Source organism: Manacus vitellinus, unplaced genomic scaffold (genome assembly GCF_001715985.3).
Source record: "Manacus vitellinus isolate BGI_N305 unplaced genomic scaffold, ASM171598v3 scaffold_66_pilon, whole genome shotgun sequence".
NCBI classification, from domain to species: domain Eukaryota; kingdom Metazoa; phylum Chordata; class Aves; order Passeriformes; family Pipridae; genus Manacus; species Manacus vitellinus.
In genome coordinates, this window is record NW_021940729.1 from 233,786 (window position 1) to 305,874 (window position 72,089).

General features: G+C 42.2%; 2 protein-coding genes across 3 annotated transcripts in view; one reads left to right on the forward strand and one right to left on the reverse strand.

Moving 5' to 3' along the window:
- The window catches only part of PHF21B (PHD finger protein 21B), a 144,332-nt gene extending 144,193 nt beyond the window's left edge, over positions 1 to 139 (forward strand). For both annotated transcript variants that reach the window (XM_029963973.1, XM_008919368.4), the window contains one exon: positions 1 to 139. This exon is cut by the window's left edge and continues 86 nt beyond it. In XM_029963973.1, the coding sequence (XP_029819833.1) occupies positions 1 to 139 (139 nt within the window).
- A 13,250-nt stretch (positions 140 to 13,389) lies between these two features.
- On the reverse strand, positions 13,390 to 56,582 carry ARHGAP8 (Rho GTPase activating protein 8). Its single transcript, XM_018083687.2, has 12 exons — positions 56,489 to 56,582; positions 53,006 to 53,143; positions 48,209 to 48,296; positions 45,536 to 45,667; positions 43,972 to 44,058; positions 40,040 to 40,138; positions 38,848 to 38,958; positions 34,706 to 34,779; positions 23,662 to 23,739; positions 22,951 to 23,079; positions 19,694 to 19,797; positions 13,390 to 13,963 (listed from the first exon to the last, which is right to left on the reverse strand). The coding sequence occupies exons 1-12, from the start codon at positions 56,523 to 56,525 to the stop codon at positions 13,766 to 13,768; spliced, it is 1,275 nt and encodes a 424-aa protein (XP_017939176.2). The 5' UTR covers positions 56,526 to 56,582; the 3' UTR covers positions 13,390 to 13,765.
- Positions 56,583 to 72,089: the final 15,507 nt, after the last annotated feature.

Below are 72,089 nucleotides of genomic sequence, written 5' to 3' on the forward strand. Positions count from 1 at the left end.
GATACAAAGCGAGCAGATGATTCAGGTTACCATGACGACCACCACCACCTCCTCCCTGCTGTCGGTGCCCTGGATGAAGCCCTCCCCTGGCCCCGCTGCCATGCACAAAGCCCTGCAGCCCTCGCAGGGCAGCAACTGAGGCGCGGCCCGGGGCAGCGGGGACTTTCTGCAGGAGCGGAGCAGAGCGAGCTCCCCGGGACCGCGGGAGGGGAGGGCGAGCCTTGCAGCCCAGCCAGCCCCGTGTGCCGGGGGCTGCGGCGGCGGGTTCCCCACGGAGCGGGTCTGCTGCGGGCTTTGTGTCTGCCAGCACCTTCCGTGCTTGCGAGATTTTGTTTTGTTCTGTTGGCCTTAAACTGTCTTTACGCCCGAGGAGAGGGATGGTGGGGGGCAGGCAGTGATGGTGGGGGGCAGGCAGGCTCTCCGTCCTGCTTTGAGGGGGGACTTGTCGATGCACAGAGTTAGTGAGGTAGTGGGGAAGTAGTGGGGCTGAAAGCTGTGGTGGGAGGGGAATTGGGATCCCCGAGGTAACCGGGAACTGAACTACTTAGGACTTGACACGGATTGTTTTCAGAGGAACAAAGTTGGCCCCGTGGGTTCGGGGCCGCCGTGGACACTCACAGAGCCTTCGAAACAAAAAGATCCTTTTTTTCAGTATTATTAGAGTTGAGAATTGCAGATATTTAAATAAAGAAACTGTATGAAGTTAGCGTTTCTAGTAAAATATTGAAGTATTTTCATGCTGATGCTTCTGTATATGCGTTCCGAAGTATTTAAAGAAGTATGACTGTAAAACTCCTTACTTTTTTGCAGGTCCTTTTTACTTATTTTGCTATCAGTGTATTTTTCTCATGGAGTTTTTGTGCAAGACTTAGCATAAACCATGATAGTGGATATCTTTGGCAGGTTGGGTTTCATTTTTTAAAGAGGTTATTTTGGGGTTTCCTTTTTTTTTTTTTTTGGTTAATTTTTTTTGGTTAATTTATTTTTTTTAAAGGAAAAAAAAAGCAAATAATTATTCTGGGTTTTGTTTCTTGACAGTACAGATAATATGCCAAAAAGATAACTTTACATTTTTGTACTGCATTTTTATTGTTAAAAATACGTAGCGTGATTTTTTTTAATTTTTTTTTTTTTTTTACTTGTAGAAATATCTGCTGAAATGGTACAGGAAAAGAAAAAAAAACTGCCTCAAGGGGTTGTTTCTGGAACTGGATAATATCAAGAGTTCTGGGGGAGGGACAGGGCATGGAAAATTGAAAGGGGTGGGTTTTGTTTTGGTTTTTTTTGGAAACTTGATTCTTTTTTAATGTTTTGTTGGATTTTAGCATATTTGGGGAGCGTTTAGCGTTAGCCTGAGGAAACCCCAGTGCACCTGCTGGTTTCACTAGATAGTCTTCCTGATTCTGCAAGGGCCCTCCTGGCCCCCCCAGGCCACGGCCCCCCTTCCTGTGGCTGCCTGGGAAGGGAGTGATGGGCACCCCGGGTTTCCCAGAGCACCCCCGGGTGCCCCGTCCCTGCCCTCTCTGAGGTCTCGTCAATCAGCACAACAGCTACTTAAGGAAAGCCACCAGAGCACGACCCGAGGCTGGTCTCTCACATCAACATATCACACGGTGCCGAATACCTTCTTTTTTTTTTTTTTTTTGTTTGTTGTCGCTGTTTTTAATTTAAAAAAAATAAAAAAAAACCACGCGAGGGACTGGCTTTTTCCGTCGCCCATCACCAGGCAGCACGTGGTCCCTTCAACCATTTTCACAACTCCGGGAGAAACTGTGCAGTACTATACAAATCTATTTTAATACACAACACTCGGTTGAACAAGATTTTTATATTCTTTTATTGATGAACAAAGTGAACTAAGTAAAAAAAAAAGACACAATTGTTATACATTGGTTATTGTACGCCAATTATGCATTCTGACGTGGCTTGCAATGTAAATGTTTTCAGGTTTAATGAGTTTTCTTTTTCCTTCTCAGATGAATTTAAAAAAAAAAAAAAAAAAGGAAAAGCGTGGAAGGTTGAATATGTGAAGAATTTCTGAAGAACTGTCTTGGACTGTTAAAAGTAGTTATTTTGAAAAGGGGACTGTCCAGTGGATAGTGTGCATAGGAAAAAAAAGTGTTTGTCTTAAATATGCCAATGTAGTTTTACTTCTTTATGATGCATTAAACTTGACTGACAATTTAATGGCAGTGTTGTCGTGGTGGTATTGCCTCTGAGGGGACACAGCATGTCCTCCCCTGGCCACACTCTGGCTGAGGGGGGAAGAAATTTGTGTTGATTTCTCCACCATTCTCTTCAATTTTCATATTTAAACGATGCCAGAATAACTACAGTAATTTCTGCTTTCCTTCTTCTGGGAAAGTGAGCTCTTCCCTGAGGCCATGGTGTCTCCCAGGCAGGGCACCCTGTCCAGTCCCTTGGAATAATTGCAGATCTGCTGGCAGACCCCTGGCCTTTGGTTTCAGACCTGCACTTCCAGGTGCTCTTCAAAGTGTGCCGTGGCCCCATTTTGTAAAGTCATTTATAAATCACTTCTAGCTGCAGTAAAGAATTAGAGGGCCCTCACAGGAGCTGGTGGTTTTCTGGCCGCCGGAAGGGACGGAACTTCCCAATAAAATTCCCAAATGAAATCAATGTCACAGCTGCATAAAGCCTCCCCAGTGGTCAGTGCTCGTGCAGAGCAGAAGCAGGGTTGGTTGGGTTTGGGTTGGTTTTTTTCTGTCAGGGGTAGGGGATAAAGAAAAGGGTTTGGGTGGTTTTTTTATAGTCTGGGTATGTGTTGCCTTGTCTTCCCTTCCTGGCAGTGCCATCATTTAATTTTGGGCTGCAGTCACCAGGGGGGCTCAGCACTGTGCCCCTGCTTTCCCTACAACTCAGCTGCCTCCTCCTCCCTCCCAGCCTGATTTTTCCTAACACTGCTTCCAGCATTAGAAGACACCTCTCCCTCACACCAGCAAACCCCAAAATCGTCTGCAATCATCAGCAGCAGCCGTCTGGCACCACCCTAACCTACAAACTCAGCCCTGTGCTGTCAGACAGGAGCCAATTACAGAGCTCTGCGTGTTGCCTGAATAATTAATGCAGTTGCAAGGGAGCGTAGGCTTGGGGTAGGCTTTAATCTTTGATAGCAATTTAAATGGAGGCTTTGGTGGAGGTTTGCAGGAGCCCCCAGCCTCCCTGTCCCTCGCCGTGGCACCGGGCATTGTCTCTGAAAGGAACCAGGAGCTGCGGGGTTCCCAGCCTCCCCTCCCAAGCCAAAGTTATTTTTACAGGCTGTGCCAGACTTCACAGCTTCAGAGCTCTTTATTTTCCCCTGGCAGACTGTTTTCTGTGCACGGGACCTTTTCACATGGCACGAGTTCCCTCGCAGAGGAGCTGCCACTGGAATAGAGCCTGTCGTCTGCGAGCCCGTCAGCTTCCTATTTGCACCTCTTTCCCTGTGATTTCACCTGCTCTTCCTCCTCTCACTGTCTGCCCTCCCTCAGAAATGAGAGGAAAAGAAACTCTTCTGTCTCATGGGAAGTAACAGGCTGAGGAGTGCTGACATGGCTTGTTTGTGCCACGATCTCAGACGGTTTTGGGCTTCGTGCTCTTGAGGATGGCCCCGTGCAGGGCTGAGTTGGACTCAATGATCCTTGTGGGTCCCTTCCAGCTCACCTTATTCAGTCATTCCTGGAGGGAGAAGCCACAGCGGATCCGTTAGGACCTAAATGCTCAAAAATCAGGAAGCAAAGTCAAGATGCCTCAATTTTTAATTTTTTATTATTTTTTTTTAATATTTAGTCCACGATCACAGCAGCAATTTTTGCATGATGGATTTAACAGTAACATCAGCAGCTTCTGTCGTGGCAGACCTTAATGTAAGGAAGGATGACAACACAAGCTCCGCAGCAGCTGTACCAGGAGTTTATTCCACATGCACACGGGTTTCTCAGCAGTTTGATGGCCTATTAGGATCGCTTAAACTTTTAGAAGAGTGTGTTATAAACCCAGCCGTACTTTTTTGTTCTGTCTTCTGCAGGTCCTCTGTAGTTGAAAAGAAAGTCATTACGCTGAAATGAGTGGCAACAGCCACATCAGATAAAGCTCCACTCACTTTAATCAGGTTTTGCCAACTGCAGCTTATTTTGCTTAGAAAATGAAGCCTGGCCTCTGAGATCAATCACTAGCGACTGACTGGTGCAAACAGAAAATGCCAGACTGCTGCTGTAAGACACTTTTAAGTTTACAGTAGTGAAGATCATTAAAGCAAAAGTTGGGATTTTTTTCCCCCCCTCCCTTAAAAAAGCAAGCAAAAAATTAAATTGTCTTGATAGGAAAAAAATACTACAAAGCATACGCAGGCTTGACAGAGAGATTCTGGCCAGGGAGAAGGGAAAATAAAAAAAAAAAGGTGCTGATGCTGTTCCTTCACTGAAAAAAAGTGTTGTAAAGCATAGGAACAGGTTGCCCAGGGAATGGTGGAGTCACCACCCCCGGGGGATTTAAAAGACTTGCAGATGTGGCACCTGGGACATGGTTCAGCGGCGGACTCAGATATTTTCAGTTTAGTGGTTTAACTCCATCTGAAAGGCCTTTTCCAACCAAAGCGATTCTGGGATTCTGTCATCACCTCTGCTGTGTGCCCTGGGCATTTGGGGCTGCCTCACACAGGGGTACCCCATGTGTTAGGGCCAGAGGGTCACTATTTTGGGGGGCAGTGTTGCTCTGGATGTGTGTCTGTCACCTGTTTATTTAGCTGGGCTCGGACTGGAGCCAGGGGCTGAGCCCTGGCAGTGCCAGTTGGCTGCCAGCTCCTGCCCTGCACTGGAGCAGTAACCAAACACTGCAGCCTAATAAAGAACTGAAAGGCACATGTGAAGGCTGCAGACATGAAATAATGATGAAACAAAAAAGCAGATCAAAGCTTTTAATATCACTCTAAGTACTTTTACTCTCAGAAATTCTTATCAAAGACAGGCAGATGTCGCTGCCTGCAGGGGTCTCAACTCAGAGCTCCCCTATTTGCGTTCACTCCACAAATGTGCCCTCAAAACTGGAGGCCTATGATGTAAGAGCAGTGGTGGGGTTTGCTGTGGCAAAGCCACACACTGAAATCTGATAGCACTGCAGAGCAGAGTCAGTGCTGATGTGGTGCTGTACAGCTGTCAGCACAAACAAACCCCTGCACAAACACCACCAAGCCTCTGCACTCTGGTACAACCAACTATTATCAACCAACACTTACTTCCATGGTAAAATGCTGGCACAAGCCTTCCATTTTGGGCTTTACGTTAGGCAGGAGAGGGTTTACAAAGTTTATAAATAAAATATGCTCCCAGTTGCTCTGAGCCATGGGCTGGGCACCCACCCTTGTGGAGCTCAGCCTGCAGGAACCTCCTTGTTCTCCAGATGAAGGCTGGGGTTGCTGGGCTTTCACGTGAGGTGCTTTGCCTGGTTTTCTTTCCCACCTCTCTGGTCATCAAGTTGCTTTCCTCAGTCAGAAGCTCACTCAGTGAGTGACAGAAGTAATCCAGGTCACTGGAAATGGCATTGCAAGGGCCAGCAGGGAGCAGGGCAGGGTCCAGAGGCTGGTGGGACTCCCTGCCATCAAGGCCAGGGATGCAGCACAGGCTTTTGCACTCCTGAATTTTGAAAGGTGAGGTTGCACAGGGCAATGCCGGGTCACTGGGATAATTCCTGGGGTCCAGCTGGGTTGTTTTCTGCAGTGGTGGCAAGACAGAGGCACATGGTGCCAGCCCAAAGGGGCAGGCTGGAGAGACCTTGCTCCTGAGCTGGGCTAATAGCCTAGAAAAAGAAACTGTACACTCAATCTTCTTGGAGAGAGACAGCAACACCCCGTGTGTCATAATGGCATGGTAACAACCCTAGTGATGCCACAGATGTGCTTCTCCAAAGAAAACAGTGCAGAAAAGAACTGAGTGCTCCCCTAAAAGCCTGGGGTGCTTTTTGGCTATGGGCAAACACTTGGACCTCCATGGAAAGCTACAGAAAAGGATGTAGTCTTGCTTTTCTCTGCCCCAAAACCCTAGGGCTGCCCAGGGCAGCGGTGGAGTCATCAACCCTGGAAGTACTTCAAAGATGTGTAGATATGGCACTTGAGGACGTGGTTTAGTGGTGGCCTTGGCAGTGCTGGGTTAACACCTGGACCTGACAATCTTAAATTTAGGTTGGTCTTTTCCAACCTAAATGATTTTCATGATTCTATGCCAGCCAGGGAGCTTTGGTTTCCTTATCTGAATCACCCTTTCCTGCATTTCAGTGGTGTTGGCCATCACGACTCCTGAGAGGAGGAGGAGCCACCCCTCCACCTCTGCACTACCCACCCTGTCCAGTGCCTGGGTACAACGGGCTTTCCTCTGGGGAAGTGGCTCGATCTCCGAGGCAGCCTCAAACAGCTTGTCCTCCAAGGCAGTGCTCGCCCAGCCAGGTCCCCAGTGACAGCCCTGGCTGCAGGACATGCCATGACTACAGAAAACACAGCCCTCACGCTGGGAGCACAGTCCTATTAACTTTCAAGTGGTAATTATATGGAGAAGTTGTGATACTGTGACACGCAGAGAATGGGGTGTTTATTGCCTTCCTGGCAGGAGCATGCTGGGTGTCAGGGCTTGTGAGAGAGCTCTACAAAGCCTCTCATCATTTTCATCCCCTCATTTATATTATTCCGTAAAAGCTCTTTTGGTGCAGAAGACAGTGATATTATCTTGCTGAATTTTAATGTTGTTTTGTAATGGAATAGATTTGTTTTGTCCTTGTGCTGTGGCCACTTACCCATCAGGGCTGGCAGTGTGCCCTCTGGACCTTGGAAGGCTTTTGCTGCAGCATTGCTTGGGAGATCAGCCACAAGCCAAAGATAAGAAAACAAAAATGTAGTCAAACTTCAGAGGATAAGAACAGAATGTAGGCCTGCTAATCCTTCTGCAGCATGGAAGTGATTTTGGTAGTTCAACATCTTGTAGTTTTGCAGCAGAATAAAATACTCCATGCAGATGGGGCTGAAATGAGGGCATTTGGTGGCCAGTGGCTGCCGGTGTTTGGTAGCCCAGTGAGTGTGCAGGAGCTCCTGTACTGAAAGGGAAAGGGGGAAGGGAAAAAAGACCCCTCTAGGACCCCTAATATAGAACAAGGCAGACAGGGCCCCCGGCCCATGCCTGGCTCAGCTCCATGCACGTGCTCAGTGATGCAGCCTGGTGAGGTGCCCTGTCTATTCTGGGTCACTGAATACAACATCAGCTTCACTGGACATCAGCTGAGGCTGCACTTCGTCTCTGCAACACTACAGAAGGTTTTTCAGAGCACACAGGCTGATGAGGAAGGCTGGCAGCAGTGGGAATATGGAAAGGAAAAATCATCCCAACTTCTTTTCCCCTTCAACGCAAGTGTTGGGTTATTAGATATAAAAGCCCAATCTACTTATCAAAAGCATAACCATCTTTCTGCTTCAGAGGTGGGGGAAAACACAATTTGGGCAATTTCACTCACTCAAACACTGCAATCTGAAGCTTCCCTGCACACCCAAAGCTCCTGCAGTTTCAGTTCAGTTTATCCAGCTGCAGAACTGCCACGAGAGCCTTGGATCACTCCTACTCCCACAGAATCCCAGTGGGGTCGTGTCCATAGACTGCTGGCAGACTGCTGAGGGAGAAGGAAGCACCTGGCAATAGGCAGAGGATGCAGCTCTTAAGGGGTGGGAAATACATAGGAAAATAAAAAACACAACTCTGGCAGGTGAAAGAGGGAGAGAACGTGTTTCTTTGGACACTCCTCAAAGAGAAAATCCAAGTACCTTACTACAGCCATTACTATTTGTAGAGTTTTGGGTCAAGAAATTCTTGGGCTAAGTGTCAAATATCCATCCATCCAAAGACTTCCATGACTTGCTGCAGAAATCCAGTTCAGACACTAAAGATGATGCAGTTTGGTGCATTTTACAATTGCTTTTTATTATCCCACTAATTAAGGGGATAATTTTCATGACAGACGCCTAAGAGGCTGTAAACTGCTTTTGTGGGCAATTAAAGGTTGGAGTGCAGAAACAATTTGAGAGTACAACTCAGTATTGGGGAGCACAATCCATGTAATAAAGGAGAAAAAAACCCCAAAATATAGAAGTCCTAATTGCATATCGGGCTTGAGGAGCTTGGCATTAACATCTGGGCTGGCAGCAGGTTAAATGAGTATGTTTTTGGGGATTAGGATTGAAGCACGAGAAAATGAAGCAGGCAGCAGTCTGAGCTCTGTGTTTTGGAGAAGCATGTTCCCAGGCTGCACTCTGCAGTTTTGCCCCCCAAGATCTGGGCCAGGCGTCAGATCCAGCAGCTCCCAACCCTGGGATCAAGCTCTAAGCCTGTGAGTGACAAGCTGCAGCTCTGGGGACTGCAGAGAGACTGCCAGCCAGGAGAGCAGTCAGTGCACCATGATTGCACTGGGGAGAAATCAGGGCCACAGGAAAAAAAGGCAGCATTAATGATCAGTCAGCTATGTGTGTCATCTCCCCCGGCCCCAGCAGAATTCCCTCCTTACCTCTGGCAATAATTGCAACACCACGTGCAGGAAGGTGATGGCATCTCAGAAGTCCATGAAGGGGAAGGTCTGGAGCTCTGCAGAGGCTGGAAGAGCCAGAGCTGGGCCCTGGATGAACTTGGAATTCTGTGATTCAGACCCACACAGGCGGCTTTGTAGAAGAACTTCACGATTTCTGAAAGAACAGCACCAAAACTGAGCCTTTTAAGAAAACACTTCTATTTTTCGTTGAGTTGTCATATTCCAGCAGAAATAATTTTCCAATCAGCTAATTATTTTTAAGGGTGAACTGCCAACTATTCTAGAGAGGAACAGCCAGGATAATAGGACCACAGTCCTGTGCACAAGTACCACAGCTTTCCCAGCACTACAGGGCACAGACCCCAGTGAGGAAGGAACAGGAGAACTCGTGTACCATCATGTGTTTGTGCATCTCCAGCCCAGAGAGGCAAACCAGAAGTCTTTTTTCTCAGTGACAATTCTGGGGAGCAGAATTTAGGTGCCGAGAGGCCCACTGTGTAAAAGGGCTTTTTCCCTGGTTGTATTTGAGTTTCCTGCTTAGCCTCCAGCCCAGCTCACTGTTTAAATCAGCAGCATAACCCCCAGGGCAGTCCTTTCTCAAGCTTTCCAGTCTGCAAGAAAGAAGAACACTGGAATCCTTTGCTCCATTCCACACACACTGAACAGCTTTCCAGGGCGTGCACGGAGGAGGACAGAAATCAAACTTTGAATGCAGGTTATCCCACCAGAGAAGGCAGAACACCTTTTGAACACGAGGTTTACACCCTTCTCACGCTCACACCTTTTGCTTCGATGGAGATGTGCCTGCTCACAGCAGGGCTTTGCTGCTCACTGCTCTTTGTACACGGAGACATGTTAGAAATATGAGAAATGAAAATACGGGTTTTTTATATAAACAGGCGTATGGTGAAGTTGTAAGATATCCAAGTTCCAAGACCTGAACTTGGGTGTCAAGGTCTCTTTCAGCGGGACAAGGGAAATGAGAAAATTCTTTAAAAATTAAATCTTTTAGGGCCATTTTGTACACGAGGATGGCTTGCAGCCAATTGGGAAAAAGGGAAAGCCCCTTTTCAGAGAAAAGAAACCTTTTTAGGTAAAGATAAATACAGTAAAACTTATCTGAAAAGGGTGGGATTTTGTGAAACTGTAAAATGTATGGAATTTAAACCAAAGATGTCTTTTTCCCCAGAACTCGGTGCGAGAAAGACCCAACATGTTGAATAAATTCTTCCTCGTTTCTTTGTTCCCTAAGTTCATGCCATCTTTCTAAATTTAGAGAGAGGGATATTTCCCACAGAAATGCACAGGGGATGGGCTGCAATGTGAGTGCCCAGTAAAGCTTTGACTGCACACAAGTTTCTCACTTCACGAATTCCAGGTGCTGCCAGTACCTCTCCCTCACCCTCCTCTCCCACGTCCCCTCAAAAAAAGAGGAGTGTTGGCAAAGCCACACTTGTGAAGACAAAGCATTCAGGGAATGAAGGAGGGGGGGTATGATTGCACCATCAATCCCACCAAAAGTTAAACGTGCTACCTGAGCACACCCTGAGCACCGAATAGAGAACCTGGAGCTTTTCTATTCTTAGTGCCCTCACGGGGGGATGAATATATTCAAGTTTATAAGGCTCTGGGAGGTTCTGGGGCAGCTGCTGCTCGAGGATTGCAGCACACACAGACAGATCATCTGCACACGTGGAAGTGAGAGGCATTTATGGAAGTTTTTTTGTAAGAGCTGCAAAGGCCCCCCCGGTTAATGACACTGTTCAATCTTCTTACATTTCTTCATAGATTCAGAGTGGAAAAGTATTCCCTTCCCCCTCCTTCCCTTCGGTGCTTGTTGCTAGAGGCACCCTGATAATCAGACTAATCTTGGGACCAATTTTCAACTCCTAACAGCTCAGTAAACTAAAATGCTTAGGCAATTTATTCTCTGTATATTGTCAGCCAGGTAACACTTGATTTCTCATTCCATGACTGCATTTTATTGTTTTAAACTGAAATCCAGCATGTGTGTTTCCAACAGATTATCTCCATAATCACTTTCTTTTTGCTATGGAAATGATCTGAAAATTGTTCTTTGATACGGGAGAAGAGTTCACAAGGCCACACTGTACAAAAGCTGGAATCGTGCAATTATCATTTGTAAAGAGAAACTGTTATCAAAGTAACTGCAGGGGACACCTCCAGGACTCCTCTTAGAGTCAGGAAATTTGAAACATATATTTCTCTAACATGAATTTCACTCCAAACCCTTCTGAATAATTCATGAGAGCTGATTTAATGTCATAGTTAAGTCTGGCACTCAGGACAGAGACTGGGGGGGTTCTGCTGCAGAGGGAGGATTTTGCCCATTCCTTTGGGGCAGGGGGGACAGAGCTGAGGTCTCATCACTAGGAGGGGTTTGATACCCAGGTGTCTTTAATTTGGGAAAGTCTGATCCCTGTGATGGGCAGGATTGCAGGGAAAGGCTGGGCTGGAAGGCAAAGGGGAGCTGGAACCCCAGTCCCCTGTCCCACTCTGCCCCCCCAGCACTGATCAGAATCAGAGCCCCCTCTTTTCTCAAGCAGCATCAAATGACCTGCACTGGGATAACAGGTGTGACCCGTTCTTTAAAGGAAGAAGGCACCTTGAGATGAGAAAATGCCATTTTGTTCTTCATTCACTAAATGAGAGGAGCCATAAATTGCTGGGAAATGGTATTTTACAAAGCCCTGCAAGGCAGACCTGCTGTTTGGTGTGTGACCAGTGCTGAGAGAGTGAGGCCAGTTTTAATTACCATCTTGGGTGTCCACAGGCAGGCAAATTAGTGAAGGGATGCTCATGTCTTGCACTTCTTACTTGTAAAAGTAGAGGGGTGTCAGAGGCAGCTGCATCCTGAGGGCTCCTGTGGCTGCCAAATTGCTGCTCCCTCCCAGTCTGGGATGAGTTGGAGAACTAAATCGATGTGGGAGCCCCCTCTCCAGCCCTGGGGACTTTCTGAGCAAAGCTGACTTCCATGAACTCAGGATTTCAATCCAAAGGGCTCTGGTCTGGTACTGTGCCAGAGTTGTCCAGGACTCCCATTCCCATCTCACAGCAGACCAAATGCCATTTGGTGTAGCTGGATTTTTGAAAGGGGGACATGGGGAAATGGAAAACAACCATTTTATAGGACTTACCAATATTTAATCCTGAAGCACTTTTCTAAAGCCAGGTGTTTCTTCATTTTTTTTTTTGCAGACAGCAAAACTAACCTACATGTATTTTGACCAAGGCAGAGGGTGGCAAAATACTGTGGTTTTGTTAATTCCCAGAGGCCAAATTCCTCCCACATCAAAACTAGGTGCTGATGTGCAGAACCAGGTGCTGAGCATAACTGTGTTTGCTTTACATAACTCAAGGCAAGGAGGCTGTCACTGGTACCTCAGATGTAAACCTGATGAGTTAAAATACAAAACTTTGATAGTTCTATCCTTGGCAACCTCATTTTGATGCAATGCAACAATCATGAATGCTTGTTAATTATTCTCTTTGTGTTATGCGAGATTTTATATTTAAATGGGAGTAATAAATGGTTATTACTTGCATATATTCAAAAGCCAAAATGTTGTCTTTAAGACACTTGAGGACCTGGGCAAACACACGACTGTGACGTAGGAAGTTGGTCCTAAACCATCTTGCTCTAAAGCCTCTGTGTATTTCAAATTTTAATCATTGCCTAATGCTATAGATGACATCTACTGGGCAAATGGAGGCCTGGCACATCCAGCATCCACAGCCTCCTGAATACTTGGTTGTGTCCTGGAATTACTGACAAGAACAAACCCTCTCCTCCCTCTGCAATAAGATTTTTTTCCCCTCTTCACACGGGCAGGAAATTCCAAATGGCCAAGGGGAAGGACAGAAGCACAAGCCCTCAACTCACTAAAACCCAGGGGATAAAAGGTGTCCTTGTGTTTTTGAAAGGAGGGGGTGCCTCAGCTGTCCTCCTGAGACTGTTACTTTACTGAAGTCTAAACAGTCCCTCTGTTTCATTAGCTCTGCACAGAAGCAGGAAGACCAGAGCATTAGGGAAAACACCACTTACCTTTTTTCAACACTGGTTAATTTTCTTCTGCTCTGCAGGCAACGTGGTGATAACTTTGTTATGCCACACCAGTGCCAATCAGTGTTAAACAATGAAATAGCAGCGTGTTAGAGTTCATCAGAGCCATATTGATGGCATAGTTAGAAAGGAAACACTGAAAATCTTCCCTTTATGTTGGCTAATTATTCACATTGGGACTAATAATAGACTTTCAATGTGTAAAAAATGGTATTAGTTATATTATCCAAGCTCTAAATGCTTTCTAGAGAAGCTGATTTGAAGAGCAAATTTCTATTGACTCAATCTGTAAAATCCCACAGCCCAAACACTGGGGGTACTTGTCTCAAAATTAGTCTATATTCTGTATTATGCACTCACTGATACAACTCCACTGATGAAAATGCCAAGAATTTAGGGGGGGGGGAAAGCAGCTAACATTATTGCTCCCCATTTGAACTTATAAGAAGTAAAAAGCTTCCACATCCTTTGCACGTGCAGCTGCAGTGATTAACTGCATATATTAGGTATTTGCAAGCATCATTAGTTAGCTGTCTGCACAACTCAAATTACCCAGGAAACGTTTTATTCTTCGTGGTTCCTGTCAACAACTGCCCACACTTTTTTGTGTGTGTGTGAAACAAGACACTTCAGTATATGGGAAAATAGTTTAGAAATGTTCGTACTTAAAAACTGATTCCTCCTTTATTAACTTAACGGGGAAATTTCTAACAAACTTGTATTCAAATAAAAAAAAACAACAACAAAAAAGAAATATGTACATTCAGGAGTGGTCCAGAACTTGGCTCTGCCCATGCAGAAAATAATGTCACATAGTAATGTCTCCAGATCCCCAAGAAATGACAGACTGGCAGGTAGTGTCGTGGGGGTTTTTTTAACAGTTTTTGCCAGATGCTCAAGTTTAATAAGGGGATTCACTTTGACCTGTTGGTCATTGAATGTTCATGTTCATATTCTCCCATGTGATGAGAACATACAGGGCACTGTGCTTCTCCCAGCATCTTTGGTATTTGGGAAGATGTAGAAACTTTGCTCTGTATTGAAAATTTTCTTTGCAGGAGAGAGCCCTGAACAGAAATGTCGCTCCAGCTGAGGCACAGGAGCTTCAGTCCATCCTCCCCTCTGGGAGCATTAAGGTAAGACCTCCCCAGGCACTGTCCGGGAGTTGAAGATATTCGTGTAGAAATCTATCAGCAGCTCAGTGAAGAGGTTCAGAGGCACCAGGGCACTCAGGGAGGCGGTTCCTTTCGAGGGCCAGATCAAATTCAAGCCGAAGACACAGGCCAGGCTGGATGCTGTCATTCTGTTATAGATGCTCTCCTGGGAAACCTGGAAAAACACAAACGTGAACAGGTACATGCAGACAAGTGGCCCAGACTGGGAGAGACAAGACACCACCAGTGCTGAGGAGGAACCAATGAGGGGAGCAGACCCTGGGCACGGGTACATCAACCTGGAGGGTGTCTGAAGCTTTAGAAGGATTGTTTTTCCTTTCACTGGTGCTTGACTTCTCTTCCAAGTACCTCCACGTGCACCCAATTCCTTTGGAGAAATGGAGGTGAAAACAGGCTGTAGGTAAAGCACACAGCAGTGAAATCTGTTCTGCACCTGCATGGTGTGTCCTACTGCTACATGAGGATGTGAGCCCAGAGCTGGTTAGCAGAGTGGTTTTCTCTGTGTGAGCTTGGCAGGAATTTGTGTGTGTTTTGTTCTCCTGGTATCTAAAGCTCAGTATGGCCTGGGTGTCCTCCCTAACAAATTTCTGCTATTTGTAAACAGCCAGCCAGCTGAAGGTGCTCCTGGTTCCTGCTGACCCAGGTAATCCAGGCAGTTCTTGCCAGGCTGATCTTGCTGCAGTTGATCTGTAAGCTGGCATGAGAAGACCACAGTCACAAACTGCACTGTGCAGGTTACACTGGAGCTGCCATTTCAGAACAGAACAAGGAATCGTTGGGCAAAATCTCCCATCTATTCTTCCTGCTACAATTTCAAGTTGAATAGGAAAGCAAAAATTCTATTTCTTAGTGCCTCTCGATTTCTGTCTTGCCATAAAGCCTCCTGAAAAGGCAGCTCTGTGGTACTATGAAAAGCCTGAGGGCACTGGAGGAAAAACTAAGAAACATTATGATCATGAGAATACTTTTTAGCACAGGCATAAACTCCAGTTGCCCCCTGCCCAGCAACACAGGTTTCATTCCTCTCTATCTTCTACAGCCCAGACCCACCGTCCTTGGTGTTTTTACCTGGCAAGGACCCTCTTTGTCCAGCCAGGAGAGGATATAATGCCTTTCAGACACCATTTGCCTGAAGGCAGCTGGACAATGAACTAGTGCTGGGCTACTAATAAATATAACAAGGTTAAGAACTGTGTTCTGGCCCTTAAGTGGCTAACACAGACTTCACATGTGTAATGCTGTATGTGTGAAACACCTGTGAAACAAGTACAACATATTTTTTTTGTGTTTCTTTCAGCCTAAAGTCTCTACAGCTTTGAGCTACAGCCCATCACACTGTGTTTTCTGTAGCACAAAAAAGTGCTGCACCCTAAGAAAGGTACCTTAGGAGTAAGGGGCAGGTACCCTGGGATGGCACAGAAGCACAGTGGAAAGAGCCAAACCTGTTGCAGTTGTCTTCCCCCAGTGTCTGGGAGTGCTCCTGACACCCTCCACCCCACGAGTTGTGTACAGGACCTGTCTTTAAACACTGGTTGAAACACACTCAGCCTGACCCAGCTGCTGCTTTTGAAAGCCAACGTTTCAGCTCAAAGCAACACCACCGAATTGCTGTAGAGCTAGATTAGTTTGTTTTCTCTTTAGGCCAACCATTTCAAAGGTTGTTTCCAGCCCCAAGAGGAAACCATCTCTTCCCACCCACCACCACTCAGTGAACATTTCAAGGAGACAGTTGACATTGCAATGATCAACAAAAACACCTGTGGCACAGCTTCTCCTCCGAGGGAGAAAATCCCTGAGACAAAATGGAACAGTGATTTTATCATCTGAGGCAGAGCTGCACTGAGCCTTTTCTGTGAGTCATCAATGGGGATGACTTGGGAGCTTGAGGGAGACATGGCAACGTTGCTGTGCTCCAAAATACACAGCAATCCCTTCCTCAGCAGATCCAAGGGAAAGTGTGCAGCTGAGTCTGACTCTCCACAGTGACTTTGCCCTCTCACCAAAAGCTGCTTTCAAGGAAGCCTCACCACACCCATGGTCTGGCTTTACCTGTCCCTGAGAGGATCAGGCTTCCCTGCAAGGGCAGATGCAGTCAGGAACCCTCCTCACGGGCTGCCCCTCTGAATAAATTCACCCCAAAGCTACGTTCTGCCCAAGAAACACAAATGACAGCGCTTGGATCAACCCCCTTGACTCCGTCTTTGATTCCCTCACAAAGTTAGTCACCATCATCTCTGTTTCAATTGAAAATACATGCTCTGTCAATTTGATGAGCTAATAAAAGACAACTCTCCAAGGGCCTAGATCATATCCTTGACGGAATCATCTGAACATCACAGGAAAGTATTACAACAAAGAACTACACAGCTCCACTTTGTTGTTTGGGGTTTTTTTTTTCCCCTTTCACTGGAACATGTATAGAAAAATCATTAAGTAATGACAGCCTATATTGAAAGAAAGTCTTCTAGAAAGATAAAATTTGTACATTGAACAACTCATCATTGGGAATAACCACTGAAGTTTTAGTGCCACATCGAGAAATGCAAAATACATATTTTCACTATCCCAGGACAAACAGCCAGCTCCACCCAGCAAAATTGTGATGGTTTTTGATTCCATGTGCTTTTATCCTACCACCCTGAATGGATGGAACTAAATGCAGTGTAGGGGTGATTGTGGTGGTGCTGGGTTGATGGTGGGACTGGGTGATCGTGGAGGTCTCTTCCAACCTTGATGATTCTGTGATTTATGGATACTGCAGGAGTGAGACCAGACAGCCACTACACCACCCAAAGAACTTAAACAGTGAAACACAGTGGGTAAAACAGCCAATTACCACTATCACTTTTAAAAATCCAAGAACACCACCATCTCTTTGGTTTCTCAGTGGCAGTGCTGAAAGGAACTCCACAAAACATTTTCAAAAGAAAATTACTAGATATTAAAACACTCCCACAAACCGACTGAAATACTTTTCTACCACCCACTGTCAGCTCCCTTGCAGATGTGCCAACTGCTTGCATCTGCTCCATGAGCCTCAGTCACCTAATCCTTCCCAACATGTCCCGTCATCTCCAGCCACCCCCAAGCTTTGCTGGAGCTGATTACACTGTTCAGCTGGACAAGTGATGGAGACAAAACACTAATTCACAGCATTTGTTTTCCAGCCTGTACTTGGCTTTAACTTTGCTCTTTCAGTCACAGATCTGAAGCACAGCTCGTGGGCCCCAAACCCTTGTTCCATATTTTCTGATTCGTCCGATTTTGTCGTTTTAAATTAAATTTGGCATGTTTTTGCAGCGGTTCTTTCAGCCCAGTCAGCCACCCTTCCCACATCAGGCAGGATTGGAGGGACAGAAAACAGCAGCAGAGAGGGGAAATGTAAGCACAGAGAGAGGGCTGTATCAGGTTATAAAAACACAGGTTAGGTGATATTATTGCCTCTACCAACTCTTCTCTCTAAAGCTTCTTTAGCCTTAGAGTGTCACGGAAACTACAATTACAGTTTTCTAGGAAATGGTTTCTGGCTTCAGAACTGCAGCCCTCAGGGTGCTTGGCCAAGTAATTTGCTTCTTTGAGCCCTTTAAGTTTGCCTGTGCATTCATGAATCTGCTCCACTGCACTTGCAGTGCAGGGCTCGTGCAACACAAACACTTGCTTGTGCACACTCATCCCTTCTGAGATCAGCTGAGCAAGCACTGACACATTTTACAGACATAATTCAGGGACTGACTTGTGAAAGCTGGTCCTTGTTTCCCTCTTGCTCCCAGTTGCCCATTTCTGCCAAGGGATCTCAGGCCACTGCAGCTCCAAGGGCTGCAAATCCGTGTCCAGCAGCCAGAGGCACTGCCAGGTGGAGATGGGCTGGTTTGTACCTTTCACTGCTGGGCTCATTCCTGGCAAAATCACCCCTGATCCACAGTTAAAAGACTTGGGCCTATTTTTGAAATTCAAGTCTGTTACTTCTGTAGAAGTTGCATTGTCTTGCTCTCTTGGACTAGAAGGAGCTTTTCATTAAACAAGTGGGTTGAGACTGCAGAGAAAATAGGAAACATTTTTTTTTTTGTTCTTCTACAAACCAGCATCAAACTTGGAGTGTTCAAAACCTGTATCTAGTGATTACAATTCATCCCACTTGATGAAATTACCACAAGTACCTCTTGCACTACTCAAGGCTTAGCTCATGGAAGAATTAAATTGCCTCTTGTATGTAAGAAGGTTGATGCTTTCAGGTAAAAACCAGAATTATTGGTGGAGTGGTCTGTTAAAAGTTTGAATTGTGGCAGCCTGTGCAGCACCAACCTGCAGTGAATAGAAATCTCCAGCTCTGAGATTGTTTCACGTTTCCTTGACCTTTCCAAATGCAAATATTCCCCGAGACATTAAGGCTGAAAAGCCGCGGATCAGCAAAAATTGCAGATCTGAGCACCGGCATCAGCTCGGTGCTGCGCTTTCCATAACAAGGCACACTTAAAAACAATGCTGCATTCCGGGGCCCAATTACTGCAAACTCGGTGTGGTGCTTCTGCACACCTCATTAACACCTCGAGTGCTCAGCTCTTAAGAAACGCGTGGAGATGGTGCCTCTATTGCTGGAACAAAGTCACTTACACGATTCATAACGCTGAGGACAGATATCACTGGCTAAAATAATAGCACATGACGTGAGGATTTCCTTAATAGCTTTAGGATTCAGCTAAGCAGCAGCAAACAAACGTGTGGGTATTACAGGAGCGCTGTCTTGAGGTTCTATCCATGTGTTTATCCTTTAATCTTGCTTTTCCCTGGTACTTTGACTGTAAAAGGGATTAAATGCACTTGTTTCTGAAATAAACTCCAGGTTAGGATGTGGCAAACATGACTGTAGCCCAAGAACTGAGGGCCAGTTCCCTCCCTGGTGAAAATCAGCATCATTCCACAGGTCTGATTGCTGTGGTGGGCTCAGGACTTCTGAAAACTGGACCCCTTGATTCAGGCACCAGCTACACCCTGACCCTCCATTTTAGGCACCCAGGTTTGAAAACTGCAACCTGGAAAAGGCAGTGCACTGGGTAAGTTAGAAGGAAGGGAAATTTTCAGTCCTGTGACTGTCTTTTCCTGCACAGCCAAAGGATGCCTGCAGAACTGTTTGGAAGGGATGTCCCCCAAACCCTCACACCCGTGGCTTTCCCAGAAGTGGGTTAAAAGAAATCAGCAAAATGAAAAAAGTAGGACCGAAGACACATGATTTTATTTATCCTGAGCAACAAAAAAAAAATCCTTGCAAAACAGTACATTCTAGGTTTTTAGTTTAACAGTGTAGCAAGGAATGGTTATTTTAAAAAGGAAAATGCTATTTTTAAGATTTAATATGAAATAATTTGCTGATGGTTGTTCTAAAGCTTATTAACATTTCTATAATTTTCTAAAATAAAAACTAATTTATTTGGTGTTTTAGTTGCCCAATATTTATATTTTAGGGGAAAAGGTGATTTCACCTAGGTTTTCTCCAGCACTGAAAATTACACAACCACTATTGTCAGGCTTTTTTTTTTTTTTCACTCCAAAATAGGGAAAAAAAAGCACCAAACCAAATCAAGGAAAACATACATTCTGAGTGTGGAGTGGAGGGAACAGGACTTCTAAAGACCCCAGTGCAGGCACAGTTCATTTAAATGTGCACGGTAATTTTCATCACAACTAAAGGATTTCACGGTGAAGGGATGGTCAGACCATTGCTTGGCACCAACTCCTGCCAAAACTGGAGGGTTCTGCAAGCCCTGCACAAGCACCTCACCACCCTGGTTCAAATACTCGCTTTTCCCTTCCGTGGAGATGTTAAAGGTGGAATTAAGAAGAACAGCCTGAGAGAGAAAACCGCTTTGGGATCTGTGCCCGGACTCACCATGTGGAGGAAGCACATCAGGTATTTCAGGACGACGTAGTTGTGCTCGGGAAGCCCCTGAATGATTTGTTTGCACCTGGTGACTCTCAAACAGCTCTCCACACCTGCAATGCCAAAGCCATTCTCAACTCTGGAGCATCCAAACGTTGCCAAGAAATCATAACTTATTTATGTCTGCTGGAGTTACACCTGTAAAACCGGCCACAAAATTGAGCTCTGCTGATAACCACGGCCACCACGGAGCCAGGGAGGGTTATCCCTTGGAAAGCCTCTGTCATATTTTGTGTTATCATGGATCTGGCCCAGACCCACTTCCAGAGCATTTTCTCAAGGCAGTGAAACAGCCAAAATAATTTCTTTGCTCGAGAGGACATTCAAAGGCCTTGATTTGAATCTCGCTATCACTCCATGCACTTAATTGAGATGTCTACTTTTTATGCTCTGATTTTATTCTTGCTGAGACACAGTCCTGCCCAAAATGCCCTTTTGGCAATCTACTAACTTTAAAATCACTACAGGAAACCCTTCTGCCTTGGCAAAAAAGTTATGAGAGGGCCAGTTGGGTGGCAAGAATCTTCTAGAGATGAACCTAAGTAGGTTCATTAACTCATTTCTACAGATGGGCAAACCCAGAAGTGGATCCCAAACTTCCTACATCATCTAGACAGTCCAGGTGAGAGTTACACTGACACTCATATTTCAGATGCTCTATCAAGTGACTTTTTTTCCACCCTGGAATCCCACAGTATTTTATTTGATATCTCTATTATATTTTATTATATAATAAAATATTTATATATACAATATGGATTTAATGTAATATTATATAAAGATAGTTGTATATTTTCATAAAATATATAATATACTATATAAATAGTTAACTACATATTAGTATATATATTAAATTAAAATATTTAAAACATCACAGATCACTGTGGTACTGTAAGTTGAACACCAGTCTGGAGAAAGGTCTGATGATGGCAATCATGCCTAACCTAACCAGCTCAGTTTTGCTGATACTATTTCTGCATCTGTTGCATTTCTCTCTCTCTCCCTGGGAGTGCACAAGGCTGTGTGTGCATGCACGAAATTTCAGCACATTAAGTGCTTTTAAAGCACTGAATTAAACACATGAAGCTTTATTGTGGTGAACTGTGGAGACGTTTTTTCCTACTGCAAAACTACCAGCTCCTATAAAACACATTAATCTGAGTCCCAAGAATTTTTTTTGTCAGCCTTCTGCAGAATATATGATGCAGGAATTGTAGCATTACTGGGTTAAAGAAACCTTGCTAACAATTTTCATGACTAAAGGTGAAGTTCTTCAACAATTATAAGCTTCAAGGTTTTATTAATTTTTTTAAGTCTGTCACTCAGCTCATTTATTTCACAGCTCCCATCAATAACACTTTAAAAAAAGAATAATTTAGATGAGACCATAAAGAGAAAATGTTCCCTATCGTTTCAAAGTGCTGTAAAGCAGAGATACTGTATTTCTGGGTTTGCAGGTTAAGATATGCAACAGACACATCACACACACACACTTCCAGGAGACAGAATGAGAATTTTCAAATCATCCCAAGGCAGCTGTCTGTGATCACACCTCTCCAGAGCTCCCTCCTGCACTGTATTCACACAGAATACCTTTCCTGTGGTTTTTGAGAATACTTCTGCTGCTGGTATTTGAGAACAACAAGCTGCTTGCCTGGCTCTCAAGCCTAAGGTCTTTTTAAATCAGGGTATCACCACAGCATCAGTAAGAGATGGACATCACACTGCAGGCACACAAGAGAGCCCAAAGAATAATTAGTAATTCCCTTAAACTCCACTTTTCGAAGTGTTTGGTCAAAATTGAAAGCACAAGCAAACAACAATCAAATAGAATGGATGTTTGACAGGTGCTTGGCCAGGCAAAGCCTCCCGGTGTCCCTGGGGCAATGCACTGCTCTCAGATTATCTTCAGACTTGTTCCCGTTTTTTCCTTAGCTCCATCACAAAGTAATATCAGCACGGGCTTAATTCAGCAAAAATGAGCGTTTGTACATCCCTTTTCCAAACTTCCCCTGTTCTTTCCAGTCCCTCCACTCCTGCCACCTGCTTGTGAACAGACCTGTTTTTCTGAGTGCCCTGAGAACATTCCCTGTGTGAGCAGATGAGTCTTTGGTTTGGAAGGTGGTGATCTACAGACTTGCAAACAGCAAAACAGCACAGAACTCCAGAGGACTCTGAACATGCTGCAGGTTTTTAATGGAAATACATGAATAAAGTGAATGACATGAAACTCTACGTGAGGATGATAGTGATGGGCACAGCACTAGAATTCGACAGAATATTTAGGCACAGCAAACCTGCTGTGCTTCTGCACCTTACAAACATGGAGCAATTGAGATTTATCCCCAGCCTGAAGTATTTTAATGCCCTATCCCAATAGCAACAGCCATTATAGTGATGATAACCTACTCTTTGCAAGAGCATCAGCCCACAGTTGCCAAAGTCACACCAACAGACTGCTGGAAAATGTACTCCATTTGGATAAATTCCTCAAAAAACAGGTTTTGGAAAAATGTGTGCTTGTGACTGGAAGTCCTGTGGGTTCCCTGATGTCTTGGCTATAGCCTGGATGGCAAAACCTCAGTCTACCAGCACCAGGCACCAGCTCCCAGGTATTCTGGGATCTCCCAGGTATTCTGGGCTCTCAGCTATTCCAGCTCCATGGACCCCACTAGGATTAATGCCCTTGCTGGCTTTATAAACTCCCAGTCCCTGACAAGGCCATAATTCATTGTTCACGTGGTGCCATATCTTTAGATACTCAATGCTTTCTCATGGCTTTAGATCCTTTCTTCCCCAATATGTTATCCTATGGAAATAGTTGCAATGAAAAGGATCCCCTCCCCACCAGAAAAAAAAAAACCACAACAGCCAAAACCCACCACAAAAAACCCCCAAAACAACCAACAAACCAAACCAAACAAACAAAAAAAAAACCCACAAAAACCCCAACCAACCAAACAAAAAAAAAACCAAACAAAAAACCCCAAACCAAAAAAAAACCCAAAAAAACCAGAAAACCCACAACATAACAAAACAAAACAAAACAAAAACAAGCCCAAAGAAATATATAAATGACCGAACTGAATTTTGTTTCCACAACTCTGCTGCTGCACCTTGGTTAGCAAACAAGCAGCAGTGGTAATTAATTAGTCAGGTCAAGTCCTGCCTGCTGTACGAATTTCTCTAAACTTATTTTTACTCACTGGTGATTCCAAGGATGTGATCGTAACAGTCAAATGTTAGTAATGGCTGGGGGAGTTCCCTAAGGAAAGTCTTCAGGATAACAGCAGGAATGTGGATATCATGATAGTCATCAAAATTCACAGATTTGCCTAATAGGAGAAAAAGAAGAAAAGAGGTGTTCAATCATATGTTTTAGTTTTTATCTACTGTTTAAACACTGTTTCACACTATGTTTTGAACAGCAAACCTCTTGCTTTTCTGCTGCTGTAACCCCTGATATTAATTTTTATATTTTTTCATAGAGCTTTATTAATCTTGCTGTAGGAGATTTTCTCCATAAAGGCATTTCATAAAGTGGCTTCACAGGGAAGTCAGTGACTTTCACAATTACTTCACTACATTTCATAAATTCTTAGGCAAAATTGCATTTCTTTGCCATAACCAGAGGCACTGTACTTTGTAACTACAGGAAAGTAGATGTTCATGAAAAAATAGACCATTTTTGACTCAGACTTATCATTCATTAGCTGCTACAGGTTTTGAAGGCTCTGGTGTGACATCAAGGGATAACCATTAAGTGCCTGTTGCTCTCTCTCAGTTTTCTGCACTAGTGCTCTTATTATTTTATATTACAAATGATTTTGTGATTAATTAATTACAAGAAAGCTGGCACTTCTGCCTCACCAACAAAACCCCCCCACTGTTACTGGCAGTGGTTGATGAGAGCTTACCCTGATTGTAGAGTTTCTGCACATCTTTGATGGCCTGGAAGCTGGCTGACCTTCTGAAGAGGCCTTCTACTTGTAGTCCTGAAAAAAAAACAATTAATCCAGGCCTCATCTGTAAAAGCTGCCTCTCTTTTGTTTTTCTCTTTAGCATCAGTAGAAAGCAGAACAGAGGGAGAAGATCTGGGAACAAAGATCCTCCCTACACTCACTTTTTGGAAAGAAAATCCTTGAGAACAGAAAGCGGGATCAAATCATGTTTCAGCATTGCCTTCAGCACTTTCTTTAATGGGTCTCACAGAAATACTACTGCCTTGCCTTAAGCATTTTAGAGGGTCTTGACAACTAGTTTTTGTTTAAAAGCAGCTTTCAATTGCACCTAATGGCACAGAAGCAGGTTTAGGATTTACACACCCACTGCCCCAAACCACACCTGTAAACCTGCTGTTCTCCTTGCCTTAAACCTTTAACAAGCTGAAGAGGGTGTTTGCAAAGATTCCCCAAGTTCCTTCTTCTGCCAGGGGGTGAGACGAGGTCCTTTGGGCTGGGGAGTGTTTCACGGGATCTCTGGTTGGAAGAACCCTTTTCTTGCCACTGGAGAGCTGCCAACTTTGGGGCAGATCTGTGCTCCTTCCACTCTGGAAGTCAGTGGGACTCAACACTCTGCCTACCCATGGGATTTTGAAATACCTGATTTTAGTCTTGAGGTACTCCTGAATTCCCTGTCCTGAATCTCCTGAAGGGTGTCTATCTCATGCTGTGGACTAACTGAAACCTTGCTTCAGCTCCAGAAGGAAAATGTCAATAAAATGCATCCAACCAAGGATCTCCTTTGGATCACAGTTTTCAAGGTAAGTAATTTATCTGAATTATTATACAAAACAGGATGGGGCCAAGAATGGCTACTTTTCATGAGACTTGTGGTGCTTCCTGCTTCTGAGTTTGGTAAAAAACTCATTTCTTTCTCTCCTTCCTGCTCTCCAGTTTTTGCTGTTCCTCCAGCAGGTAACACAGCTTCACTCACTCATGGTCTGAACTGGGGATTCCTACTGGAAGCAGAGTAATGTAAAATATCAGCCCGTGCTGGTCTGACAAAACACCAAATTGCTGCAGTTTGGAGAGGGTTGGCAGCCCACCCGCTGCCTGGGGAGACTGCTGGACCTTCCTTTATGGGAGTGAGGAGGATCAGATCTAATTTTTAATTTTTCCATGCTTCTCTTTCAGCAGATAAGCAGCCAGACTGAAGCCAGTGTTTGTGTATCCCAGCTGAAGTACACATGGGTCATTTTACATGAGCAAGAATCTTTATGGTATCCTAGAAAAATTAAGTCGTACATTAACGAAGGATAATCAGTCATTCTTGTGAGCTCACCCGGGTTGCAGGAGTATTTCCTACGCAAAAAATTAATAATTAAATTTATTTGTTATAAGTTATAATTGTTATGTTATAATTTATTTGTTATAATTAAATTTATTTGTTATAAGTTTATTTGTAAATAATTAAATTTATTTGTATTAAATTATCTGTAATTAATGAACCCATTAATTACAGACAAGTATTTAATAGTATGTACATGAATTTATAGAATTCTAGAAGAGCTGATAATATACCATTAAAATACATTTTCATAGCCAAGTTTCAGAGACTTGTGCCACAAACCCAAGCTCTACTTGAAAGTGCTCCACAGACTAGACTTAGTCTCAGCTGTTCAGCTGCTTACAGCTCCCAGTTACTTCCTAGGAATGTGTGCCCTTGCCTCTTAAATCCAGGTTGAACATTAAACCTTTAGCCCATGCACTCAGTTCTGGAAGGAGGATGACATCTCCAACTGAAACATCCAAGGAGGACATGTGTGGTTACTAAAGGAACCCAGTGGACAATAACTGTGATGTATTTGAGCCCTTGCCTTATCCTCCATCAGGTTGTGTTTCAGCTGAGTCAGGGTACAGCAAATAAACATCCCTGCAGTAAAACTGCTCCGTCAGATTTAGGGGGCAACCTGTCAAAGACAGTTTTGGAAGTGGCAGCTGTGAACTGCTCATCAAGGCACTGCCCTCAGCAAACAAAAAGTACAATAATTTCCCCAGAATTTGTGGAATTTTACGCTGCCTGTCAGTGGACAAGAGGCTTTCTGTGGAAACAAGTCTTTCAGCAAATGGACATCATAAATGCCTGCAATTTGGTTTGCAGGAGTTGGTTTGATGGTTAATGTTTTTATCTGATGTGAACCTCGCTGTAGGGACTACAGAGCAATAAATATCAATTCTTAACGTGTTTATGCCTTTATTGGCTAAGCTTTCAAGTGTCTAATTAAAGACATTAATCTGTAGCACAGACAACAGCTGTACTTGTCTGGCCCTGCATCCCATCAATGTTACTGTGATGGCACATGACATCCAGCTGTTCCTGGATGTTTTTGGAGGTGGAAAACAACTTTTATCCTCATCTGCAGAAATCCGGGATACAGGCACTATCCCTGCTTCTCCCAGAATCCATTTACCAGGTCAGCTGAAACTGGATCAATATTCAGCAATTTGTTTGATCACAAGTGGCAACGTGCCAACCACCAAAGTAGAATATCCCCAGTGCTTCTGGCATTTGTGGGCAACCCAACCAAATGACAGGACACTAATTAATTGTAAGTGCAATTCTTAGGGAAAAGAAAAAGCTATATTCTGCTTCTAAAGAAAAAGAACCACAACAGCAAGAAAGTCACATATTTTCTTTTGTATGTGTGTGTAAAAAATGCTTAGATCAGATAATAAGATATTATAGCAATTTTTAAATAGTCAACAGCAATTATGCTCTTGAAGGAGGAAAACAATAAACCTGGGTGCAGTGACAGACCTTTTTGCATTATATTTTTCTGACTTTTGTGGTCAAAATTTCTGCTTTCCTATTTCTGTGATGCATATGAACTTCTGTGATGCACATGAGCAAAGGACACTTTTTTTTAGAAGTCTGTATTTCTATTAATTGCTCCCAGTGCTTTCTGTGTTTCAGCTGGGCAGGGGAAGGGTCCCTAAAAGCATGATTTGAATGATGGTCTTTCTCAAGTCACATAACCTGAACAGCACTAGCATGTGGTCCCATAATAAGGGATGAGAAGGAGGAAAGGGACCTAAAGCCTCTCGTTGGTTATTCCCTGTGATGGATAAATAAACAGTCTTACACACAGTCAGGAAACACCTTCTCCAACCCCAATTCTTTTCAGACACTATGGGAAAAAAACCCCAGTTCTTCTAACACAAGGTGCACACACTAAAACAAAATAAATCACTTTGTCTTCTTCTTGCACACAAAATACACGTCAGAGCCACCAGAGCTACGGGATGAGGGAACAAAATTGGCTGAAAGCAATCCTGGGCATTGCAGCTCAAAGCACCCATTTTTGCCCTTTCAAGGAATAATTTTGAAGCAGCCTATTTAATTTTTGTTAGCAGTGTTCTTCTATGAAATCCTGTTTACAGCAGGCTCCTGTCAGCTGGCTCTGTAAAGAGAGTTTATTTTCTTTCCTGTGTGTGTACAAGTGGAGCTGTTTTGCCATGAATGGCGTGGGTAACACATTCCCTGGGGAACAGCCACCCTGGAGCAGCAGTGCTTGCCAGAACACTGGGAGGGGGTGGCAGAGATGAGCAGATGTGATAAACACACACCTGCACACCACTCACCATTCCACCAATGCTGCAGAGCCTCTGCTGAGACCTCAGAATCACAGAATATTCTGAGTTGGAAGAGACCCACGAGGAACATCGAGTCCAACTCTTCAGTGAATGGCCCATCCAGGGATCAATAACTCAGCACAGACTGCTCCCTGCCCCTCTCCCCAAAACTACAGATACACATGGAGATCCACGGGCTTTTGCTGCCCTGCACTAAACTCTCCAGACCAAAAAGAGTGGAATTTTATTCTAAATATTAAGTGCTATATGGAAGAACATAGTATGTGAGTAGTGAGGGAGCCATCTGTGCTCAATGAAAAGTGATGCTGCGATTGAGAACTTAACTGAGTAATTATTGAAATGTCAGTAATCACAAATGAAAACAGGCAGGCACTTCATTCCACATTGAAATATAATGGCTTTTACTACAGCAGACAAATTTCACAGTGCCATGACACAACTGTGTCACACTCTGCATTAATAAAATGTTGCTAAAAATACTTAACCCCCCCTTCTATGCCCTCCCCAATCAGTTGTCCCACGGGAAAGACACAGAAAATCAAAACTGATAAAGATAAATTAAAGCAACACATGCTGTCACATTGCTGCAACTTGTCAGAGAAAGAGAGACGAGAAAATTACATTCTTTTTCTTTCAATCATCCTTGATTTGAGGGTTGCTGGCATCAAAAACCTTTGTTAATTTGCCTGCTTTCAGAAGAGAAATGGCAAAGAGTGAGCATCTGAATTCCTTCTGCCCCAAATTCAGTTTGGAAATGTTTCTTTAGACTGGGGTCCTGCCAAATCTTAGGAAGTGTCCATCCTGATTTGGAAGTGGTTTTCATTCTCATTAATACAACCCATCTAGACATCTTCTTGCAGTTCACCCAACTGTAGTGAGGTTCATTTTTAAAAATTAGAACCAACTTATTTCTAACACGAGGACCGCAGAGTTTATACACGTGAAATGCCCAAAGCAGCATTAACTTTTATGCTTCAGACAAATCTGAGATTTCTTGGGTTTTTTCCAAGCTGGAACACGGCGTGGGTTGGAGGAGGAGGAGGTTGCACGGCCCTCCTTCCCCTGGTGCTCCGTGCAATGACTGCAGAGCAAGGAGTGTGATGCCTGCAGTTTGCAGGGGTGGTTTGCTCTGCAGAAGGTGCACAGCACATCGAGGGCAGGGGGGAAGGGAAGGGACAGTTCCAGCCCTGCTGAAAGCTGAGCAGCAGCAGCAAGGATGTACAGCTGGGCATCCTCCCCAGAATCCACAGTGTGTTTGTGCCCTTGCAGTTCCAAACAGTCTCCAGCCTTAGGATTTATGAGTGAATATTCTCAGTTTATGCTTGGCACCTCTGAAAATAATTGATTTGCAATTCCTGAGCACCAGAAACAAAAACTGTGCTTATCACAAGGTTCATTTTTACTTGATGGCACACAAACCGGTCTTGGGATTTATCTCATCTCCATGAACCCCAGGTAAAAACATTCCCATGGAAACAAAAGAGCCAAGAACTCAGAAATATTCCCGTGGCCGATGTCAAGCTTTGCCAGTGTTGCATTTTTAAAAGATATTTGATTGATCACAGGAAGCTGAGGCCAGGAGGCAAAGCTGCAGCATATCCACATGGATTGGGGATGCATAACCATCCATCTCTCCCCATTCTGACTATCACCACCAGGATGTATTCATTCACATTAAAAAATGGAGCCAAAACTTCCTCCCTCAGCAAGATTTGTTGTGATTCATGGAAGGGAGGAGGAGGAAAGATTAATCACTGCTTAGCACTGCTTCTGCTATTGAACAGATAAAGGACAGCTTTAGTTGTCATTATGATCATACAATAGGACATTTATTACTTTATCATTGAACTCCTCTAGCAGGGTTATTACCATTTCATTTGGAAGTCTTAGTCATCGCCCAGGACTCTCCTGTGGCACCAGGAGACAACACAGAACAAAATCTTTGTGCTGCAAAGCACTTCCAGTCAACAAAATTGGTGAGGTAAGAGAGAAAGACTGGGCCACGGGGGCCACTGCGAGATAATTTTCCTACAGGGGACAGTTATTTTTTCTGCTTTACAATTCTCTGGTGTGATTCCTTCACTGTGAGTTTATTGTCCCATCACTTCTGAGCTGCTGCTGATCTCACACCAGCTCTTTAGTAATCAGTTCTCTGTGAAATTTTGCTGTAGCTGTTTCCTTATATGGCCTCTTTATAGAATGTTATTAAATCTTGGAAATTTTAGTGATAATCACAGCAGGTTACGTTTGGTTTTAATTTTTTTTTTTAAAAAACATGAACAAGCATTTTGTTTATACCTTTGGGAGTACTCTCTACAACATAAAAACCAATAAAAATAATAATCCTACCCATATATTAAAAAAAAAAAAAAAAAAAAAAGAACAAATGACAGTGTATTAATGTTTGAGACAGGCTTGAGCAACATCCCTGCCCTTTGTAACCTGTTTGACATCTTCATGCAGGTCTGAACAGTGCAGTTTATACACAAATTGAATCAAATAAAAATTCCCCTAAAAGCTGTGATCTGACTTCCAGATGTTGGGGGGTTTGCAAACAAAATACGAATTTTGCCATGCAGTTTTATCCTCACTGAGTGGCACTACTTATATCCCTGGCTGCTAAAATAATTGCTCAGAAGTGACAGTCTCAGTTCAGCACCAAATAGATTGTGAGGACATGTGGGGACATATTAACCAGAGAAAGAAAATTACCACCCTGTGGCTAAGCTGGACTTCTCAGAGAAAAGGGTCTGTGAGCAAAACATCAAGATCATTCCCACCAGAGGAACGACACCAGGTTAGAAACACTCATGAATTGTTCTGACAAGAGAGTGGATATTTAATTAAGCAATGCAGTTTCTCAGGGCATGGCAGAGAGAAGATAGTAAACACAAAGAAATCTGATTTAGTGCACGTGCAAGTCAAGCTTTTCGTTTATAAGTAGAGGGCTGGACAGGTTGTGGGTTTGAGGCTGTGCATAGGAAAAAAACATCCTCTGGTTTGCTGGTTACTATGAAGATCAAGTCACAAATGTGCTGTTAAACCTCTTTGGCCTGACTAAATCATTGGTTGGGTTCAGGATGATACCACCCCTTTCTTTCTGAAATTAAGAGCACTTCTCTGGTTTGGTCCAGAAGATGAACCTTGAGGTTTAGTCTTACTGAGCTAATCATTTTCTCAGATACTCAGAACTCATTTTAGGAAAGCAATTCTTCCCTGTGAAGGTTAGAAGAAACCAAAATTAGGCATTTTTAAAATTGAGTATTAAAAACATTTTTAAAATGGAGCTAGAATGAAAGTGGAAAAATGGCAACATTTTATTCCCTCCTTGAAAAAATAACCTGAAAATTAGAGAAATTAAGAAACTGGGGTATATTGTGTTTATTTTAACAGTGTCTGAGGCATCAGCCATAACAGATCTTGTTTCTAAAATACAAACCAGTGTTAATTTGCTTTTGGGGATGAGGCAGTGCTTGCTGCTGTCAGAGCCCCCTCACGAACTGGGTACAAGAAGGGCAGTTTTGGCTCATTTATGCAGGTGACAGTGACTCCCCAGCAGGAGGAACTTCTGCAAACAGTGTTGTCTGTAACTGAGACACAAAATTTAAATGCCAAGGAGGAAGAATGTGACCCCAAGGAATCTGTCAAAGGGATTGGAGTCATTAGGTTAAGAAGAAGGGTGGGTGAACCAGGAGTCTTTTGGAGAGATACTCCCAGTTGTCCCACTATGATTTGGGTGATATGGTTTAGTGGTTTAGGGGTTACAGTGGTGGTGTTGAGTTGATGGTTGGACTGGATGATCTTAAAAGTCTCTTCCAGCCTTGATGGTTCTGTGATTCTGTACCTTCAGAGACTGAAAGCCTCCTTAGCCTGGTACTCGCTGCTGCAGGCAGTGTCAGCACAGCTCCTGCACCAGAGCTGTTCACAAGCAGCACAGAGTGGACATCAGAGGGTCTCTGATGTTTCAAGAACTCCTAACCCTGCTGATGAAGCACGATTTTGCAGGAGTTTTTGTGATGCCACAGTTACAGAAACAGGCTTCAGGTAAAGAGATGTGAAAATGCAGCAACGGGAAGAAAGAGCGGAAACACCACACCAGGGGTGGAAACCAAACCCCATTCCCTGCTAACCCCGCAAGGCTGGAAGCTCTGCCAGGATCAAATGGAACAGGGTAGTGACAGTGAGGGTTTGTCACTTCCAGAGGATGAACTGGAGTTTTCACTGTGCTCACAGCCACGTCTGGAGTGCAAAGAACGCTGCCAGTCACCCTCCGGGGCTGTCAGCACAGCAACCGGCACAACTGAGATATTCCAGCTTTGGGGAAAGACTTAAAATCATAGCAGACAGCAGGTACAACACATACCTGCACACTTACAATCCTAAGTGCAAAAAAATGCATGTCTGTCACCCACTGCTTAACAGCCCTGGCATGGCAGGTACTTGGCTTTCAAGCATCATCCGGCTGGGAACGTCACAAACCACTCCACCTGACAAGGCATCTCTGTTCAGAAATCTGCTTTGTGGGAACCTCTTTATGAGAGGGAACATGACAGCTCTGAGCAAACCTGGGCTTGGCTGGAAAAGAACAGCACTGACAGAGCCCAGGACCTTCCTTCCTGGGGACACAGAAGGACTGAGGGGAAAAATGAGAGAGTCCGGTCAGCAAGGGCCTGGGCTGGGGTGTGCACTGGTGCCCCTGAGCTGTGCAGAGGCACAAGGCAGGGCTTGTTCAGGAGTCTCATCACACCAGAGTCCATCCCTCACAAACTGTGCTGATGCTGCTGACACCGAACAGATGACATTTTAACCAAGAAAGGACAAAGTTTGAAGAAAGCCCCAGGATGATTCCTGCCTTCAGAGTAACAAACATTTCATCAGGAAGAAATTCTGCAGTGACAAAGTTGAGATACCCCCCCCTTTTTTCTTTATCATAACCATGAGAGAGAAAACTTGTTTTTTTAAAAAAACTGTACTGCACATTTAGCTTTGCTGCTTCAGAAAACTGGACTCAGATATTTGTGAGAGTGAAGAGTATGAGATTGGTGCAGCAGTGATAAGACAAAGCATCCAGAAACAACAAAAGCAAGACATGGAGGAGGTTTTGTTTCAAATTAATGTAAGAATTACTAGTTACTTGTCACTAACACACTATAATGATGGCCATAAACCTCCTATTTCTTTAAAACCTTTAAATAAACCCAAGAACGTGCCAGATATGCAAAGCCTTCCTCCTATGCACACGCTAAAGATTAAAATAATTAACATTTTAGTGACTAAATTTTCACTCAATTCCTAAATAATAACAGCTCTGAGAAGTAACAGTGTTAGTGCACATTCATCCTCATTTTAGCTCTCTTGACTCCTGTGATTAGTGAGGAAGAGGTATTTGCCTACTAAGATAAGCTAAATATATGTAAGGACGATTGTTTCACAACAATTTAAACCACAAAAAAAGTCTGCCTTTCATCTGCAGATGGGGCACGAACTGATACACCACACAAGCTCTAATTATCCACTTAGGATTATAATTACAGGGATTGTCTCAGGCTGCCACTCACTCGCCTTCAACATCCTTAGTCCTGAACTGTTTACATTCCCTGTATTCAGCCCCGATATTGGATACAACTCCACCTGCAAGGTTTCCATAATTAGCACCAGTGTGGAAACAGCACATCCAAACAGCTCTGGGGGTGTGAGTGGAAACCCCGAGTTTGGGCCATGGCACTTCAGTAAAGTCTATTAAGGGCTCTCCACCTGCTGCAGATCAGTTGGTACCTTTAACAGCCGAACTGGCCCCACTCCAGCCTTGGCTGCTGCAGGTATTCTGAAGATAAATCAGCAATTTCTGACCATGTCTATTTATTCTGTCCTCATTTAAATCCACATCTTCTTGTACTGACGGAAACAAAGCCAGGATTTCCCTTCCACAGCAGCAGTAAAGCTGAGAAGCACTGGTTTTTCTTGCCTGCCCCCTTTTGTCTTCACAAATGTGAAGCCTGCTCAGTACAGGTTTTTCAAAGGTTTGTAGTTTCTCACTTAGGGTTCCAATAAGCTCAAACTCAGAGCAAACCCTGGTGGCAACAGTTAAAGTGAGCAGAGATCCTCACATACAGTTTGAGCACTGAAAGCAAAATTTACTTTGTTCAGGATGACCGCTGAAGGATGAAAATTAAGAATTAGGAGTATTGTGGGATGCAGGTTTCTGTCTAAAGAAAGATACAATTTACTCAGAATTTGCATTTTATATAATTTGTGTGCTGTCAATACAAATAGCTCTTTAAATGAGGAAAATTTCAGGTAAAACTCATCTAACAGCAATATAGGGATGTGAGCCTGGTTTTTGTCTTAAAAATGATGCTGATGCTCAAAATTCGTTCAAACATTAACTAAACTTAATGGCATACTAAATGCCAGTGATGTTTCCTTTTTGATTTTCTTCACTTGACACACCTATCAAAAATCCACACCCTTCTTTCAGGGATCTTAGGAGTCATTCCCAGTTCCAGCCCTGTGTAATGTTGTGCCAGTTATGCTCTGTGTCTGCTCTGTCACCTGTAAGATAAGCTTGGTGGCAAAAGCAGAGGTTCAAAACCCACCCTCTCTTTGCCCTGTTCCTGAAGGTGATAGAGAGAACTCAGATTTGGATGCTCCCATTTTAAATATGGGTATTTTTGTAATATATAAATATATAAATATATATATATATTTATATATAAATATATAAATATATAATGTAACTACAGACATGAATTGCAGCCAAAGGGTCTGTAAATGCCAGCAAAAATATTTTTCCCAAGTGAGTTTTTATAACTACTGGTCCTAGAAAAATAGAACTCACTGGTTTTCACTGGACATTCTACTTTACTCCAACACTATTATATGGGTTTACCATGTATAATATTTCAAGACATCTCCCCAGATTTGCTATTCCCTAATTAAACCTAAGGATTACTATAGATAATATTTAATATTTATACAAATAAATAACATACTTATATTATTTTATATGTATTATATACTATAAAATAAATTAGAATAAATAAGAATAGCTAAAATACATAAATAAAATAAATCCTAAAAATATTTTGGTTTTGTTTGGGTTTGGTTTTGTTTTGTTTTCTTGTTTGTTTGGTTTTTTTTTTCTTTGTTTGGTTTTTGGGTTTTTTTTCAGAGTGAGACAATAATCTGATAATAATTATTTCCTATCCATCAAAGCTCTCAAGACAGTGCCCAATTGCCAGTAAAGTTTTCAGGATATAAACATGTCCTGTGCAGTTGTAATTGTTGCTGAATCAGGCACTGAGTGTTATATAGTTTCATACTACTGAAGGACAGAACTCACCTTTAGCTTTGACACAGAACTCACCTTTACTTTTTAGGTAGGATACGGTTTCCTTCATTACTGGGGGGATTAGTTCACCTTTGTTTTTGTCCTTGATACTGTCAGGGAAAAAAAAAATAAAAAAAAAGAAAAAGCAACAGCCTTTAAGTGGCATTTATAGACAAAGAGTCCAAAGTAAGACAGAACAGCCTGAGCAAAACCCAGAGAGAAATCTGAGAGCATACATTAAATTTCACAAATTAAGAGCCTGTGCCCAAGACAAGAGTCTTTCCCAACCAACTTTATCCCTGCTGGAGATTGGATTTGGTTGGATGCTGTTGGTGGAACGGGGTTTCAAGGCAGCTTAAAGGCAGAGGGGGAAGGAGGTTGCAGCAAATGCTTTCCAGTAAGTCTTGATCAAGGGATGCTGCAAGTTTAGGAGCCTTTTATCATGCAGATTTTTCTTTGTCATTTGGCTCTTTTTAAGCCCCAGTGTATGTATAATTAAAAGGATATTGTACTATTTGTTTTGAAGGCAAAGCGGGGCAGTGAGATTATTAACGCCTTGAATGATTTCCATGAAATGAGATTTCTTTCTCCTTCATGAGTGAACAGTTGAGGCAAAAAAATGGAACATGGCATTTTCTTGATCTAGACAGCACAGAAAATTCTGCAATTATCCTCCTCATTAAAAAAAAAAAAAGTCTTTGGCAGCCTAAAAATATAACAAGAGTATCTGCAGAGTATTATGCTACACTTTACAGTAATCAACAACAACATAAAGGACCAATCTCAGACTTTAAAGTAGCCTTAGTACTTATTTATGTGGACAATGTTATATAATAAGTCTGCTGCAAAAACATAGAACAAGTGACTGTACAGCCCATTAATAACTTAGTCTTGCTAACAAACCAGAGAAGGAAGGAAGTTCCAGGGGTTCTTTGCATAGCATGCAAGTTGGAATCCCCTGTGAAATTATGTCTCCAGTAAGAGACTAAATAAGAAAAAGGGCTGGGAGATGAGGTCACTACTGGGGTCAGGGTTTGGGATACCAGTGAGGAAAAGCCTGCAGCAAATCAAGGTGAGGGAAAAAACCCTCACACTAATTTTAGCTTTTCTAATAGGGGAGTTCTAACACTCTCCTTGTGTGTTAAATGATTTTATTTCATGTATTCATATCAGGACCCTAAACACTTAGGGCAGCTTTTACCAAAATTAGTCAAAAGCCTAATTGACTGAAATGGGAACATCATCAAGAATTTAATGTGCTTGGAAGCTGTTACATCTTTATTATTGACAATTTAGGCTCATGGAACCCATTCTCAGCCTCTCTGAAGTTGCACTGATTGTGTTTGCTTTCTTACAGCTGCTCACTCCAGAGGCACCAAATAGCAACCCAGCAGCTTTTTATAAACATTCTCTAATTATTATTGTTACCCATAAATGTGTTTCCCATTTCAGTGTATAAATAGCAAACTGATTATTTACAGCACCGGCTCCTGCTGAGCACTAGTTTGTCTGTCAGAGAGGTGAGACAAATAACTGGGCTATAATTTGTAATAATAAAACCTACACACAACTTGTCTTTTTTTCCCCTAGGAAGAAAGGTGGTGGTTTTGCACTTCTAACATTTTCTGCAGGATTCCCTTTTAAGAGAGGTTCTGTTCCCAGTACAGTGAAGGAGGTTCTCAAGATAAATGGTGTTTTAAAATGGAGTAGGGTATCCACTGACGGTCACATGCAGAGGTTTGTTCTGTTTGGGCAAGCTGGGGGGTGTATTTTCAGAGTATGTGGGACACAGAGTTGGCTTTGTTGGACCTGAGGTGACAGAAAAGATTGCAGGGACGTCAGTGCAGGTATTGTAAACCAGACCAGCTCAGAGGTCAATGGAATTTCCCCTCCTGCCTCTCTCTGTGGATCCTGTCAGCAGCCTGGGTGTCTCCTGCCTCGGCCAGGAGGGTGAGATGAGCAGCTGTGCCCTGGGATGGACAACACAAACTGACACTGGGGGTCAGCTGCTGCTGTGGGACATTTGAAATGAGAGCCATCTTCCTCTCATCTCTTCTTCTTTCTGCTTAGGTGAGGAGCAGAACAGAGTATTTCAGTGCATGGCACAGCTGCTGGGACTGACCCACGGATCTCCATCCTGCTGTAGCCACGTCAGGTCCAAGAGGTCTGTCCTGGCACACAGAGAATGAGTTCTGCCCACTCTAGGATCCCTGATTAGTTACTGCAGCACCTTACACACCCAGTGACTCACTGCTGGACAGCAGACAGCTACCACACAAGGCCTTCACACGTTGTTCTCAAGTGTCATTAAGTATTCTTGGCTGATAATCTTTCTCTCTCTTTGTTTTCCCTCTCCCTTTCATTTTTTCCCTGCTGAGACATGCAGAGGTTTGCTTTAGAATGCAGTCCTTCCTCCCTGGGCACACATGCCCAGCATGCACAAGCAGAAAGATCATGGCCAAAAGGAAGGCACCCTGAAATGTTTATGATAACCACTCAGCAAACAGCAGCTGGACAGTTGTGGCAATTTTGTCCATTTTCTCTGCCCCCTGTCCCCATCCATGGCACAGGTGGGATGTCATTTTGTCATTACAGTCCACAGAGATGATAAGAGGAGAGGGAATCAGCAAAAACAATTCATTCCTCAAGATGAAAGTTGATACCTTTTCCTTTGGTTCAGATTTTAGAAGCTCCCAGCACATTTTGTTCCCCATCCATCACTAATTTTACTTTCCTCTAAATTAATTCCTTTATTTCTGACTTAGAACTTGCAGGGGGTTTGTTTATTTGTAATCCCCAGTGGTGATGAGTGAATCTGGACAGGGGTGGGCAGACAGGAGGAACTGCCATCCCCACGTACATCCATTTTGGGTGCTCGAGTGCTGTGAACTGCACCCACACACGGAGAGCATCTGTTTGTCAGTGCCTCCATCCCCAGTGCTGGAACTCTCTGGAACAAAAATGATAGCAAGGCCTTGTTTGGTGTTTCCCTACCCCCAGATAAGCCCTTTCTGAAGTAATCATCCTTTCTATACTTTGTGAAAGCCAAGGCAAGCGGTGAGGACACAATTTACTGAAGGTAACACAGCTTCCTGCCTGAAAACAGTCCTGGCTTTACTAATGTGGTGGCATAAAACATTGTCCTGCCCAATGACCCAGTGGAACCCACCTAAAAGATAGTCTCTGGCTTAGGGAGGGGAGTTAGCCATGTTTCAAGTGTTAGGCTGAGCTCTAAAGGGGTACTGTAAAAGTTCATGTCATAGCAGCTCTCACACAATACGTATTGATTGTACTAATTCCAGGCCTTCCAGAAAGCAGAGGGAACTTACATTTTATATCTCATTTACAGCTGAATCATTAGAACCAGAAAAGCAGACTGGGGGTGGGAGGGGATTTGACAAAAGTCCATGTATCAGACAGCCTAAATTGCCTTCGCTGAATGTGAACAATATTCTTCAGCTGTTTTTTGAGGAGGATGCCAGAGAATGATGACAGAAATGACTGTGGGTAGGAAGCTAGAAGGTTTTGTGGGCTTTTTTTTTTTGTGTGTGTGTGTGTGTTGTTTTTTACCAAAATTGAATCTTGCAAGTACTATTGCCATCCCATTCCTCGTGCAAAGTAAATCATTTTTTATGCCACATACAGTGCTGTAATCTAGGCAAACAGCTGTCAGGGCATTTCTGGGAGAGAGTGATTTTATTCATTCCATCAAACTCTGATCAGAACAATCTGTGAGCAACAAAACAACAATGTATAAAGGCTCAAGCATCCATTTGAGCTATGGGCAGCCACTGTGGAGCCTGAAGCTTCGTTTTGGCTTTGCTATCTGTCATCTAAATATCTCCAAAACGCTTCCATGCTGCCAGAATCCACCAGCAACTCATTAGCTCAGGGCTCTGGCATATATGGCAAAATGTTCTCCACTGGGAGAAAAGTTGTGCACTGACTACCACTGAGAAAATGGGAACATGAAGATCAGGCAGGTCACTGGGACAGTGAGACCTGTCCTGAACTCACAAAATATATTGTCTGGCCTCATGGTTCTGTGGCTTGCAGAGAGAATGAGAAACTAAACATATAACAAACCAATTATTTGCAGGCAGTCTGTCTGGTGAACCTGCACATCACAAAGCTGTAGGGTACAGAAATCTCATATTTTTTGAAATCTCCTGGCTTACTATTGCAGGCTGACTCCAAATTGCTGGGTAGGTAGAGGTGGCCGTGGTGGAGGAACCTTAACCACAGGTGGCAGCTTTCCCTTCTGTTTCCTCCGAAGGTTTTCATCATGTCTGCAAAAAAAAAATCAGGGTTTCATTGATTTTCTGTGCACCACGGATGACAGATCGTGTGTATGAACAGCTGTAAGTGCTGCTCATGATGCTGATCTCCTGACAATAGTGTGTATTCTGCAGGCCTTACAGAACTTGCATTTAATTTCAGTGTGAGGAAATTTGTAAGTGGTATTTGTGGTAGAATACCTAAGCACGACATAGAAGAGCTCCTTTGCTTCAGCCAGTGGAGTGCAGCAATAAATACGTCCAAAAAATAGGAACACGCTATAATTTGCTACTCCAAACACAACCCTCTTTTCTTTGGCAACCATGCAATCCAGTTTATCACCTTAGAGCTGCAAGGTGTTTTCTGTTATTCCATATTTACACAAAAGGTGTGTAAAAACCTGCCAGGCATCAGCAAGAGTCGCAATCAAAGCTTCCAGTTCCTTTCATTCAGCAGTGACATAAAATCACTTCCTGTCAGCACATCAAAGCATTTCCATGTAAAGCACCGTGTTGGGGAGATGTTATTGACACCAACACTGGCACTTGACAAGCACAGCCCTCTGCATTTCCTTCCCTCTTCTCTCCCACCCTCCACTCCAACAATCCTCCCTAATGCACAACATACAAAAATAATGGAACTGCTGACAACAGATACGTCCATAAAGTTTAAAATCAACCAACACTTCGCTGCCTGGGAATGCTCTTAACGAAAGGAAGTCACTTAATCTGCTACAATATGCAAGGAAAGAGGTCAGGATTCCAGCTCTGCCCAAGGAAGTTACATGATGCTCATGAGCAGTAACAACGTGTGGGTTGGCTTTGCTGACACTCACAGAGAAGTTGCAATGACATGAAGGAAATGCTCCACAACTGAGATGGAGATGTTCCAGACCTGTAGAAAACTAAACATCTCATGCACCTCAGAACATGTTTGATGCCAATGCAGCTTTCAGAATTTACCCAGCCAAGCACAAGCAGGTAAATTAGACTTTTAATCGCTGAAGAAATAGGTTCTGCCCAGAATACAGTGAGCAGGATGCAACTCTGCCTGAGGAAAAGCGAGACAACGTGGATTACATTTGCCACGTACCGGATGACTTCCTGAGGGATATTTAGCTGGTCGTATTTGAGATGTTCTGCCAGGTCACTTAAATAGTTCAAGTAGGTGACCTTTTTCCCAAACTTATGGCTGGAAAAAAAAATAAATAAAATATTGAGAAAAAAAATCACAAAGCAGTATAAAAATCAGCATGGGAGGAACATTTACAAAGGGTTTAGTTTCTATTACAAAAATGTAAGTGCTGATGCAACTCAAAATTAGACTGTAATTGAAGCAGCAGGAGACGTAAGATGTGTTTCATTTCATATGATCAAACATATACAGTGCATGCCTGAGAGTCTGATTTGAATAAAAATAACTGCCTTCCATCTGAGTGTTTTGTGATTTGCATAGATATGAAAAACATTGCTTTAAAAGCCACTGAAAACCAGGTTTCACACAGCATTTAGAAAGCTCACTAAAAGCACTGTTAACTTTGGAGAAAATGTTACACAGGCAGCAGAACAACGTGTTTGTATTATTTAGGCATTCCACCCTAAAGACAAAATAACGGGGCTGTGGAAATAAACCATAAATCAGTCAAGCAACAGGCAATACTTTCAAGGCATCGATAGTGTTGGTTCAGCAGCTTTATCCATTTTGAAAAGGGCTGGGTAACTTCTGGGAAACACCATGGATGACAAGATTTTTCTCCGAGCTGTACAAACCAGACTTCCAAATCTGAAGTGTCACTAGTTGGGTCTTGAGCTTCAGCCAGAATACAGGACTGTACAGGCTGAGCTTTTCGAACAAGGGTCAGTGACCCCTTTATATACACCGTCTGAAATAATGCAATATTTTCCCACAACGCCAAGCATCTGTACTGTGATGAAGTGCCAAGGAAAACAGCAGGTGTTGATGATAAAAAGTGCACTTTCCTGCACCTTTACTTCCAGGGTGAAATTGCAGGAAAGCTGAGGTGTGACAGAGTTTATCCCCGGATTGTCCAATCCACATACACACGCTCCCCCTAGTGGGACACGGCGCAAACATCAGCCACTTCCTGAAATTTTAGATTTAAACTGAAACGAGATAAAGTTTCCCGAAAGCAAAGCAGTTTTGGGACACTGAGGAGTATCAGTTTGTGCATGCACAACTTCAGAGCTCTCCAGAGCGTCTGTGATCCAAACCAGCCTGGGCTTCCAACATCTTGCCCAAGCCACGGGCTAGCACAGAACTCAGTGTTTAATCACCTCTGGTAATGCAGGACAGGTCACAGAACCCCGAATTTGTAATTAGGAATTAGTGCTGTTCCTTAAAAATGCCCCATCACCACCACCACCTAAATGTGTATTGTTTGTGACACAGGTGGGTGGTTTCTGTGAGCTCACATATAGGAGTGTGGTCTTCTTACTGTTGTTTTGCAGTTTGGAGAAAATACACCTGACTGAACACATAACCTGCTTGCTGGTTTCTTTTGGGACTGGAAAGAAGACCAATCAACCTCAGGAGCTTGAAAAATTTGATGCATTTACATTTTCTTAAGTCCTTTCAAATAAAAGAATGCTAAAATACTTACTCCATTTGTCCTTCACTCTAATAATTCTGCTATTTGCCCAGTTGTTGGCAAACACATTAAAACATCATGTAAAAGTACTTAGGCCATGTGCCAACAGGCACCAAATGTACTAACAGACCCCTGAAAAATAAATACATCCTTCTTCATAATGAAATTTATTTTACACCTGCTATTTTTATTGGCAACACTATCTACAAATGAGTCTGGGCTTTAATTTAGCAAAAGTAGGAAACAGAAGGTGTAGAGGGCTTTTCTCCCTTGCTTTTGTGGACTGGATTAATATTGACACTTAAATTAAAAGTATGATTTGCCAAGGTAAGATTAATCTAAACTGGAAGGGAAAGGTACCGTGAACAAATTTACTATTCTAGTAAATTAACACTGTTAATAAGTTTTAGTCTTCAATGAGAGTATAATTTAGGGAGATTGTACATGGGCCCTTTCACACTTAAATTTAAAATTATATCCTTAAATTTTCCCTTCCTTGACAAACCCAAACTAGAGTCAACCCAAAATGCCCAATGCATGTGGACATTTAGCTATTAAGATAAAAAAAAAGGAATAAAGAGGTTTTTCCTAAGCTTCAGCTAATTCCTGCTTTCTGGCTTATGGAGCATTTTAGAGTTTCCTCATATTTCCAATCACTTTGTCAGTCCCCGTGTACAAATAGCTTTGTTGCTGTTGGTTACAGATTTTAAACACAGAGAGTGTTACTAAATTAGACTCAAAAGAAGTATCCAGGTACACAGTGGTAAATGTCAGCACAAACAAAAACAACCAATCCTGACAAAAACAGAGTGTTCAGAAGGTCGATTTGATGCTGCTGCATCTGACAAGCCCTGGTTTGAATTGTTTATGCCAGATAGGCTTCAGCTCATCAGGATCACCCATATTCATATTCAAAGCAAAAGAAGATTTCATTGCCAGTGTACTGTCCAAGAAAAAAAGGTGTTTCACTTGTTTACACATAGTTAGATCCAGGGAAAATGAGTATTTGGAACAGGTACCTGTAAACTTTCATTTTGTAAGAATTAGTGACCAATTATTGCTGTAAGTCAACTGTCACACTGAGTGAATTAACATGCACTGAATGAAAATCATCAGTGTCCTCAAACCCCTTGCCTGGAGTTATTCCCAAGGAACTCTTGGCTGCCTCTGAGAAAGAGGTTGGTTCACCTGAGTATTGTAATATCCATCAAGAATTTGTCTTGTTTGATTGTTGGGGTTGTTGTTTATTTTTTGCCCTTTTTTGTTTGTTTGTTTGTTTGGCTGGTTTTGTTGTTTGGTTGGGTTTGTTTCGTTTTGGTTTCTAGAAAGCTCTCCATACCCATCCTAAAGCAAATCAGGAACAAACAAACCAACTGCAAACCCATCCCCACTCCTAAGGCACCATCAGGTACTGGGCATCCTGTTTCTTTTCTCACCATTGCACTATGTCCTGGATCACTGACATTTATTTTACTGCTAGTTAAAATATAGACCTATAATCAGTCTTCTTGTTTCAAGAGCAGCACATTCTGGAGTGATTTTAGCTGCAATTTTTATTTTCACATGCCCCTTACACGTTCCAGCCTGCCTAGAAGTTAAACTTCCCTTCTCTAATTAATTAGCTTTCTACCAGTCAGAAATTGAACCAGTGGCAAGTTCCTGTAGTGGATGTTTTTGGTTGGTTCATTATGGCTTTTCAAGATTAGCTGTTTTCATCCTCCAGCCCTGAGGACATTCATAATATAATCAGCAAAATGTCAGAATTACTTGGGAAGTGACAGAAATTCGGGAGCAGAAGCTGAGCAAGCCCAGCCATCCTTGCACTTATCAGTATCTGCCCGCTGGTGGTGGTTCCTTGTAGGTAGCACCAGCTTCCCCCATGCCAAGGAAAAGAACACACAGTAAAATCCATCACCTTCACCGTTATATCCTCCATTTCAAATTCTTACAGGCACTTCAGGGCTTATCCATTAACTTTGAACACACAATTGTATCGTTCCTATTCATGTCACCACTGCAGCTCCCCCTGAGGGTTAACCATTCATTATCCACTTTGCTGCACCACCCAGTAACTCCAGTCACACCCCCAGTTCCATTATGGGAAGTGCTGTCAAACATGACAAAAAAAAATCATTCGTGGTCCGCAGAATAACTGGTTTTTAAAGTGATATTTACTTTAACATACCAGTAAAACTGCTAAGAATTGAGACTCCCTTTTCTTAGAAAGCAAAGAACTCTACCCTCTTATTCATACCCCAGCTAAAGCTCACCTTACCCATTAATCCCACACAGTTTAAATGGGTATTGTGCTGTTACCTGACATATTTTACCTCAAGCCTTTTTAAAAGCAACTTATTAGAGAACAAACCATCCTTGAACTAAACGGGAATAATGTGTTCAATAAACTGCCAAGTACCTTATAAGAGGTTTAAAGATATTCCACAGGATTTTTATGAAGTTGGTTGGATGTACAACATAGAGTGCTTTAAGGTTTTTCTTATACCTGGGAAAAGAAATTGAAATTGTTAGAAGGATGTTGAATACCACAGATGGCAGGACTGAATAGCTACAACTGAATGGAAGGTATTATTACAGGGACATTACACACCATTCTTTTCAAATACATTCAGAAGACCTAATTCAGAAGAAATGGAATGTAAAATGAAAAAAAAAAAACAACCCAAACGCAATTTTGAAAAATGGTCAGCTTTGACAATAGGCCGAGTTAACACCACTATGTTCCTAACCAATGTCCACCATCTCACAGATTTAATATCAGGGGGACAGAAAGGAAATTAGGCAATTTGAAAAAAAGTACTGATAAGAGAATGAAGAGTCTATTAAAAAAATCTGTCATGTAAAAAAATCACTTTCTTTCATATCCCTTTATTTTCTGCTTACGGGAGTTTCGTGTTGGAGAAAAATTCTAAATTTTCAGATGTAGAATTTACACCTGATTTTTTAATTTTACCACTAATTGTGGCCTGTTTTGCTAGTAATTACTAAAGGTGAAGCCAAGTGCTATTTGTTTGATATTGCATGGTTCCCTTTGTAAGAAACAAACCCTTCCTTCATTACAGATTTGCTTGATTCCACAGCGTCACTCCATGATCAATAAACAGTGGATTCCAGCAGGCCAAAATGGAAACCAGGCTGCACACAAAGACTCTGCTCTTACTCAGTGTTATTGCAAAACAAAATTGAGAAATGCATAATGATATGTCCTGTTTTTATATATGAATTGTTGCCTATTACTCTGCCAGGTTTGCTTCGTGCTCCTCCCCCCAGGAGTCAACACTCACTGTCAGAAAACAATGATGGGGGAAAAAATGTGATGGTGAACTCCTAAGGAAAACCAGGTTATGCTAAGAGGGGAAAAAGGGACCAACTCAGAGATTGCAGGTTTTCCTTTTGGATTTTAGCTGGGCCCTGTGCTTGAAAAGAGCACACGAGCAAAGCACTACTCCTGTGCAACTGGCCCTGCTGTGGACAAGGACCCAAAATCCACAAGGAAAACCGACAGGCAGAACACCTGAGTTGCTTTACTAAAGCTTCCCTTTGAAGTTTGTTTTGTACCTTGCAGTGAGGGGCATGATCTGCTCACTGGGTGGAAGTTTTATGTTCTTCACAGTTTCCTAGATTACAATTACATGTCCAAAAGACTTTAGTGAGCCTCTGCCGTAAACCTTCCAAGATCCATTCCTTTGAAACTGTTCCTGTTGAACATTTGCTTTCAATGCAAGCTAATTATGTCATCCTTTGTGCTCTCCTCTGTCCTCCCTTTCCTTTGACCCCAGAAGTCTGAAAGGAGCTATTTTTGTGTTTGTTTTCCAACAGCATTCACATCACTACAAGAATCAGCAATGGCAAAACGAGCTCAGTCAGCTGTGGGTGGATCAGGACAGATCCACTTCCCTCATGGAAGTTCATTACAGACATTACACAATCCTAAGAGTAAACCAAATATTTGGGAGCCATACTTCCTGTCAAACTCCTTGTAGGCCGTTTGCAACCATTTCAGAGATGGTTTATTCAGACTCTTCAGGCCATAGTGGAAGTAGACAACCGTATAATCATTCTCTACATACTGGTCCAGGGTGTACTTTAAGTACCTGAGGAGAAAGATAACATTGGAGTTTTAAGACAGTTTACTGGAGGAGATTTTTGAAGCAGTGACTGTGCTGTTATTGCACAGTGACTGTAAACTTATATTTGCTTCAAGGTATTTGACAAGTTCATCGTGCTCTAATGGCAATGTGGCCAATAATTCCACATTATTGCAACGCCTGAAATTGTAAAGCATGTGCTTATTTACAAAAACACTGGTGCTCATGAATCACTTAAGGATGAAGACAATACAGGACTGTGTTTGCCAAGAAATTTTTGAAGAGGTGCATTTTAACTAACAGCAACTTTTATTTGACTTTTTTCTGGTCCTTGTAAAGTCCTTCCTTTGAGACAAAGCAAAAAAATGTCATTTTGCCTTTTCCAAACAATAAACAACACATCTTGGGTTTTCCTCTCAATTTAAAACTTTTTAAATCCTCGAAAAATCCATTACCTCAAATTACTGCCAATTACAACCTGTTACTGTAACTGCTTTCCTTGACTATATTTGCCTTCCCCTTGTTTGCATTGTGGTGCCTGCGTTCATAGATCGTTTCCCTTAGAACTAATTTAAAGAACTACACTACTTATCCCATCTTGAAATAATACTGCATGTTTTATAAGCAGAATTCTGTGTGCTCATTCTGTTATGGCACAGTTTCAGAGGCTTTTCTCTTCCCCTTCTCCCACAATTAAGAGCCCAGGATGGCCTATTACACAGCTCAGTGACTCAAACCAAGCCCTGATGGAGCAGTGCAATCTGGCCTCGTGTCTTGCTGTGTCACATTTCAACTTCCTCATGTTATTTTCAATGTTCTCTTCTTATGCTGCAACAGAGCCTTTAATTGTAGGTAAGCAATTTTTATTCAATAAAGCAGGTAGTTCCATGTGCCATTTATTAAGGCTGGGGCTATCTGCAGGGCCACTTTGACTATCCACCTTTGCATGGAAAAGCCCATAACTTCACTTCTTACCCTCCCAAAGCCTCATTTATCTGCTTATTGTAAATTTTAGATTGCCAGTATCCTGGGACAAGGATTGCCACTGCAATTAATATAATGATGGTTTGATCCCTGACTTAAGCATTAAATGGTATTTTAATGGAAGAAGTAGTAGTGACAGTCATTCAAGACAAGACTTTTTTTTTTTTTAAGAATTTGAAATTAAAATATAGCTAAACAGATATTGTTACATACAGAGTGCCTGGTGTTTTATTTTACAGCATGTAAATTCCTTGTCACATTGCATCCAGACAGCCTGTACTTTTAAAAATAACTGAGAGTGTTTTGTGGGCACACAATAACCAGTATTTTTCTACAGTCGATTACCTGCTCCAGGGCTGCAATAGAATTGCAGGGGCATTACAAAAGCTTTATCAAATCAATTCTTTAAATGATTTCATCACAAAATACCTACCAATCAGGGCCTACTCTGCAGCTTTTCCTCAGGATTCAACACCAGAGTCTAAGTACCTAAAAGCAGATCACTTGATAGCTGTGTTGCTACGTCCCCATTCAGACACCTGCCTTCAGTTCTGTCAGCTCAGACTTTCCAAGTGAACTTGGTGTGGGCTCAGATACAGGAAAACATGTAAAATCTTCAGGTCCAGAAAAGCCTAAGGGCTGGAAACCTGAGTTCCATCAAGGCTCCTCCTCACAGAGCTGAGGAGGGTTCCTAGGTTTGGTATAAACATGGTTTGTCACACTCCTACTGATCACTGCAGGTGAGGAGGTGACTGGTGGGGCTCTCCCTCCTCCCTGGCACTAACACTCCTTGTGTGCTCCCAAAACCATTTCCTAGGTAATATGTAATATCCTTTCCTCTTTCTGAGAAGTTGAGACAAAAGCACTTCTGTCCTTTCCAGTGGGTGCTGACATTTGAAACATTTTGCCAAGAACATTTGTACAAGAACTCCAAACACGTTTAAAATGCTTAGTAAGGACAGGACTCTCATGACAGAACAGGTCTTGTAGTGACAAACTACGAGGCAGAAACAGCAAGTTTATAAGGAAGAATGTTGTAAAGTTACCTGTTCACAACCTCTTTTAACACGAGACCCAAAGTGAGATACACATAAAAATGTTAAGCATAGTATACTGAATGAAATGGAGATATTTTTATAAAATAGAAAACCCACTGAATGCAAATAACTAAACAATGCTCTTCCTGAGTGATTTAGGAGATAAAAGATAGCAAATTAAAGCAAACACAGCTATTCAGGAGAACAAGTGTACACAGCACTAAAATACCAGAATTTCACTTCATTGGTCCTCATTTTGAATTTTTTTTTTAATATGATAAGAATTCTTTAATAAAATCAAGACAAGAAGTTAATTTCAGTATACAGCAAATGGCTCCTTCCAGCCAGGGCAACTGGCAGTGTCATCATCATCTCATTCACTTCATATTAACACTAGTAGGTCTTACATCCTTTTTTAACTTCACTCCTTGCCTCCTGCTTCTCTCCTCCTTGAAAGCTCATTCCCTAACAGAATTTTTCCTGTCAGGTGTAAAGGAGTCCATGCAGGAGATGAGAAGGAACTTACTCCAGCAGCCTGGTGTGGTTGAGCTGATGGGAGGGGGGCATGCGGCAGCAGCTGAAGGTGATCACCTTCCTTCCGGAGCTGTCATCGCCTGGGGGACAGAACAGGCAATAGAGACAACTCATTTTCGGAGTTCTGGAGGAATGGGGTGGATCTTGTGATGTTTGGGGCTACCTCTACCTCCTGTTGTTACTCAAAACACGCTGTGGGACTTCCCTGTCCAGTCCCAAGTGACCTGCAGGGAGCACAAGGCGAGAGACGAGGCAAAGCTGAGGGAAGGTCACGTTCAGAGGTGGCTGGTGGTGCTCAGCTCAGGACAGGGAACACTTAAGTCCTGCTGCAGCACTCAGCTGGGGAAGAAAACAGGCCTGCTTTCCCTAGAAGTCTTGGAAATGACCCGTTTTCAAACTCTCCATGCTTTATATCTGGAATTTATTAGAATGCTGCTCTACCTACAAGAGCTTTGGGGCATCTGCTCTGTCTTGCTTCTCTGTCAGATGTTTTTAACCAGCTTAAGCTTTCTCAGATCCTCTCTTTCAGAAGCACTGCTGCATTCAGGTCACATTTAAAACACATCAAGCAAGGCACACAAGTATGATTTTCCATGTATCTACAGGAAAGATACCATTCCTTCTAAGGTAGTACAGAAACACCCCATAAAATGGTCAGACTGAATTAGTATTTGACACATTCTTAGTCTAACTTCAATGTTCAGAGCAAATGATATTCAATACTTGCTTCTATTGCCACCAAAACATCAAAGTTTGGCTTTGATATTGGCAGGAATACAATAGAGAATTGGGGTTTTTTTAGGCAATATTTATAATTATGTTGTTCCCCTCTCACCACAAATTAAGTAGCTGTAGCATAGCAGTGTAGTTTTGACTGCTAAAACATTCCTTTCTCTGCTGGCTGATTCTTTCTTCCTGTTCTTTTTTTGGCTGGATGCTTATTTTATTGTCTTTCTCAAAGGTTTTTTTTATACCACAAGTCTTGATGTCCCTTCCCACATTAAAAATAAATTCTCACTCCTGGGTTAAATAAAGTGCTTGAGCACCACTGCAAGAAGAACATGCACACCACCACAATTACAGGTACCCAGGTATGTCAGCATATTGTTCTTAAACAGACCATAATTTATTTCCCAAAGTTATTTAAGTGTCTTGTTTTATATTCTCAGAGTACTTATAAAGGCATTATAATGTGACGTGCATTAATATGAATGATGTACTAAAATTAAATGAAAACATTAATAAAAGATTGCTTTCTAAATCACAGCTTGTTTGTGGAAAAAAACCAAAACTGCTATGTCACAATGCACTCCAGAACATTTTATCTGTGAGAGGTATGAGCAAAATAAACCATAGAAAGGTTTCCAGATAAATTATTAAATCAGTCACTAATTGTTACTGTTGGTCACATTTGACTGCTTGAATTAAAACCCAGAAAAAAAAACCTCTTGGGCATGGTCCTGCGCAGGGCTGAGGGTTGGGGTTTCAGTAAGAAAGCATGTCCATATATTTTGATGTAATTAATTCAGTTTTGTCTTTAAAAAAGACAGTATAACCTACAGTCTGATGTTCAAAGCAAGACGTGCAGTAAATAAGGATTGATTTCCTTTCCCATTCTGAGAAGAAAGTAGTTGGAGAAAGAAGCAAGAGAAAAACTGGTGCAGAACTGGGAAAATCCAAGTTCAATTCCTGCCTGAAGGGTTTGAACACACGTTTTTATCACTCAGACAAGTTCCCTCTTCACTAGAGCAGGAAATGCTTTCCACTGATATCAGCCTTTACTCCTGCTCCTGAAGGTATTGCAAGAAGTAGCAAAGCTGTCACTGAGATGGACTGAAAATTATTGGGACTTGTGCCTGAGGCTTATTAGATAATTCACTACAGTTTCTCCTCACGTTACAAAAACTAAATTACAACTTTACCTTTCACAGTCTGATCTACATTCTACTCTAATCAGTTCCTAATGTACTGGTTCAGAATCAAAAAGGGGCATGAAATCAATTGGATCTTGAAGATAAATGTGCACAGTCTCTGCAAAGGCCCAGGCTGGGGACCTGAAACCTTTAAATGTAACTAGAAAAGCAAGAAAAAGCTAAGAAGGGAAATGAAGATTTAAAACAGTAATGGCTTGGATTCCATTAAAAAGTTTTATTTAATACATAAAAGGATGTCACTGGCAGTTGATGAAAACACAAGCATTAGAAACAGAGTCCTATGAAACAAGAATACATTCAAATTCAGGCACTGCAAGAAGTTGTCAGCAATCATATTATAGAAGCAAACCAGAGAAAATTAGGGAGCTTGATGCTTCAGGAATGAATAGGAAAAACAATCTTGAGCTTGTTTTTAGGCAGCAAATTGGAACTTCTCCCTCAAAACAGAAATAAAAAGAACCTGTTTACACATGCTTAGAGTCATCAGCTGCACACTGGTATTTATGACATAACTCAATCTCTAATTAATAAACAATTAATAAAGCTTACATCTTTTTAAACTGTCCTCTATTCTGTTTTAATTAACTGTATTTTTACACTGCGTTAATACAGCCCAAAAAAATCCCCTTTGCATATAGTCAAAACTATTGTTATGGAAAGCAGGTATAAGTGATTTTAATTTTTGAGAAGCAAGAAGGAATTTTAGTTTGTTTTTTTTTTAATTAACTGTTGGAAACTAGGTAACTGCAAGAGATGGATAAATTACTGCAAATATTTTCACTCAAAGTTTTCTTTTTCTTCAGTCATTTCAAACAATGCATCTCATTGTCTTTCCACCACGGAATAAAAATGAAGGAACAGCTCCCTGAATTGCTTTAACACAGCCACTTCAAGCACTGAAATCATACTTTTTGTCTCATTCGAACAGATGAAAACCACTACAAACCAGGTACAAATCATTTAAAAGCTGCTTCAAAAGGGACTGGCCTCTTCCAGGATGGGAAGGGAAGAGCTCATCCCTTCCTCATTGGAATCTAAATCCAGAGAGCATTGGAATATATCTCCAGCCCAGTAAACTCTGGGCATGGGCAGGTCTTTTTTTTGTGGAGGGTTTTATTTCACCTTCTGTGTGTTCTGCATTCATATGCAGAACAATTCAATATTCATCAAATATTTCTGACTGAAATGGCAGGTAAGGTCACTCTTTTCTGGGCTTAAACAATGGCTAAGGGACTGGTTTTCTCCTACAAAAGGCTTCAGTAGTAGGGATAAAACCATCAGAGGCAGTCCAACATTTCAGGAAGATTTGCTCCTGTATATTCAAACCAGGAGTATATCCAGTGTTTGGACTTTATTCCAAGCAAACACTGACAACGAGCAAGTTCCAAGATGAAACCATGGAAGCTACAAATAGGTAAAAAACCACTGTGGCTTTCACTCCACTATTGCTGAAGCAATTCCCATTCTGTGGCACAGGAATAAGGCATATTCCAAAGATGGAGCCAGGCAGGAGTGCCCAGCAAAGGGCTCCATCCCCACCACGTGTTCTCTCTTTCACCAGCCACAAAAGCAGGGATTTTCAAAAGGAGCTGTGCCAGCAGATTTCTAATTCCGAACTCCTTCCCCTTTTTTGAGTTCCCCCACCATTTTAACTTCCAAATCAAATGACAGTCCTTCTGAGACTATGAAAATTAGGGGGTTTTTGCCTTGATAGTAAGTAAACCTATCATATCTCATTATTTTACCCATCACAAAACCAGTACTTGAGCGAGGAACATCCTTGTGAGTTAACAGGTAGCAGCTTTAGAATCACAAGACTGTGAATTGTTATTCCCCTGCTTGTGGATTTGAGTCTTATATTGGGGGCTTTCTTGTGTGTAACTACCTTCAATGGGGAAAACTGTCCTCCCACTCCAAGTCAGAAGTCAAATTCCCACAGATTTCTCTGCCTAGTCAATCATCCCTCACCAGAGGACTGGTTTTGCTGAGTGGATCTGCACCTGGGGCATCATGGCTTGACCTCAGGAGGGTGTCTGTGTATAACCTGAGTTCATCATTTTCCTAAAAAAATCCTAATCTAGGCTTTAGTACCTAAAGTCTGAGGCACAAAAAAGTGTGCACAATGCAACACAATCTTAGACTTCATTAGGATGGATGTTAAAGACCACTGATTGTTTCTTATTGTATTAATTTCTTTAGTTCAGGATTGTGATTATTAACGCTATTTTAACAGCACTTTGATGCCAAAAATAAGCCAGAAGGAAAAAAAAATAGGCAATGCATACTTTAAAGAGGTGCTTTTATATCATAAATATTGCTGCATGTCTCATATGTTGTCAGAATATTTTAAAAATAAATAACTGTAAAGATGAAAGGATGCAATACTGAAATAAGCTACGGATCCATAACTTCTCTCCAAGTCACAGCAGAAAGTCAGATGACAAATGCAGTTAACATTCATGTCAACTGTTTCCATGCTGCCTTTCGTTAGTTTTTGCACACTGAGCCATATCTCTTTGGTTGGGCAGACAAGAAAAATGATTATGTGTGGCTACACAACACTTCAGGTGATTCAGAAAACAAAACAGCTTATCACAGTTGAAGAACAGATCTGTTCCAGTCACAGCTGGGCCTTAGATCATAATATATGGCTAGAGTTATATTTTAAAGCAAGATTAAGCTCAAACAGTTCGGCTCATAATTCACCTGCAGGAAAGCCCTGAGTTCCCATTCAGCTGCTTTCCAGGAGGAGGGATGAAAGCACCCCCATGATTCCTGTGTATCACCTGGGGCACAGGGAGAAAACTGGGATTATCTGGGCACTGAGGCAAAGCCACACGGTTTTCCAAACGTACCTGCCAGCTGGATGATGCCATGCCTTGCAACATCATAGTAGGGGTGATTGATGTTTAGCTCAGGATCCTCAGGTGGTGGAGGTGTAAATGTCTCTTCCTGCCCTGCCTGTGTGTCGTCTGCTTCATCCTTCTGCAGCTCTGCAGGAGCAACAGCAAAGTTTCAGTTCACTACCACATGCACTGACAGCTACTCCACATTAACACCTCGTGTGAACCCTCTCCAAGAGCAAACTCATTATTTGCATAAAGGAAGCAAATTGTAAACAAATCTCTGTCTCACCTCCCCCAAAATCCAGTTTCCTTGAAATCCTTCAACCTTCTGAACCTGGAATACGAAAAGCAGCCTAAACTCCAACTAGAGGCCAGGCAAAGGTGTAAATTTCTGCTCAAAATCCCAACAAAATGGCCATCCTTCCCCCAAATTTCAGTGGATTCTGGACTAAATCCTAGAATTAAAATTTACTCTGCACTGAAACGAGCAACACAATGATAATCAATCTTGTTCCTGGATTTTTGATTTTGTTTTGCTTTTTTATTCCTCCCCCAAGCCTTTTCCAAACTGTTGTAAGGTTCAAAAAAAGCTGGTGTTACATCCATATCCAAATGCTCAGATTCTGGGATGATTACCATCACTTCTGTGCTTCTCAAATGAGTGTTTGCTAGAACCTGAGGGGAACAACACTAAATGGACACACAGATACACAAGTGTGTATTAGGCCCATGTAAAGAGAAAAATTAATGTTCTGATAAGGTGAATCAGCCCTTGTACACCATCCATCTCTTTTTATCACTCAGGTTTTAATAAGGTAGAATTAAGAGGTTTATCTATGAGTTTGGACACACTGGAGATGCAGCTGGACATGGTGCTGGGCCTGTTTTTGCAGATTGTGCTGTTGCTAAGAAAGGTTGGACCACATGACCCTTTAGGTCCCCTTCCAGCCTGGTATTCCATGATTCTGTGATCTCAAACATGATTATTGCCACTTCAAAAAGTACTTCTAGAGCATTTTGCCTCCTCATCATCTGCATGTTTCATGTGCCTTGACCACCAGTCAAGGCCCAGCGGGGCAGAGAAAATGAATTAAATATTGATTTCAGCCAGATTTATGTGCCAGTAGCTAATAAGTGCTAGAGAAAAACTCGCACTAAGTGTTTTGGAATGCTTTCCACTCACAGTTTCTCAGTGTCTTTCTATTCTGCAAACAGCCACACGGAAGCTTTATTGTCTCATTTTCATTTTTAACGGGATTTGCACCAAAAAAAGTCATTTCACAGGGATGAAAAACGCCACTCGTGGCCGTGCTTCTCAAAAACACAGAGGAGTCAGGAACATGTGTACTACTTTTACATTTCTTTATGTCTGAATTCATAAAAGCCTTCTCAAAAAGCAGTTGCATAGGAAAAAAAACTTACTTGCCTTTAGAAATACAACATTAGAGTCCTCTTCAGAAACATTAAAAGAGTTTAAATTCTTATTGTCTCCAAAATGTGTATTTTTCTACCTTTAAAATTGTATCATACATAAAAAGCTACACTAACCTTACCTGGAAAAGTATTCTTTCACTTTAAAGAGTGTTTTTGTCCCAAGAGTTGGGAATAATAACAGTATGAACATAATGCAGCAGATAAATAATTTTTTTAAAAAAAATTAAAACTCAGAACAAGGAAAACACTATTTTGTTTTTTTTTTTTTTTTTCCCCTCCATGTCTGAGCACTGTAACCCCCTAAAAGAAGAAAAAGTTTCAAAGGGGAGAGAGAAAAAAGGAACAGTAAATGCCAGTCTGTGGGGTTGTGGAGAGGGAGCTGTGAACCATTTACCATAACCCACTGAAAACTTATCAGGTGCTCTTAAAATGAAGTGTATATTCAGGTTAAACACAGCAGAAACAGCCAATCTGGCTCTGGGATGGGCCAAAGAACCAGAGAAGCAAAATAAATGCACAAACCCATTTGTGCTGCACTTATTCCCAGGGACTAAAGAAGTCCCAGCACTAACCACAGCTGCTGAACAGCTGGAGGGCCCTGACCCAGCGAGACAGTTCTTTGTATATTTTGTTTGGGTTTTTTTTCTGTTTGTTTGGTTGGGGTTTGTTTCTATTTTTTTTTTGTTTGGTTCGGTTTTTTTCTTAATGTGACAACAAGGGCACTGCAGCTCAAGAGAGTTTTCGTAGTAAACACAAATAAAATTAATTATTTTACAAACTGGGGGAGACCTCAGCTCTGTTTTTTCTCCTCCCAGTGACAGAGGAGTTTATTGTCCTGCTCCACAAACTGCAGCAATCTGTTATTGCTCTTTAACCCAGCCTGGGAGACAAGGCGAGGGGCTGATCCAGAGCTGGCCTCGAGGAGCACAGCTGCTTTCCATGGGTTTGCAATCAGCCCCCAGGAGTGCAAAGGCCACCCAGCCCCTCCTGGAAACCATGGGAGTGGTGAAACCTGAGGTGAGGGACAGAGAAAGGCAGGCTGAGGTGCGGGGGTAGGAAAAATCCTTGCTTTCAATTTATGAAACGGCAAAAAAAATACCTGCAGGACAAGGAAAATGGCAGCAGGAAATTCTTTATTGCAGCGCTGGGGGGGCAATCCCAGGTCAGGTGGCCTGGAAAAAGCACCCCCCTGTTTGAAAAAACAGGCCCTTTTTGTACCCTCTTGGTTAGATAACCTGTTAATGTTTGACAGGTGACAGGTATTTTACCTTAAAAGGTAATTTTGTGAACTCGGGAGGGGTGTTACCCTCCCTCCTGATTGACTGATGACATGTACCTGTACAGGGGGTCTCTCTGCACACAAAGGCCAGCCAGGTTTCCATCTTTAGATTTTTCCCTATCCCGACCACAATGTTTTCCCTGGCATCAGGCCCAGGTGGGCCTTTCACCTTCCAGGCTCCACAAGGTGCCTAAAAAACCTTGGAATTAAATGAAAGAAAAGAAAATCCCACCACCCTCTTTAGTTTTCCACTAAAATCATTTTGCTTATGATAAAACCAGATTATTTACTTCTCATAGGGGGGATCTGGAAGACCCTTGGCCTGGGCTTCAGCCTGGCATCTTCAGAAACTCCAGGGGAAAAAAAGGAAAAAGTGATGCTGGTGCTTCAAAACGCTGCTGCCCTGGTGCTGTGGTGGCACTGCTCCTCTGGATGGGCACCTTTGGAAGTACCAGGCAGGGCAGCAGTTTCTGGGCTCATCCAACACTTGTCTGCTGGGAGAAATGACTCCCATTTGTGCCACAACTGTGGTGATGGTGATATTCCAACAGCCTGGAATTGCACCAGCCATCAGCCACAAAAGCTGCATGTATTAAACCAACCTTCAGCCCTAATGGCTTTAATAGGGTACACACCAGTACAGAGGCTGTAACTCGGCTTGGATTGCTCCAACAAGGATTAAAAAACCTTGGGGAAGCCTCTTGCTTACTGAAGATGCTCCATTAAATCACCTGTAACTCCGCACAGACGCCGTTTGAGGTGTAATAAAAAATATTTACCTATTTCAGCCAGCTTCTCATAGTCAATCTCAGACATGTTTCCCCTCAGGAACAAGCCTGTGCAGACCTCACAGGCTGAAATGGTCCTTGGGTCAGCCCTACGAAAAGAAACAAAAGGAGCTGCTGTGATATTGTGGTGTGTTTTATCCACCATGCAAACATAAAATGAAAACAAATAAACAGCTCAGAAATCCTACTGCTGCAGGGGAAAAGCCTTGTCAGCACTTGGCCACCGTTTTCTTACTAAATATTATAAAAGTATTTTAAAACAGCAATCCAAAGAAGGAAAAGCTATGAATTAACAATTAGACTTTCAACAAATTGACCTGTTTTTCTTTCTGGGGGGTTGTTACTCAAAATACTCATATATTACACATTTTTAATGACAAGCATCAGTATTTCAGACTAATTCACTTCTGGAAACAACTTAAAACTTCTTTTTTTTCTTAGTGCAGATGATCTATACACTCCATACCCTCTCACCAAGTCACTTATTCTACAGCAATTCTCAGTTTCATTACAGGAAACATTCTACACCTCACATTTCACATGAAAGAGCTTCATGAAAATTTCAAGTGAGCATTAACATATAAAAAACCTGAAAAAGCAGCAGTTCCTGCATAATCACTGCTTTTTGTGAAACGCTCTGTGGAGTGCTCTGCAAACAGAATATTAAGGAACACACCCGAAGTGAGCATCAGGAGAGAAAAACATGATTTAGAAGGTCTGTTTTCCCAAGCAGCTGCTCCAAAAACCCAAATGAGTCCTTCCTTTAAATTAAAACCCCAGACTCGAGAGTGGAAGTGAGAAAGAAATTGAGTTTTTATAACTCTCCTTTGAATTCAGTTTAACCCTCTTGGTTTAAACCCGTTTGGTATCATCTGAACATGTTAAAAAAAAAAAAAATAGGCAAATTCATGGCTTGGTCCTTGAAAAACGGCAAACACAAGCACGTTATTCTCCTCCGCCAAGAGGCTGGAGTTTGTATTGCTCCTTCAAATCACTGAAACTGCTATTTTGGACCTAAAAAAAGACCAGAGAGTTTGCCTGCTTGCTGCAGGTTCCACCACTTAGAAGATTTTCAAACATTTAGCAATTATTTTGTAATGATCTTATTTGTTCCTGGTTGAAAACAATTACCTGCATTTACAAGAAATTCAAATTAAAAGTCCATACACAGGGAGAAGTCCCATTAAGCTCAAAATTACTCAATTTCTCACTGAGCACCAACATTCTTAAAAGAAAATAAGAAAGCAATTCTGGGCCAGATGTATTTCAGTTCATGCTAATTTTACGACATGGTATTCAGAACCATAATTCCATTGTCGTTTTAAAGTTATTATTTGTATTATTATTATTTTTAAAAATAATAATTAAAAAATAATTTTATTTAAAAATACTTAGTGGAACTTAACCACAAGAAGCTCTTTGTGACTTATTTTTCTGTTATGTTTTCCAATATAGTTTTCACTGACCACCATCTGCCAAACTTTCAGAACAAATAAAACCAATGTTCAATATATCTGAGCTTCACAAACTTCATCCCAGGCAAGTATTTTCCAAAGTTCTTGTTAGGAAATGGGGCTCTTCCTTCTAAAGTGTCTATTTACACCAGGCCTTTCCACCCTATCGAATATTAACCATAAATCATAAATCGAGTCATAAGCCACAAAAATTAGGCTGTGTCTTTGACACTATAAAATGCTTTTCACGTGATGTGAGTAACGAAAGCCTAAAAGAATTGATGGAATAGGGGGGGAAAAAAAGCCATTTCCTTGAAGCCCTTTTAGAAGGACAAAAGAAATACAATCCTTCTGTTACATAGCATGGAGCAAAAACCAGCTTATTCTTCATACTAATTCAGTACGAGTTAGAAGAAGCGGCTCCATCTAGGGAGGGCAGATTTAAATCTCTCCCCAAACCTGCTGGAAAGCAGCAAAGTTACTGTCCAAGTTCTTGGGAAGGCAGGAATAACTCCCATGGAACCGGGGAACGAGGGGAGCGGGGAAGGGAGAAACCCTCTGCCTGCTTTGCCAGCTCGCCGGTCCCTCGGGGCAGCAATTGGAAAAGTTTCCAGCTCCGAGGCAAGTTTAGCGCAGCCCGTGGCTGACCTGCTCCTGGGAGATGACAGAACCTCCTGAAGAGCCTCCCTGTTCCCGGGCATCGCTGCTCCTGGGCATCCTCAGAGTCGCCGCCTTCCCCACCTCGCCCCTCCAAAAAGGCAGCCGCGGAAAAAGAAGCCCTGAAAAGAGCTGAGCTGCGGGCCTTTTATTAATCAGAGAGATCTGAGGGTGTTTTACAACGCGCCACGTCCCCATATTCCTCCGAATGCGAGGTTATTGCTCGCTGACATCCCTAAAGGAGTATTGCTCTGGTGAAAAGGGGGTTATTTTAGTGAAAATGAAGGCAGTCACAGGCAGAACTGCCTGATCAGGAACTCGAGAGGCCGAAAAAGGGCGAGGGATTCCTCCAACATTTGTCAGGGCTCAGGCGCCTCCGATGCCTTTTCTTTTTGTTCACTCAGCTGTCAGATACGTTCTTCTTCAAATGTAAATAGTGTGGTTTCTCTTCATTTTTTCCCCCTGACGTTCTTTGCCTTCCACTGATATCCTTTGTTACTCCTAAAGGCGTGACACGGCTCGGGGTGGAACATCAGCCTGCAATTTCCATTTCGAGAGGATGAGAGTTCCCTGTGTCTGCTCAGGGGTATCAGATACACAACCAGGCAAAGGGGTGCCAGGAGATTATTTTATTATTTACAATACTGCAGGAAATTCGCTGTGGAATTGAGAAACACAGCAATGCATGAGCTGAGTCCCTAATGTACTCCTGAAACACGTATTCAAACCATCCTCCTTTTCTTCTAAACAAGGTTCAAGCCAATGTGGGTCAAGAGAATGCAACAAAATTCCATTTATCATCTTTAATAAGAATGCTTACTCTTAGGTAATAGGAGTATTTAAGTGTATCAAGAGTATTTACTCAAGTAAATAAGAGTATTTTTCCTCAGTGTGTCTCCTGCACGATGTCTACCAAGTCCACATTCTTTATAAGCATCTGATTTAAGGCATTTGACACAGTTTATTTTCATATTCTTTCCTGACCTGCCACTCTTTGTTGGCAATACATTGATGAAAATCAGCCAGACCATGAATAACAAATAGACACCAAGACTGACAGTGAGAGCTCTGGTTCTTAAGGTCTCTGCTGAAATAATTCAACAAACTGAAAAAAAACCCAAATGATTTGAAAGATGATGTCACACAGGTTGGTAAATTAATATTTACAATTAGAGAATTTATATTTTGAAAAGTTCAGTGCAAGTTTACAAAAGGTTCTACAGCTGTGTATGGATATTTCAATCAAATTTAAAAGCATACTATTATCCTTAATTGGAACTATATAAATTGATTTCCTTATCACTTACCACAGAAAAATGCCATGCTAATATTTAAAGCAAAATATTAGAAATATTCCTGCAACAGTTCAGTGTTTACTGTGTGCATGAATTTTAATATGGTTTGGGCTCTCACATGCTAAGCTGACACCTCTGTTCTTTCAGAATCAACAAAATCAGCAAAAAGTTCATAATGGTTAAAACTGCCAGTTCTCCATACAAAATAACACTGTGATGTAGCATCACCACTCTGTCCCAGAAATAATGTAAAAACTTACCTGGTGTTAAGGCTAAGATGAAAAATATTATGTTAAAATGGAAAAGAAAAAATAAAAATTAAATACATAGGGCCTTAAAAAGAATCCAAAGACTTTATCCTTTTTATATCACATTAATTTGGGGGATTTTGAGCTTCTTTTCATATAATGATCAGAACCTCCAAAGGTTGCAGACCCTCCAGGAACAAAGGGAATGAAAAGTCCTTTACTGCAAGGAAAGTTTTCTTTAGTCACTGCATTTCTTAGTGCTACTCTGATGTTTGTTGGACCAGAATTCTGTCCAAAACTTGCAGGCAGATATTGTTGTACGACTTCCCAAATTATTAAGAATTCATCCCACTATATTTTTCTGCTTAAACTGTTAATGATGAAACCTGTCTGAAGGAGTAAATGTATTTGTTCTACTTGTAATTGTACTGACAGGTAGAACTGCAATTCCAAGCAATGGTTTTTATTTGTGATAGAGTGGCTGGTGAAGCTTGATGGCTCAGGAACCTGGTACTCAAACAATTTTCATCACAGAGTTACCAGTGTGAATTCAGTGAGAATACAAAGCAAACTTTATTTTCACCCCATGGATGTATAGCAGTAAAGGTAGGAGAGTCTAGAAACTTAGCAGAAAGAGTAAGCATTCTTATTAAAGATGATAAATGGAATTTTGATGCATTCTCTTAAATCAACATTGGTCTGAACCTTGTTTAGAACAAAATTTAGTAATGCAGAAGGGAGGGAGGGAGGAGGTGGCTGCATATTATATTGCACCTGTTCTGAACACAACTCAGATTTCAGTCTCTGATGCCACCAACCAGGTAATTTTTAACCAGCACTGTGTTCACTTAAAACAAATATCCACTGTGTATAAAGCAGATGAAGCAACTTTTGCTACACTGTGAATCCTCAGCAGGGAGGATGGTAAAAGGGTAGCACACTCCTGGAACCAGAAGTTTAGTTTTTGTTGGACAGAACTATTTTTGCTCTCACAGAGAGCTTTGAGGGAGAACAACTGGACTCAATGGGCTGTTTTACACATACACACTTTTGTAAATAAAAAAATTCAGCACATAAACACCTAAAATATGAGAGATGCTGGAGTGAGGAAGGGCTCCAAAAGCACAGTGATGCTGCTGAGAGCAGCACTCACACCCCTCTGTGGCAGGGCCTGGGCTGCAGTTTGGGATGTCCTTCCCAGGCTGTCCTGGCCAGGAACAACCCCAGGGGATGCACCAACCTAATTCTGGCCACTCCCCTAACAAAACATTTTCCTACAGTCATGCACTACGTCCAATCTCAAAGTATATTGCAATATTCTTTGTGGCCACTGTTGCAGGACAGGAGCAGGTAAGTAAACCTTAAACCTTTAAGTTCTCTTAGGCTGCCCATCACCAGTTTTCCTCTGCTGGAAAAGCAGCATTGTCATTTCACTGACCACCAAATATGTAGGCATGGGGTCTCTTCTCCCTACCCTGCCATAGCTTCTCTGCTGGAATGAGTAAAAAAAAAAATCTATTTATGGGAAGAGTTAAGCATGTCAGAGTGAAATAAAAAGTGTTTCCCTACTGCACATAAATATCTGCAGGTGTCAGCCATTCCCAGTTCTGAAAGCACCAAAGTAGAGGGGCTATTTCTACCCATTACTAGCAAAGAGGTTTTGGAAATACCCTTTTGTTGTCTGAAGCAGTGCAGCTATTTTCTTATCACATCCTCTCGTTCATCTGGCACATGGGCAAAAAAAAAAAAGTGCCTAATGTATAACCAATTGACAAAAAGCTATTTATGCTTGTGTGTCATTAGGACAAAATTATCTGAACATGGATAAGTGGCTGCAATACAAGACACTACACTATTTTTTTTCATTCAGCATAAATGTTTATTGACTAAACAATGTAATCAGAGTAAACATTAATGATCAGTCATCTATGGAACTTGCTCTCTAAATTAATATATTGTAATACACACTAATGTGGCAGAATTATGTTGGCCTGAACTCGTGTTTAACCAGCACTTCCATCTCCAGGGATTACACACTTTCAATTGCAGACAAGTATATTTTTAGGACTGTGTTTTTTAATTAAATTCCTCTGACAAGTTACTGGACAAAGGGTTTTGTGTACTGTGATAAAAAGGGTTCTTTAATTGCATAATTATGCACTGGGGATTCCTCTGGCTGGAATAAATCAGGGCTTTTAAAATAAATTAATATTCTTCTTATATTTATGCAACACAGGCCAACGTTTCCAGTTCTGGTCAAAATGTGGCCCTTGTAAATGGTGTCTCTCCATCTTCCTTGCAGGCTCCCTTCAGGCACTGCAAGGGGCAGGCAGGTCACTCCAAGCTTCTCCTCTCCAGGCTGAACACTCCCAATTCTCTCAGCCTGTAATGGCCCATGTTTGCTGTGCCCAGCCTTTTAGAGGTGTAGTTCTCCTGCCTTGTATGGCACACAGACAACGAGCTCCAAAAAGACTAAAATCAGCGTGAGAGGAGCCTTGTGTCAGGGTTCAATGACACCTTAACTGTTACTCTTAAGTTCCCTGTCCCAGATCAGAAAAACTGAGGTCACACGAAAGAAAGAAGTGACACAGCATAAACAAAGCCTACCAATTCAAATTTGTTCACACAATTTTGGCAGGTTCACTTTTTTATCAGCAAGACAAATGTGGCATCAAGTGTGTCCTGTCCTCCCAAAGCTGACATAAATGGGGATTTATGCTTGCTTTGCTGCCTCAGTGTCCTTTGACTAAATTGACAGGAATGGGATTGTGCATCGCTGCATGATCTGGATCAAAGTTTTATTGCTTGCATGTACAATAATATAATAATATATAATAAAAATTGGGGGAAAATATTGTGGAACCGCTGCTTCATTATAAAGGTTTCTACCCTGGAAACCTCATCACCTTATGCAGAGGTGTTTGTCTCTATTTACACACATTACAGAGCAGTTCTCAGGCAAAAGACTGTGGCAAAAAAGATTAAGCAATAGCAGTAGCAGAGTAGCTGAAATTATTAACTGGATTCTGCTATCAGACCTTTTCCATACTTCAACAAAAGTCAGCTTCAAAAGAACCCTTGCCAATTCCCTACTGTCATGTAAAATTACTTGTTGTTGTTACACCTTTCTGCCTTTAACTGCACCCCCAAACAGGACAGAATCAGAAAACAATAAATCCTATTTCCCAGGCATGGGAATGCAGGAATGATGCACCTTGGCCCATCAGAGGCACTCAGCAACACTGGTATCCAGCTGTTTTCCAGCTTTCAAAGACACATATGTTAATTTTTACACAAATCTAAAGATACAGGTGTATAGACACACTTCCTTAAACCTGTGCTAACACCTAATAAGGCCATGTGGCTTATTCATCATTCTTCTCTGTCAGAGCATCCAAAAATGGAAAACACAGACATTTGATGTCACTGACATTCTGAAGCAGCCTTTGGTGTTGCTATAGTCCATAGTGTTCTTACTGTTACAACAGAAGCAGCACAAAGGTCTGAATTCAAGCAAGTCATCTTAAGGGTTTTTATTAAATCAAAGAATGTAGCTGGGTTTAAAAAAAACAAAACAACAAAACCAAACCCTAGGTTTTTCAGGCACTCAAGCCCTTCAGGTGACCTGAAAGAAAAGCTTGTGTACCCAGCAACTTATCATATTATGCACCTTCCAACAATATTCCCTTTGATATATTTAATAAATATTTAATAAGCAATATATAAACATAAGAGTGCAGAGTTTGAGAAAAAAAGCAAAGAGATAAGGACACCACAAGCCATCTGTGGAAAACTGCAAGGCCCTGTAGCAAAGAGGAACATACAAGTCAGTCATTAATGCAATGATCAGTAATAAATAAGGTCATCAGGTGAGGCTCTTCTCTTCTAGCTGCCGAAATTCCAAATTTAACCTTTCCAATAACCCCTAGTTTTCCTGGAACAACATTGACACCCTTCCCAAGGCTGTGGACACACAGAAATTCTGCGTCACACGGTTGCTTTTACCAATGTAGTCAGCAAGAAAAACATCATTTCTTCAGAGTGCTTAGTGTATGTGCTGCCTTTGTCTCTGCTGCTGGCCACAATCAATAAATGCCACAGGAAACAGCCAGAATGAGTACTACTAAGCCAGCTTTATATTTATTTTTTTTTTAGAGGCTGCTTAGATGCCAAACTGTGGAAAGAATTCAAGGCCAGGATGAAGAAGCCTTGCAGCCCCTCAGAGAGTCGATTAAATTATACAGCACCCACACACAAAAACTCCCAAAACAACAAAAACCAAACCAAAGCAAACAACACCCCCTCCCAATCTTGCACACTGCACATCAGGTTAATATTCAGAACAGTGACACACTTCAGCACAAACTTTGAGAATTCTGTCAGTGCAACAAAGCACTTGACAGTGTATTCTGCCTCTTTCCAAACACGGATTTTAGCCTTTTCTTCACTTTTACTTACATATTAAGAACACCTCCCTGAAAGCCACCTGTCATGCCTCAGTTTGAAAGGGATATACAGCCCTATTAGGGCATTTCATTTTAAAATGGCCAGTAATTTATCCCAAGGGCAGATAAATATCATTTGGCTCCAGAGCCACTTCCTCTGTGCTGGGAAAGAAAGAAAGAGAGAGAGAGAAAGGACACAAAAAAGCCCCTGAAAGGTGAATTTATAATAATGTCATTTATAATAACTGGACCCTACCAGGTTTACAGCTGGAACACAAAGCTATTTTAACCATTCAAAGGCATCTAATGATTAAAATGACATTTCCATCCCAAAGCTGTAGCTACTGTGGGCACAATTAAGAGCAAAGGTAACTACAAGAAATTAAGGGTAAGGTTTTCCCAAGTTTACAATTTCTTTCTTTCAGTTGTTACTTTTAATGGTTCCCAGTTTGTACCATTCTATACTTGGATATCTTCACAGATTTCCCAGTAAACAACCAGTTTCTTTTCTTGGGATTTTAGCAGAAGGGAGAGAAGCCTTTTTTAAGTGACAAAAATGATAAGGGATGAGAAAAGTCACCAGGCTGTCAGATAAAAAAAAAATGCAATATGTGGAGCTAATTACAACTACCTACTTAAAAATCACTAGATTGCAGGTTTTCTTTCTAAGTGCATCAAATAATTGCACATTTATACATGGGATGCCACCAGGTCACAGTAAACAATCAATGAGGCCACCACACCCAGAATTAATCTTAAGACTTATAAAAGAGAGATCTACAATATCATTGGCATTTGTACAACACCAGCATCCAGCACTACAAGCTCTGCTTGCAAAGACAGATGTCAAATCAAGTACAAAAATTTAATTTCTTTCCTTTTCATTTTTTCCTGCAGTATTTTCCTCTGCAGGTCTTAATAACATATCTTTTATCCTGACTTGTACCACTTCTGACTGCAAAGATAAGGTTACAACTGTGAGTTTGTCAAGTCTGCTTAATCTTTCTGTCAAGCAAAGCTGGATGTATAATAAATCCAGATGCAGAGACAAACAAACAGAGCCACAATTTACTCTGCTACCTGAACACTGTCACAAAAGAATTTTCCTACCATTAGGCAAGATCAAAAAACCAAATAAAGGAGACAGAGCGGACATACCAGAGCAGGGAAGATGATACTAAGCCTTGAGGCCTCAAGGTTATTTCTGGCCTCAGATGAAAACTTGCCTCCAGGGCTGATGGCATTCCTGCAGACACAGAGTGAGATTCCCTGCCCAAAGAATTCCCCACAACTCACACTGAACTTGTAACTCCTGCTGACCTCGGCTGAGCTGGGAGAGGATCTCACCCCTGTGTTGTCAGGCATTTTCCTGCCAAGCACAGCATCACTGTTTTTGCCAAAAACCCTCAAGAATTATCCACCTTCCGTGGCAAGTCACCCTTCCAGCACCCAGCTTCAGCATCCCATCCAGCATCCCATTCCATCCCATCCCACCCTGAACACAACCCCAGCCAACCTGCAACAAGGAGGTTGAAGCTGCCAGTTCTCAGCTCCTGAAACACAGGGTGCAAACCCCAGAAACCCAAACCAACGGAATGTCTTTCAGAAAAGAGACCTTTCAGTTCCCATTTCATCCAGTAAATGCTACAGCCATGCAAAAGAGCACAGCCATTCTGAAAGGTTGGGATCAGAATCACAGGCCAGTCACTTCAGAGCTGGACTTGATGACCCCTGTGGGCTCCTTCTGACTCAGAATATTCTGTGATATCAAACTGAGGTTCAAAGCTAAAGCCCCTGTGGTTTCTGTGCTCCCACATGTTGAAAACAGAGATAACCAAGCTTCCAGGAGCACCAGGATTCTCTGAAGCTACAGAAATCAGCCCTTACTGCACAGGCTTTGTTCAAAGGCAGCTTTGTAGGGAACGTGCCAAACTCCTGAATTTCAGCCTCAAACTCGAGCTTCCAGCAAGTGGCTTTTTAAGCCTGGGACAGCTTCCAAAAGTGGAACCTTGCCTGACACTACAGACTTTCATCAGCAAAATTCACCACATGAGAGAGCAATATTTAGATTAAAAAACCCATAAAACTCTTGACTTCTCTCATTGTTTCAATTAATTTCTATATTTAGTATGTGTACACACATAGAAGACTAGGCATATAGCAAACAAATAAATTTTTTGCTTTTTCCTGCCTCACATGGTAGATTAAAATACTGAACAAAAGTAGTAAAGATGGATTTGTAAAGTCTGTGAGCAAAAACACCTTAGTCTTTTCAATTCCTTGTATGGCAGTGCATTCTTCCATAATAACTCAATGTCCTAAAAATAAGAACAGACTCACTAAGTTTGGGTTCTGAATTTTCTCTGGTTCTTCTCAGCTGTGTGATAAAAGACACCAAGAAGTATTTCAGGATGGAGCACCCAACACACTGGATTCTCAGGGTGCACATTGCTGTGCATTTATAGACCTTATATTCAGTGGTCTAACAAACAACATGTAATACATTTTCTTCCCTGTTCACCTAGAGGTGTCTCTACAGCTTCTGGTAGATATCTCAGTGGCAAAATTTTAGTAGACACACATGTATGTGAGAGTGCAGCATCAGGAAAAACGAGGGTATTGTAGATCATATACCAGGAGAGTACTAAGAAGATGTGGATATTTACTGAGATTCTTCCTTGGAGACTCAGAGGGGGAAAAAAAAAAACCTATTTCCTTGTAAACAACCTTGCCTGTGCACCCATTTCACACCTGGCCCAGGCTTTCCATGCTCACCATGGCCCAGAGTGAGCCTGGGATGGCCAGCAAAATCCCCACCCAGGGACTGCAAATGCCTGAGAACTCTGTAAGGAGTTTAAGGTTTAGTTTAATCTTTTGTTTGTTTGTTTTAGAGTGTCTACCTGCAGAAACTTGGTATATACTGTAACTTTTTGTCTTCGCTGCGCTGTGCTGTCACTTTGTCAGGAAATGTCACTGTGTGTCACAGGACACCTAATTCCTGGTGGATGTTCTTCCTGATGTTCAGCTTTATTCCCAAAGACAGTGGGAATTCCCAAGGCCTGCTGGTTGTGTGAGCCACGTGGAAGAGAAAGCCTCGAGCTCCTCTTCAGGCTTAATTTCAAAGTTAGAAAAAAACTAGTGAAACACAAGCACACAAAGTCAGCTGCAGCCTCTGCTAAGAATTCACAGTTAAAAGAAGTATTCCCAGAATGTATTAATGTAAAAAAAGGATAAAAGATATCTCCAGAACTAACAAATCACAGTAAAAGCCCTTAGGGCAGATATTGCTGAAGGGCAATGAAGTTACACTGCAGGGGATTTTCTCTGCTATGGGCAGGGTTGGTAGCACAGCCTGGTTGGTATCACCTGAGCTTCCAAGCCTGAGATCCTATTTTTAGTTCTTCACAACTTTTTTTGTCGGCTCAAATTTTCCAGCCTCGAAAGATAAGAGTTCAGGAAAGGTTACTGAGAAGGCTAAGTGAAAGAAATGGGATCTGAACAAGATAAGAGACTGGAGATGAGATATGAGAGAAGCTGAATGAGTCCCAACAGGGGATAATAAGCAGAAAAATCTCTGTCCACTAATGTAGCTTGAAATGAAACCCGAGATTGTTCTGTCTCACCATTTCTTTTTCTATCAGCATGTCAGCTGCTACATCCTCTTCCCCTGCTTGGCCCCAGAAGTAGCAACCTACAATTCCTATCTGTTATTCCAGCATGTCAAGGCACAGGGGCCCATGCAGCTCACCTTGAGATTCAGCCTTGATGACGACCTACACCGGGGTCACTGTGACATCCCACAACAGAATTACAACGTGTTTTAAAAATTGGAAGTTTATTTATGCATCCAAAGGCACTGAGTTTGTTACAGGAGTATCAATGCCCTTCCTAAGCCTAGCATGCAAATCTTCAGGAATTCCAGAGATGAGTTTGCCTCAGCAGTGGGAATTTTAGGTGCTTGTGCGTGTGTGCAAAGACATGATTTTAATCACAGGCTCGGGACAGTATTTTGTCTTTCCATGCAATTCCTGCTTTTGCACAGGAGACCATGCTCTGAAGGAGAACAGCTCACTTCTCATGAGTTGATTGTCCTTCCCTCTAGTCAAGTGACACAGTGGATGTGCCACAGCACCAAGGTTTGCACCCGAGGAACAGGAGGAGGGATGCTCTCAAACCTCATATGGACGATCTGGAATCCATTTTCACTTCAGCCAACAATTACCAATTAACTACTTTGCAAGTCGTTAAAGAAAACATCCCCCTTAGAGGATCTGAACAGCGCCTGTAAATCTGCCACGGGGCAAACACAAGTACCATGAAGAGAGCAGCTCCCCTCAGGATTGCTGATCCTGCCTTGCTGCCCTTGGCTGGCAGACCTGCCATGACCCCTGAATGGTGAAGACAGAAATATTATCCTTACATTTGGACTAGTTTGAAAGCATGAAAAAAATAGCTTAAGGAAATACCTCTATATATTTGCTCTTCCCCAAAACCATGTATCTCTACACAGAGAGAAGTGCTTTGCTCTTTAAATACCCTGAAGTACAGAGACCAGACTGACACAAGGGATGGGCTTGGGAATAAAAGAAAACTGAGTAGAGCCACCAGCCTACAGGAAAACCCAAACAACAGCTGGAATTCCGTGCTGAGTGCCTGGCATTGGACAGGTTGTTCTTGGTTCTCAAGGCCCCTGCAGTGCTCACAGGACTCAAAATTCCTTACAAAGGCAGGTTTTGGCCCATCACATCCTGTATTTGCATGATTAGAAGACTGTTATTTCTAACATGTTTGTCAGCTCATGCTACTTATTCCCCATCTGTTTGAACGTGTCATGAAAAATATTGTCACCACAGATCAAAGATTACGTCTCCAAAAAACAGAGTGAGCTGGAAGAGGAGAAAAACTCTCGAGGAATATGGATTGCATCAATATCAAATCAAGTGAATTCAGTAGCAAAGAATGAAAGATTCAGCAAGTATGAACAAAGCAAGGCTTCCAGCAGAAGCAGAGAAGAAATAATCATTTCTTCTTTAGATTTTCTTCCCTCCAATGTTCTTGTTTCTTAAACCAGATATTATAAGTCAATTATTAGATTTCATTCTCCTTTTTAAACATTTTATAACAAAAGAGCTTGTTTTAGTCAGGGTCAGGGAAAATTTGATGGTTCAACTAAGCTGCTCTGTAGTATACTGGTAATACCAACTGCCAGGCTCCCACCTGATGCAAAGAAAGCTTTTTGGATAATTGTCTCCTTGAAAAGGCACCAACTGAGTTGTCAGGCTTGAACAGTGTATACATACAACTGAACTTGGGCCTTATTACAGTAATATCCAGCAGTGCTGCTAAAATAAAGGTCTTCTGGCATTATTTTTCAGCTACTCTGCACCTTTAGTCCTTTTCATTCTTAAACATTGCTGATTCAAACTTTCCCACCATCAGTGCTTTTACCCACATATTCTAAAGGTTTCGTTTCCTGTTTCCTTGGGAGGGGATTCCTTGGGAGTGTCCATTAAAACCGGCAAGATTTTACATTTTCCAAGTGTCTACATTTTTTTCTGTATTTATTTTGTCATTAAAATTTTTATACTGTCCACATAGCCTGTTTTTTCGTGAAAAAATTTTACAGCCTTTTTAAAAAAAAAACAACAACTTATATAAATCCTAACCTGATCTCTTCATTCCTGGATGTATTATCTGCAAGGTGACAGTCCTTAACCTGCAGTTATAATGCTAAGTTTCATTAAAACAACAACAGCAACAAACAAGAAACAAACATCTACCACAAACATTTGCAATTTTAATTAAAAATCAATTTGAAATGAAACGAGAGTTATAGTTTTAATAACACAATGCCTCCTAAACAATTTCTGTTGTATCTGAATTTCCAAATTAAATCAGTGCAGTCAGCACAGCACAAACACAGCCGTACTATGCATAAACCCTTTACACCAAGGACTGCATTGACTCTGAGCAATTTATCTGAAAAAAACCCTGTTCAATTTAAAACCAATAAAAGCCAATATCCACATAAGCATGTGGAATACTCACTCAGCCAAGTCACACAATGACTTCATGGCTCTATGAATATTCTTTAGAAGGAAAAAAAAAAGCTTTAGAGTTCATAGGGGAGTACAAAAAACACTGTTAACACACTTCCCCTGGCAGAGCTACTATTAAACATTTATTCAGTCCAGCAGAACTTCAAAAATACAGTTTATGTCTCCCCATGTTTATTTACTTTTTGAATTCCTGCTCTAACAATGAATAAAGTCACGCAGGGAACTCAGTTTCGTTGCACTTTATTGAAGTTCCACCTGGCATTCGTGCATATTTTTGTCTGAAGGCACTGAAATAAGTGATTTGTGTAAAAGCAACTCTAAAAAAAGATTTCTTTGGTTGCAGAAACATCACTGACTGACTCAGTTCCGTTCAGAGAACTCTCGGCAAACAGCAAGATTTGAGGCTAAGATGAAGTGCCCTTTCAGGCAGCACATGAAGGTCTGTAGCACCTCAGTGGCAAAAATCACACCTGGATGCCAAAACACCTCCCCAGAGCAGGTCACACCTCCTTGGGAGAGGCTCCGGGGCCCGAAATAAGGCTCCTCCCTTGGGTGGCCCCGACTCCCGTTCCGTGGGAGCTTCACTCCTGTGTCCACCTAGGCCGGGCTTACAGAAGCCCAGATGAGAAGAAGCTGAGCTCTAACAGGCCAACAGCCCCTCGGCGCCAAAAAGAAAACTAAGAACGCCGAATGCCCAGCAAAGCCGTCAGTCGAACACACCCGGGAACTGCCGGCTGTGCCCTCAGTCACCCCTGCGGGAGGGAAAGGGCACCTCACCGGGAATGGGCTGCTTCCCTGCCGGGCAAGTGTGGGAAGAGAGGCTCAGCCTCTTTGTCTGCCCTGCAGGGCGTCAGCTCGGTGGTGGCCGCCTACCAGGGTGTCTTGGGAAGGGGGGCTGGATGGGAGGAATTGCAGGAATGCTAATGGCAGCAAACAGGAGGAACCGGTTCCAGTGGGTACTCACAGCCTCCCTCAGCCTCCCCCCAGGAGTTAAATCGGCCTTAACTAAACCTTGTGTCACCTTCTGCCTGGAAAACTTGCGACAAAGCAACAAGGTCATCGCTCAGACACCTGGACAGGTTCCATATATAGCATAAATTCAGCCCCTTATGCACACACACAGCGATATGGATTTTAACTACATGCCAAATATATGATGCAACAGATGTAGAAAGAGTGCTGAACTAACTACATATCTATCTAAATAAACTAACTAAATATCTATTATAATGAGGGTGAAGAGGAATTCATTTTCAAGGGACTGGTAACAAAGAGGAGGAAATAAAACCCTGAGAGCACAGCACAGGAATACATGGCTAGAGATGTTCCTCAAGAGCTATTTTATGGCTCATAGAGTTGAATCTCAACATTCACAATTTGTATCATTTCCTGACAACTCGTATTGTATCCAGACAATGGTAATTGTCACCCCTT

Excerpts from the sequence above, each read along its gene's own strand:
- ARHGAP8 (XM_018083687.2), bottom strand. The coding sequence starts at position 56,525 with ATGTCTGAGATTGACTATGAGAAGCTGGCTGAAATAG. Across the intron at positions 40,139-43,971 it reads ATCTTTAAACCTCTTATAAG|CCATAAGTTTGGGAAAAAGG; the intron begins GTACTTGGCAGT and ends TTTTTTTTCCAG. Across the intron at positions 23,740-34,705 it reads ATCCTACCTAAAAAGTAAAG|GACTACAAGTAGAAGGCCTC; the intron begins GTGAGTTCTGTG and ends TTTTTTTTTCAG.